The sequence below is a fragment of the Labeo rohita genome, chromosome 22 (assembly GCF_022985175.1).
Source record: "Labeo rohita strain BAU-BD-2019 chromosome 22, IGBB_LRoh.1.0, whole genome shotgun sequence".
In the NCBI taxonomy this organism is placed as follows: Eukaryota; Metazoa; Chordata; class Actinopteri; order Cypriniformes; family Cyprinidae; genus Labeo; species Labeo rohita.
The window spans coordinates 53901695-53965613 of NC_066890.1; the positions used below are offsets into that span (position 1 = coordinate 53901695).

Below are 63919 nucleotides of genomic sequence, written 5' to 3' on the forward strand. Positions count from 1 at the left end.
TCAACACCAATAAAAACCTCCAAGCCAGCTCCATTAAAGGATACCTAAGCGGAATCCAGTTTTTCCACAAACTGTTATATGGCTCGCCTTCACCCCATATAACCAATTCACAGACCTCCCTTCTCATCAAAGGTATCCAAAAAACCCAGCCCAACCGCCCAGACCCCAGACAACCTATCACTTTAAAAATTTTGACCAAATGCATCTCTACCCTCCGTAAAGGTTACCATTCCATCCATACTGCCCGCACATTAGACGCCATGTTTATCCTGGCTTTCTTCGGTTTCCTCAGATGCTCTGAGCTCGCCATTACATCTTGCTTCAACCCAGCTATCCACCCAACTATCTCCGATCTAGCAGTGCTAGACGGTGAAACCATCTCTTACTTCATAAAACAAAGTAAGACAGACCAAACCAAGAAAGGCCATTTTATTTATATTTTTAACCTCCGATCGCCCATCCAACCATTCCAAACCCTCCTAGCTTTCCTCCAGCTCAGGAAATCCCAATCCAAACTCCCTTCCGACCCCCTTTTTACAGACGACTTCAACCGCCCCGCCACTCGCTTCTGGTTCCAAAAGCACCTTAAGTCTGTCTTGCTTCTCTCTGGTACCCCAGCCGACAACTTTTCCAGCCATTCGTTCCGAATAGGCGCAGCAACCACAGCCGCCCAAAAAGGCCTCTCCCAACAGCAGATCCAAGCACTTGGTCGCTGGTCATCAGAAGCTTTTAAGAGCTATATCCGATCAGATCGCTCCCTCATCAAGGAAGCCCACCAAACCCTAGTCGGCCAATCCATTTAACGCCAGCCGTCCACTTGATCTCTAGCCACCCCTTCTAATTTCCCTTCCGCAACGGCTCATCCCCGCTTCAACATCCCCTCAGCGTCCCTCTCGCCTCCTTCCCCACACTGCCACAGCTGTGCCGCTCCCGCTGGAGCCCCCCGCTTACCTCCCTAATGCCGCTGCAATGCCAGCTCCCGCTGGAGCCCCCGCTTCCCTCCCTAATGCCGCTGCAATGCCTGCTCCCGCTGGAGCCCCCGCTTACCTCCATAAATGCCGCTGCAATGCCCGCTCCCGCTGGAGCCCCCGCTTCCCTCCCTAATGCCGCTGCAATGCCTGCTCCCGCTGGAGCCCCCGCTTACCTCCCTAATGCCGCTGCAATGCCCGCTCCCGCTGGAGCCCCCCGCTCATCTCCCTAATGCCGCAGCAGTGCCCACACCCACAGGAGCGTCATTTATAGTTCCCCACTGCCACAAGCTCCTTTCCCGCAGGAGGCTTTTCTATAATTTTTCCCCAGCAGTGCCCGCAAGAGCTCCTCCCATATTTTCATCTATGTCCGCTACTATTAACGTCCAGCATCCCTTCAGCCCAAGCTAGGCAAATTTTGGGGGGTTATCTGGCTGCTGTCCCGAGATCATTTGCCTTTTGGGGGAGTGCTTATTGGGTTCGGGCCATGCCGAGCTCAGACCCCTCTCCCTGGGCAGGGGGAGTGCCCCGGGCTCGGGAATGATTACCGAGCTCGGAGCCCTCTCCCGGACAGCACGCCAAATACGCTTAACTTTTACGCTGTTTATTATATGTAAGCGCGAACTCGTGAAAAATATTTTTGGATGACTCGTAACTGCGGGTAACCGCGGGTGACCGCAAGCACCCGCTCATTTTGGATCAACCCGCGCATCACTGATCAAACAAATGAGCGCCGTTTTCTAAAGTCTATGAGCGCAGCACACACAAATAAACTAAATTGACATACTGCAGTTAAATTTCAAAATGTGGTGTTTTTATATTTATAACATTTGAATACAGTTCAGCAACATACATCACACGACCTGACAACCAAGAGAGCTGACAATTGACCATCACTTAATTTCACCTCACGATTGAAAATGTGACACTGATTTCATATGACAGTTCAATAAACAAGTTAATAATATTAAGTCACTTATATTTTTGATGAAATAATGACTGTTTTGGTCTATTTTAGCAGCGAAAATAGATCCGATGAATCCAAACAAAGATCACAAATTTGCATTTTTTTTTTTTTTTCTGTTTTTTTTTTGCTCCCATCCTGTAGCCTACTCGCGCCCCCCCGCAAGAGTGTCCGGGGGGGCGCGCCCCACCGGTTGAGAACCACTGCTCTAATACAACGGTACTTTAAGAAAGTTATTTTCTGTGGCCAAGAAAATATCATTTCTTAGAGTTGATATAAAAATTATGCTGAATGTTCACTGGGCGAACAGTTAGTTGATGGAAAATTGATTCTGCTACAGTTACTACTGGCAGCTGATATAAATAATTGTAATTAATCATAATTAATTGTAATTATTTATATACATTTCCCTTTGAGCCAAATCGCGACAGGAGAAAGTAATCCATACTGATCCATAAAGTCCTTATTCAACGCCATATTCAACGCCATTATTCCAGAGCGCGGTGCTGTAGCAGGCTTACTTGAGCACGGGGCCGTGGCTGGAGTCCGTGAGCGGGCCACGGGTTCTGGGCTGAGTATGAGCTCTGGAGAACTGCGATGAGCGAGGGAGGACCGGAGGGAGTGAACTTGTTGGAGCAGCACGTGGAGGACGCTGGCTGGTGGTGAGCTGGTGTGGCCGCGTGTTTACAGATGGGGGCAAGATTAGAATCTTCCACATCGACATAGAAATTGAAAGAGGAATTACAAAGAGCAAGGACATAGTTGATAAACTATTAAAAAACAGATTGGTCTGCGGCAATCGTCAGGAGTTTTGGAACAGAAAAATTTGTCATCATTCAGCCCCATCTGAAAACATACGTTGATCATAGCATCGCTATAACTCACCAGGTGTACAACGCTCAGGAATTCCTCCACATATTGCTCCAATGGCCTCTTCACCTGCTGAATGTTCATAAGAATTTCCTCAGCCCAGAACATTTTGTTTGTAGGTCGGTTCCCAGCAAACATAACCGTTTGGGGCCCGCGTGGGCCCACTGTGGGCAAAAAATCGAACCCGTGCGGGCAGCCCGCTGTGGGCCCCAATACCGGCGTGAAATGCGGGGCACGTGTGGGCCCCACACTATGGGGCCCGTGTGGGGCCCGAGTGGGACAGCCCAAAAGTGTGGGTTAAGTGTGGGCTGGCCCACACAAAGCAGAGTGGGCCCCCAATTGGGCCGATTGTGGGCCCATAAAGTGTGGGCATGCTGTGGGCTGGGTGTGGGCACTGTGGGGATAGTGTGGGCATGCTGTGGGCTGGGTGTGGGCACTGTGGGGATAGTGTAGGGATGCTGTGGGCTGGGTGTGGGGACAGTGGGGAAAATGTGGGCATGTTGTAGGCTGGGTGGGGCCATTGTGGCCTTAACAAATAAGCTCTCTTATGCTTAACAACACTACATTTCTTATCATCAGCAGTCTTAAAAACTGTTGTGCTGCTTTATATTTTTGAGGAAACCATGATATATTTTTTCAGGATCCTTTAAATAACGCTTTTAAAAGAGCAGCATTTATTTGAAATAGGATTTTTGTGCAACAATGTAAAAGTTTTTTATCAACTTAACGCATCCTTGCTGAATAAAAATAATTTCTTAAACATTTCAAACGTAAAAATGTATTTCTTAGATTTAAAAAAAAAAAAATTAATAATAAAATACTGACCCCAAACTATTCAACAGTTGAATGTATTAAATAATTTTATAGGACAGAGCAATGATCAATTATTACTAAATCAGAATGTTAAGTAGATCATAAATCAGTTCCCTAAGGGGCAACAGTAGAACTCTGCCTGATCACTGTTCTTCTGCTCCTTCCACCATCCCAAGTGTCTTATACTGCGGAGGCATTTTAATAGATGTTTCCATTTCAGATGCTGTGGCCAGCCTACTTTTTGTTCCATCATCTAAGTGAGAAAGAAAAGAACAATTAAAATGTGTATATATATATATATATATATAAAACCTAAATAATACAACATTGTCTCAGTGTTTTTTGTCAATACTACGAAAGTCAATGGCATGAACAATGACAAAAATAGTTGAAATGTTCTTCTAAATCTTTTTTTTTTTTTTTTTTTTTTTAAACAACAACAGAGTGAGTAAATGATGACAGAACTGTATTTTTTGGAGGAAGGTGCACTGTAAGAAATTGCTAATGACTTTAAATTGATGCATGAATGTACAGCTTTAATAACTTTTTAACTTAAATGCACTTACATTACAAAAGATGCAGCGACCTGGTGGCTCTTTGTTTAGCTGAAGTTGACAAACCAAAGGGAGAAAAAGAGAAAGAGAGAAAAAAATATTAGTGAAATATAACAATACAACTTAAAGGCCTGGTTTCACAGACAGGGCTTAGACTAAGTCAGGATTAGGCCATAGTTCAATTAGGACATTTAAGTAACTTTTTATAAATGTTTAAACATTATAAATGTTACAAACATTACTGGTGTCCATCTTGAAGGAAAACAAAGGCACTGATATATTTTAAGATCAGTCAGTGCAAGTTTCTTTGACCTGAAACAGCTTGGATTTACATTTTACTCTGGGACTAGGCTTAAGCCTTGTCTGTGAAACCGGGGGAAAAAGTATTAAGGTTTTGACTACCTGACTCACTTACAGCAGTGGTGTCCTGAAGGACCAACATCCGACAGAGTTCAGCTCCAACCCGTCCACACGCCTGCTTGGAAGTCTGTGGTTCTCCTGAAGACCCTGATCAGCTGGTTCAGCTGTACATGGTTGGGGCTGGAGTAGATTGAAATCAGTACTCAAAAGAGAAATAAGACAAAAATTATATTAATGGTATAAAACAAACAAACAAACAAATAAATAAATAAATAAATAACAGTATGTAAAATAATATCTTCGAATGTAAAAGGAAGAAAAAATAAATAAAAATAAGTTAAGCTTTACACAGGTTACCAATTATGAAACAGCCAGGAGAAATCATTATACATGAATATGCTACCTTAATATTATTTCCTGGGCTATATATATATATATATATATATTTTTTTTTTTTTTTTTTTTTTTTTTACTTTCATTACATATTTTCATAATTGTTAAATTAGTATTGCAGGTGGCTGATTACATATGACAGTGATAATCTTTATGGCTACATACTGATTCACGAGCTTTGTTTGAGACGCACCCGAACTGTACTCTAGTCTCTCTCTCTCTCTCTCATTTACCGATGTCTATCAGTTATAAACATGTACATTAATGATATGTAACGACATTTTATAAGCGTGTAGTCGAGGTATTGTATCGTGCTATATATAAATCCCTGTTTGTGTTGCTATTTAAGACTTTAAAACACAGATTAGCTTTGGCTATTATTAATTCATCGCGTAAACAGCAACGGAAAACGACAATAATCCAAATTAACACCAAAATGGACGTAAACTAACTTAATTCAGTGAATTTAAGTGCAATTTTGAAGGATATATTACCTCAGAGATTAACGTTACGTCAGAAAACGGCTTTTCGGCCGTTATGACCGTTCGTCGTTTAAACAAGTGACGCACTTGTAATCAAATTTACCACTAAAACGGGTGTAATTTAATTCCTATTTATTAATTCACAACCATTTTGACGAATTTTAATAGAAAATTAAAAAATTAACCAAGAAATTTAAAATCTTACCTGACTGAGTAGAGTCTGGGCGGTACCAGTCGAAGTCTGAATGACCCTCATTAAGGATGCAGAGTTCCAGCAGTTCGAGTTCTCATTGGCTAGAATTAATCACGTGCTGAAGAGCTGACGCGCCATTGAACGTATTATATCATTACATATTTATTTTTCCTTTTAGAAATATTTAATAAAAGATAACGTCACTAATCAATACCAGCAATAACAATGAATAAATTAACAAATCAATGATCTGATTATTCACATGATTTAATTGTCTCAAATAACTTAATTTTATTTAATGATAGCCTACAATGTATTTATTTACAAATATAAATACATTATTAATATATATATATATATATACACAGTTTGTGTTGTAATTTGGTTGGATTTTTGAACTACTTCAAAATGTTAATAATTTTAACAAAATAAGAGGGATCATGGAAATTGCATGTTATTTTTTATTTATTACTGACCTGGTTATAAACTATATTTCACATACCAGCTGTTTATATATAACTCCACAAGACACAATAATAATTGATTTTCCAGCAGCATCTGCATATTTGAAACCTTTTCAGAAGTAAATGTAAGATTCTCAAGAAAGCAACACAATGCATTAAGAGCCAGGGGGTGTAAACTTTTTGAAGTGGATGATCAGGGTAAACTGCACCTATATTGTCTTCTGCGAGACATGTAAATATTTCTGTAGTCTGAAGTGCAATACTAAATGGAAAAACAAAATCTGTAAATAAAATATACTTAATAAATAGAATTTACACATCATCATTCTGTTCAAAAGTTTATACCCCCTTCCTCTTAATGCATTGTGTTGCCTTCTTAAACATCAGTAAATGTTTTCACCTTTTGTAATATTTATGTATGAGTCCCTCAGTTGTTCTCAGTGTGAAAAGATGGATCTCAAAATCATACAGTCAGTTTTGGAAAGTGTTCAAAAAAGCAGATGATGCTGGAAAAAACAAATAATGTGCAGGAGCTGGAGGATTTTTCTGAAGAACAGCAGGCAGATGAACTGCTCAGGACAAACAAGGGACTCATGAACAACTATCACAAAAGATAAAAACAGTCGTGGATCATCCAGGAATCAAACACAATATTAAGATTAAAGGGTATGTAAACATTTGAACGGGGTCATTTATATAATTTCAGTTATTATTTTGTCTTGTGGAGTATATATAAACATCTGTCATGTTAAATAGTTTATTCAGGACAGTACTAAATAAAAAAATACATTTTCATAATCCCTCTTATTTTGTTAAAATTATTAACATTTAGTATGTTCTGCAAGGGGTATGTAAATTCATGAGTACAACTGTATTCAATTTTTGTTATGGACAACTTATTGTTTACATTTTACTGCCATTGTCACAGAAATGCAATTTTAAATGTAACATTTGCATGTAGATATAACAATAATTAAAAAAACAACAATTTTGATTAGAATCCAATCATAAAACATTTTTAAAAAGTTTAGTTTTAGCTGTCTTTTGCTGTTAACAAGACTGCCCACAGAAAAACCACATGGGGCCCCAATTGAGCAAACTGGTATGGGCCCCACATGGGCTAACCCACAGGGGGCCCAGAGCGGGTTTAGTGTGGGTAAGCCCACTGTGGGCTTGTCCACAGAAAACCATCATGAGGGCCCAAAAGGGCAAACCCACTGTGGGCCCGCATGGGCTAGCCCACAGGGGGCCCACTGTGGGTTTAGTGTGGGTAAGCCCACTGCGGGCTTGCCCACAGAAAACTATCATGGGGGCCATGATAGTTCATAGCGGGCAAGCCCACTATGGGCCCACATGGGCTAGCCCATAGGGGTCCCACAGCGAAGAGCCACACATATTATGTGCTTAAAGATAACCATGGCAACAAATGGCCAGTGATATGTGTGTGTGTGTGTCTGTGTGTGTATGTATGTATCAAATGTTTGACATGAATGGAAATACAAGGAGACTTTGTGATGTTTATGCCAGACTATAAAATGTCAAGTTTTGATCCTCCTCCTTGCCACACCTTGGGTGAAGACTTTCTTGATGTTACTTTAGATTAATTGCTTATGAGTTATTGTTTTATTAAACTGAAACCATTTCAAATGGTGATTCGCTTAAACCTCTGTTAAAGACTCAGAGTGATTTATTTCTTATAACCTATTATCTGAACCTGAAAGAATTCTTACCAAGCTCTAAGTGACTGGACCTGACTGATCTAGTTAGGACAACACCAGGGATCACTGAACGGTTGACCACACACTCAATCCAACAGGTGAGAGCTGTTTCATTAACAATGGAGTTGGTGTATTTTTATGATTGAAATGTGGTTTTGATAAATAAATTTTTAATACAAAAAATTGACTGATTCATAACTACTAGAAGCTGTAAGTTTATTATTATTATTATTATTATTAGAGTGATCATTTTGTGTTTGTACAGAATGATTCCAGAATGATTTTCTTGATGAGGGGATTGAAACGTTTACTTTTAACATTTTAAATTTTTGAAACTGCTATTTCCTGGTTTTAACACTAGATGGCATTTCAGTGGTACAGTATATCATGCACTGCTTGTATTATATTATTAATTAACTTAATATAGGTAGTGATGTTTGACTGAGAATAAAAAAAAAAAACAGATTTGATCTGTATGAATGTGGTTGATCTAGTGGTCAAATGTGGTTATATAGATTCTTTAAGCACACATTAGGTATAAAGAATTCGTACAAAAATATTCTCTACAGCAGCAGAAAGGGTCACTCAAACAGGTTTAACAGTAGGTTTTATTATAATGTAGAGTTAAGAACTTTAACTCATTTTATGCACTTTATTTAAATGTATAATTCATTGACTGTGTATGAAGATCCCAGCAAGCAATAGCCGTCATTTCACTGTCTCGGTTAACTATAGACCAGTGTGTGACCCCCTTCTAGCCCAAAAACCTTGAATTTGGATACATGTGGGTGTACATGTCATTGTTTTGGAAAATAACTTAAGAGATGTATTATAATCCATCACGTAAACAAAGTAAACAGCGTTTACAATGTGTTTGATTTCATTTCTTTGACATGTTCTATGTGTAGCCTGTTTAAAGCCGAGATTTAGCTCGTAGTCAGACCGGCTATTTGTAGCCCACTCATAGTCAAATCTGATTCATTTTAGTTTTTGACAGGCAGCGCAGGAGATGGTTGATATACCTGTCAAGAATCTGGTCGGTGTCCCGTTGTCCACTCACCACCACATGTCACTCTCGCTCCACCTACTCACTCTGACTGTTACGTTGTATCTCGGACTGCATCTCCCATCCTCCACCGCTCTGATTGCGTCAGCCCCCGTGACCAATCAGGCATCCTATAAAATCCCGGTCCTCCTCAGTTGCATTTCATGGATTGTTTCGTTGTTTCGTATTCCTGTTTTCCTTGTGTGTTTCCAAGTTCCTGGTTTTTTGATCTCCTGCCTGGTTTTCTCGTTTACGTCTGTCTAGCCGCCTGCCTTGTGGATTATTGCTCCTGTTTATCGGATTATTCTCTTGGTTCGCCTGTTTCATCCCTGTCTGCTCCTGTCTCGACCCCGCCTGTATGACCATGTCTTTGTCCAGTGATTTAAATAAAAGCTTGCATATGGATCCGCTCGCCTCTCGTCAATCACTCCTTGTTACAATACCATCATGTTTGCGGTGTCAATAATATCTATAAGATGTCAGTGTCATTTAATGACATGATATATATGTAGCCACGTTTTAGCTCTGAGTTGGATGGGCTATGTGCAGTCTGCTTTTAGCCCAACCGGCGAAATCGAGGCAATCAGTGTCTAATTTTAACAGCTATAGCCCAGTATCAGACCAGCGATTAGCATGGCCAAAATAGTCTTAAAATTTTAATATTTAATTTCATTATTTTATAGCATTATTAAATAATGCATTATTAATTATGCCAAAATAATGCTAATTTAAATGTTTCAAAAGTTTAATTGCATTTAATAATATGATGTCATGCATTCCACAGGCTGTTAAGTGTAACATTCATACACATTATACAACTTAATTTGACTTTCTTTCCATTTATAGAGATCACTGTCGCAAGATCCCGCGATAATTCCGCCGTTTTGAATTTTGTTTTTACACGAGAGAACAGTAAGTTTACCTGTGGGGAAACAACGGGAAACAACAAACGATAAAGGACTTTCCTGCTTGCTCTTGGTAAGTATATGTGTTCATTGTTTATCTATACTTTATTTGTTATCATGTGTAGGAACCGTGACATTTTAGTGAAGGGAGCAGATCATAGATGATAGTGATCCCTATGGAGTAGACCCCACGGTACCGCATGCATGTGATCAGAGGATTCATTGCAAAATTTAATAGATAATAGAGTGAAAGTTCATTTGTATGTGTTTACAACCTCTAGCGATTTTAAAACAGCAAAACAACAGAACAAACAGCTTTGATTAATTTATATTAATTTATACAGTGAACACACATTCAGAAGAATTGGACAAATTGAGGAGGAGTTTCTACACCTGAAAAAGCTGTTGGAAAAAGAGGAGATCCAGGCAGCAATGGTGTAAAAAAAACAAACAGACCAAAAAAAAAAAAAAAAAAAAAAAAAAATCTCCAAAACAACATTTCCTCACTAGAGCTCTCATCTTTGACAAATTCAGTAATTTATTTTAACTATTATATTGAATTTATGACTGAACAATGGCTTGTTACATACAGAGAAAGCATGAGCTAATTGAATAGAGTATCTTTGTTATTGTAGAAGTACAATAAGATTTAGGAAACTTCCAAATGGACATTAAAGCTCAAAAATAAAAATTATTTCAAACTGCAATATAAAATCTTCAATTATAAAAAGTTTGCAGCAGTATTAAAATAGTGCAAATACCTAAGATGTGCAATGCAGCATTAAAACCTAACCGATACAATCAGAAGACATAATGTAATAAAAACGGTAGGGGTGAATAATTATTCCATGTACATTTAAGGTTAATGTGTGTACTGGGTTACATTTTAGTTACAGTATCAGCAGTGATACTGTGTTGATATGAAATTAGTTGTGCCAGACAGTTTGGACACTTTTACACTGATGCATATAATACTACCTGCGTGACATTGGCATGTGTTATTCAGGTGTCAAAGTTGTGCAGAATTGAATGAAGAAATCTCAAAGATAGTGCCAGAAGGATGCTGGAAAGGTAAAGTCTTTAAAGTGTGCCACATTAATCAAACATTGTGGTGTCAATACTTAATAATTTACAGCGCAAATCAGAAATGTAAAACATAATTCCTTTACTGGTGATTTTAAAATGACAGTGAACTTTGTCCGCAATTGTTAACCACCTCCATCTGTATTCTGTTTTAGGGTTTTAAAAATTCCCTCATGTTCTCTCATATTCAGACCTTTCTCTCTCAGTTCTCTCTCAAAAAGCTTTTCTTATGCTATTTGTTTTTTTCGTATTTTGCAGATGCAGTGATGACCAACTTGTACTTGAGTTGTACCTGAGGAATGCAGTTGGGAAACATTTTATACAAGAAAACAAAACAAAACAATAATTTCCTTTGAGTTCACTGTTGGTTGTCTTATTTGTTAAAATAAGTAAACCAACAAATTGATTAATCTTTTTTTAATCTAATTTTTTTTTTTTTTTTTACGTTGTCATTTATCCGCAATGTTTTAATGTTAAGTGTGATAACATGCTCTTGATTTGTACTATTTATTTCTTTTAAATATCATAAGGTATTATATATATTTATATATATATATATACATATATATATATATATATATATATATATATATATATATATATATATATATATATACATATATTATTATTATTATTATTATTATTATTATTATTATTATTATTATTATTATTATCTTAAGTTGTTAAATTCCATATTTTTATCATAATATTTATATTTGAATGTAATGCATTTATATTTTATTTTGTCATTAATTCTTTTGCATTTTTATAATTTTGTATTTTCTTAAGTTGTTAATGTTATTTTTCTTAATAAAAGCTGTATATGTAGTTTGTTTGGATGGATGGCCATTTTGTTGTGTTTTAGATGTTTATATGTAGGCGTTCATTAGCTGTCTGTTTGATGACTAGTCTATTGTTGGGCTATGGTTAGACGTCTATTAGATTTTCACTGACAGCCCAAATTCAGTCTTGTTTTAGCCTAGACGCAGATTCAATGTCTATTAGACATTCAGATGTATTTGTTTAATAGTGGTCTAAATGATGTCTAATCTATTCTAGGGCTATGTTTAGACGTCTGGGCTGTGTTTCAACGGCTATTATACGTTTTTTAGACCAAAAATTGCTTGCTGGGAAGATAGGACCAGTCATGAAGAAAAAGTCTTCAAAAACAAAAGTAATCATCCGCATCTTCAGAGGCTCAGATGCTGGGAGTAAATTATGTATGGGGGTATAGTTGTAGCATAATTCCAAATAAATATCCGCAAATTAAAAGAGAGACAGAGAGAAAAACATATTCACAAATATCTTTTTTTATGTAACAAACACATATGGCATTCATTTGTGAATCACATTCTGTGCGTTTGTGGATAACTGCGTGCATCTGTGGATTTTGAAACATTTCTAGCATCAAGAAGCTGACGATCCACAAATGCGTAGACTCCACCCTAGAGGTCTTCACAGAGGACCCGAGGACCCAGGACCCGTACGGGTTCGGGTCCATATTTTAAATGGTCAGCCGGGTCCAGGTCGGGTCCCAATCTATTACTTTGGGTCTCGGGTCTGTTTAACATTGTGTGTAATACCCGAGTCCATCGGGAACACTGCACCCGCCAGTAATCAGTGTCAGTCAGCATTTTGCGCGTGTTTTGTAATTTGTTTTTTTTTTTTATTATTTGTATTTGTAATTAGGATGATAAAAGTTTAAGCGGTGGGAAAAAAATCGTAAAAAACGCGTGACCTCAGCAGCCAGAAGCAGAGCGCGGGCGGACGCTGTGGACGGTGATCATGGATTCCTTCATGAGTGATGTAAAAAAAAAAAAAAGCTGAGACAAAATGAATATAAAGAGGTAAAACCCAGCGGCACATCTTCTGTCTGGGCCTCCTTCGTGCAGATTGTGGACAAAGACAACAAAAAAGTAAGCGCAGTTAAATGTATTACATGTGACGCGTTGTTAAAGTTTGATTCGGCAAAAACAGGCACGTCGCATCTTTTGAAACACACGAGGTCCTGTGGGAAAAATGTCATGACGCAAAATTCGATGGCGTCATTTATCAGACTGGGAGTCGTTCCAAAAAAAGCTAAGGATGCCATTGCGGAAAAATGCACAAAAGTGTGTGCGAAGGATTTAAGGGCCTTTAGCATGTTTGAAACACCCGCGTTCATCGAGCTGGCTTAAACAATATTGGACACGGGATCAACACATGGCCGGTGTAATGTGAAGAACCTACTTCCATCTGGTGTGACCTTATCCCGTTTCACACAAAAGAAATATGAAAGTCTCAGGGCAGAGCTCCTCCCAACAATTAAGAAAGCCATAGCTGAGGGGCTGGCATGTGGAGCATCCACAGATATGTGGACAGATGACCACAGAAAGGTCAGTTACAACTGCATCACACTGCATTACATAGATGATAACTGGGAGTTTAATAGTAGGATCATATGTACATGTGCATTTCCACTTGGGGCAAAGAAAACTGCCTTAAATCTAAAGACAGAACTGCTCAAGCAACTGGGTGAATTTGGTTTGACCCCAGATGAGATTGACAGACTGGTGTTTGTCAGTGACCAAGCTGCAAATGTGCAGGCAGCACTCTCCCGATGGGTGCACAAAAGCTGCTTAGCACACATACTGAATACCGTGCTAAAGCACACTTTTAAGAAGTCTAATGAAGGTGATGAAGAAGAAGATGGAAATGAGGAAGAACTGCAACAAGTAAGAGCCTGCATTGAGCAATGCAAGACCCTGACAACATTTTTCAAACACTCTGGATTACAACTTAAACTCAAGCAGTCTTTGAAACAAGAATGTGAAACACTAAACTGGAGATGGTCAAATCTGTGCTTAATGCATTTGATGACATTCAGTCCATTCTGTTTGAACAAGGAGAGATGCATCACATGAGTCACATTTCCAAAGACATTCTTCAGATGCTGATCCATTTCCTGCAGCCTTTCAAGCAGACAGCTGAAGAGCTCAGTGGATCAAATTATTGTACAATAAACTTGGTTGCCCTCCACTCTCCTTACTCATTGCCAGTTCTCCCAAGATGATCCACTGCCACTTAGGATAATGAAACATAGGTGAGATGTAATCTTCCTCTTCTAACACATTGCCTGTATATGTAACTGTGCTTAGTAAAAATTAGTTGTGGTTATTATTCTTCTGATTCACTGTTTGCTGCAGTTAGACCTGTTAGGTGTTGTTTGTTCTGGATTATTTAATTATTTCTGTTCTGTTTTATTTAATAGGTGCATGGGACTTATTTCTGAACGGATTGTTTTGGGACACCACGAAAAGCTTGGTGTGCTGCTCTGGCCAAAATTCAAGCAGCTTCGGATGTTCACCCCAGAAGAGAAAGAGGAAATATATGAAAGTGCACGTAGAGAGTTAGCCAGCCTCCCTAAAAGAGCTGCTACAACTGAGTTGAATGCCCAACAAAACCAAGTAGAAGATACAGAGATGGCTAGGTCAGTACCACCACCAGGACCAGTGCCACTCTTTAGCCAGTGGGCGGACATCGAGAATGCAGAACTGGACACAGGACTTGACGAACTAGAACAATATTTGCAGCACAAGCCCACAATGGAAAACGATAGAGACATCCTCAGTTTTTGGAAACATAACCAAAATATGTTTCCATCAATGGCACGACTGGCAAGAAAAATACTTTGTGTGCCTGCATCCAGTGTGAGCTGCGAATCGGCCTTTAGCATCTGTGGTCCCACACTGGAGAATCGTCGGACCTGTCTCAGCACTGCTAGTGTAAATGCGTTGCTGTTTCTAAACAGTAACATGTCAACATAAAATGAAAGCAGCCTTACACCTCTAAGCACCACTTTATTAGAGAGAAAAACACACTTAGAGAGCTAAAGATTTTTTTTATTATTTATATTTATTTATTTTGTTCATTTATTATTATTACTTTTTTGCACATCATATTTAGTATTTAAAAAAAATGTAAACTCTGTTATCATTTACTCACCCTTTAATATTTAATTTCTATTTTGTTCTGTAAATTTTCACTTTTTCATAAGTTCCTCCATAGGGCAATGCGTCAAAAATACATTGAAATAAAAATATGCTAAATATTAGCAGATTACTTGTAAGGGCAATTGAATGCAAATTGATTGCACACTGCAGTGACTGAATATAGCTGAAAAAGATCTATGGTTGCTATGTTTTAAAGCCTGTATCACAACTACAAGCAGCACTCTGTTTACTTAAGGTGGTCTTTTACTGTATGTTTGTTAAGTTCAGATTTATCATTTAATGCTTTGTTGACATAGCCTACATGTAGGCAGCAGGGAATCAGATGATTATTTTCTATATAAAATGTATTTCTGTATTTTATTTTATGTTCTGTGTTTTTCTTGTACTCAGTTCTGTTGTTTTTAGTAGGCTACTGATGATTTATGAAAGTGAAATTTAAAAATTTCCTGTTCCTACTGTGCACAACAGTAAAAATATGTTGGAAAAATACATTTTCCACAGAATAAGCTGTTTAAGTTATCAAGCTGTCTCATGTGAATTCATCCTTTACGTTTTATAAGATGACCACTGGATCTCTAAGCATATGTTTTGTACCTGTCATTGAACACGCACTTTTGCCTTTTTTGACAATAAAAAATTGTTCCGTGTCTTCATTAAGCCAACAAAAAAGTATAATTATTGTAGTTACAAAGGGTAAACGTAACAGTCAAAGTTGACCCCCACTCCCTAAAAAAAAAAAACTGTGACGCGTTTTAGTGCCACGTTAAAAAAAAAAAAAAAAATCCAAGATTACCAGATTGAAGTTTCCATATTTCGAGAATAATGTCCAAATTACTAGAATAAAGTCTTAATATTACGAGAATAAAGTCAAAATATTTAGAGAATTTAAATTGTAGAAATTAAAGTTATAATATTTTGACAGTATAGCCTTTGCGCATGAAATGGCCCGATTTGAGAACAACAGGAGAAGTTGCCATGCACCGACCGTGACAGCAAGTATACTTTTAAGGTAGAATAGTGAGTGGATACGACAGCTCTTTCAGTCGGCAAGAGAGATTTACAGCCTAACATGGATGGAAATTTAATGGCAAGGATTGTATGCAACCCAGTCAGGGAGGAAGCTACTAACAGTATAGGTAAGCCAAAAAGTTTTTTTCTCTCTCTCAACTTTTCTAGCAGTCTGCTGTGCAATTTGTGCCGATTGGGTGCAGTCGGGTCTGTGTCTTCCCAGCCGGGTTCAGGTCCAACTTTCGAATAATGGTCGGGTCCGCATCGGGTACGGGTAGTACATTTAAGGCATTTTTCGGGTCTGCACGGGTTCAGGTCCCACTTTAAAATAAAATACGGGTCCGGGTCGGTTCCGTGCTGCACATTTACGGGTCTCTTCGGGTTCGGGTACACATTTTTGGACCCGTGAAGACCTCTAGTCTGTAGAAAAAAACAAAGTGATATGTTTCTCAAAGAAGAGGAAATCCCCTAATATCAAAATAAACCTTTATGGGAAAACTTTAGAGTAAGAGAAATTGTTCCTCGGAGTATGGATGGATACAAAGCTAACTTTTGCATCCCATATAAAGAATGTAAAAAAGGAATAAATATTTGATATAATATATAAAGATGTTTAGCAGGGGTAGATTGAGGTGCAACCCGACAGGCATTGCAGAGTGTATATTGTGCAATGATAAGACCAATTATAGATTATGGCAATATAGTTTATAGCTCAGCATCAGAATCTTTGTTAAAAAAAGTTAGTGTTATTCAGTCTCAAGCATTAAGGATAGGAAGCGGGGCATTTTGAACATCGCCAGTTTCAGCAATGCAGGTGGAAATGGCAGAGAAGCCATTAAAATTTAGGACATTTAAGTTAAAGATGGCATATTGGAATTCTGTAAGGGGTCATGTAGACACCCATCCAGTCAAAGAAGTACTCCAAAAATGTTGGGAACATGAGTATACTAAGTCCAGGAGTTTTGGGTGGAATGCAGATATGGAGGCCAAGGAAATAGGAACTGATTGTATAAAAACAAGCCCTACAGTAGTAATACCTGTTATACCTCCTTGGTTGTTTTAAATGCCGTTAGTAGATTTACAGTTGCATGGTAAAATTAACGATAAGAATAGGTGTATGACTAAAGAGGAAATAGTAGATCAATATTTGAAACAAAAATATTTCAATTGTATTCAAATATGATGTATTCAGATGGGTCAAAAAATCCGGATTGCAAGTACACAGCAGCAGCGATATATATTCCATATTTCAAGCATAGTGTTGTGAAGAGGTTAAGTATAATCATGTATCCGTTTTTACAACAGAATTGATGGCAATTCTAATGGCAATGCAGTGGGTAGAGGAAGTTCGGGCCATAAGTGTGATTGTATGTTCAGACTCATATTCAGCCTTAAACAGTTTAAGTAGCGGGACGTCTGCATCTAGACAGGATATTCTGTTTGAAATTTTGCAGAATATTTATAGAATCAATCATATGGGAGTAAGTGTAGAATTTGTATGGATCCCTGCCCATGTAGGGATAGAAGGGAATGAGGAGGTGGATAAGTTGGCCAAAACAGCATTGAGAAAAGAGGAGGTTGAAATAGAAATTCCATTATGCAAATCAGAAATAAAAAGTATTATTAAAGCTGCAGTCATAAGATTATGGCAAGAGGAATAAAGAGTCAAAAGGAAGACATCTATTTAACATCCAATCGAAGGTGGGGAAAGAAAGGAAGGCATATGGAAACAGAAAAGAAGACACAGTTATAACTAGGCTTCGTATTGTAAGGAAGCAGACTGGACAACTTGGTAAGTAAACGTAAATAAAGTTTATTAACAGGAAGAGTTCGGCATCAAATAATAGGTAAGGAACTTAAGGTCAGAAATAACTGAAGAACAACTTTTGGAAGATCAAAAAGTCTTTTCCATTGTAGAAGGATGACGAACTGGAGGATTTCATCTTGGAATGACAACCACTAGTCCTGCACAGTAGCCAGAAGGGGGGTTCCGAGCCATTCTTTGAGAAACACAGAGGGTCAAGGAGCACACTGTATGAAAAGCAGGTAAGATAACAGGTACTCGCTCCTATAGTCCAAAGTGGCTCAATAGCTTGGACACTGACTGAACTGGCCATGTGTGATGTTTATATGTCATGTTCGTGAAGATTGAGATCAGTGGTGCTGACAGGTGTGTCTGATTAGTACTCAGGTGACAGCACCTTGTGAAGAAGTGTGGAGCCTGAGCTAGATGTAACATGTAAGGATATTTCAATCTTAATTGTTCCCTGGACATGTTAGGAAACAGTCAGAGTGCTGCAGTCATTGTGGAAGAACAACCTCCAAACTATTGAGCATGTATTATTACACTGTGAACCCCTATAGAATGGAGAGAAATCATCTTGTTGGAAATCTAAGAGATCTGGAAATTAATGTCATCTCAGTCAAAGATATATTTCAGAATGCAGAGAAACAGTCAAAGGTGTAAAATTTTTGTTAAAATTTTTTTTAATTAACAGGATATAATTTATTTTTTTTATTTTTTAAATTTAATATTTAATATGTAATTCTCCTTCCGCTCATTGAGGTTTCACACTCCAACCCAGTAGGTGGCGGAAATGCACCATAAGCTGGTTTGCCACCCGCCATTAAACCTAAAGAACCGAGTTCCTAGTGTTTTTGTTTTTCCCGCCTGGTTATCTCGTTTTGACTGTCTAGCCGCCTGCCTTTTTGGACTATCTCTGGTTACTGGATTATTCTCTACGATTGCCTGTGATATTCCTGTCTGCTCCTGCTTCTACCCTGCCTGTACGACCATGTCTTTGTCTCTCCCCTTCAATAAAAGCTTGCGTATGGATCCGCTCGCCTCTCGCCTCTCATTCCCGGTTACAGAAACAAAGACCAATTTTCAGCGTCGATTTTTAGGCTAAATTAGGATTAAATCTGACGGACCAAACAACGACCAATTTTCAACGTCGTATCTTTTGGGCTAAAAGAAGTCCATGATGGGCCGACTTGATTTAGCCCAAAAAACGACGTCCAAATGACATCTGGTGGCAGCAAACAGGATAAGTTAATATGATTATAGGATTATTTACCTCACTTAGCACAGTAATTTCACTGTTTAATGCAATATTTGATATGTTGCTGTGCAGGGTTAGGGTTTTATTCTGTAAATGATTAAAGGTGCAGTGTGTAATATTTAGGAGAATTTATTGGCAGAAATGCAATATAACATACAAAACTATGTTTTCAGAGGTGTGTAAAGACCTTACATAATAAGCCGTTATGATTTTATAACCTTCCCAGCTAACAATTTTTGGTTCCCAGAACGGTCTGGGAACGTTAGGTTTTGGTTCCCAAAACGTTCCCAAGAACGTTCCCTATTGGTTAGCCAGGAAAGTTTTCTTAACGTAAATAGAACATTCCCTGTAGGTTAGGGGAATGTTCTGGGAACCTATCGGGAACGTTCCGGGAACGTTCCCTGTAGGTTTCCAGAACGTATTTACAGTTTGTAAAATACACACGGATGTCTATGGAAGCAGCAGTAACAATCCATTCAAGTATAATTTGCCGACGTGTTTGATTTATATCAGATACACATAATGTAAGTAATGATATAATTCACTCCATTCCTTTCCCACTTCACCAGCTACTTGTATTTCGGGAGTAACTGGTGAATTTACGTGCTGTAAATCGGGCTGACAGGACTCTCTGAACGGCAGCGCGAACAAACATGGCGGCGCCCATCTCGCGTTATAGATCATGATCCAGATCGTTTATAACGGTTTTAAAACGGAAAAATACACTCACTTACACGTATTCGTGAATTGGAATATCAGATAGTTGAAAACATGGTAAGCAAAAGTGTGAATATTTTGAATAAAAAAGGAAAAACGAAATAAAAGCGATACGTCTGTCATACAGCGCTATAGTGGCTGCTGTGTCAATCATGACGCGTCGCCATGGAAACAGTAAAGTGAACGTTCTAAAATAACGGTCGCCTAAAAAAAACTCACTCTGGAGGGTCAGATAGAATATTTTAAACTAGGGATGCATCGGTATCGGGCCCGATACTGAGCTCCTGTACTCCTACTCGTTAAAATGCCCCGATACCAAACGCCCATACCACATCATGTGACAAGTGCGTATGCAGGCAAAGAAAAACCGACAACAAAACAACAGACAGCAGAATGGAGTCATTAGAGTATAAGGATGTCTATGAAGTATGTGTATGTAAGTAATATAATGTTAAACATTCAGTATTAAGCTTGTATAACTGGTGCGCGTCAGCTGATAGGCACGGAGACTGGATTGAGCGCGCAGCGGCCAAGATGTGCGGGCTTGTCGAGTTAATATCCCGCCTTGACATCACTGGAAAGTTTGTAGTTCGGTGAGATATGTCAAAAACAATTTAAGTAAATCAATGCACAAGTTATTTAAGGGTATATAGAGAGAGAGGGGGCGAGAGAGAAAGCGCGAGACAGAGAAAGAGAGAGCGCGCGCGCTGTTGCGTGATCTTCATTGATGTTCGCATATTTAGCACACGCATCTTTTGGATTAAAACAAATTCGTAGACATAATATATATATATATATATATATATATATATATATATATATATATATATATATATATATATATATATATAGGGGCATTCGCTATAAACATCGGGTTTTTTTCAACCTTAAGCATACAGGAATGTCCGGCGAAAGTGAAACTATAGCAGCCTGTGTGAAATGCGATGCATGTTTTGCTTCAGGAGTGATTCTCCATTATTTGTGTCGCTTTGGATTGTAGCCTAAAATAATAATATTTTTTGGTTATTTTTTGTTATTTTAGTTTTTTACTATCAAATTAAGTTATAAATATTAGATTTCCCCCATTCATTTTAATACAGAACAATATTTTGTCAGCCAAAGATGGTAAAAAATTAGCTACCATATCTTTTTCTAAAATACTATTAAACCCATATTGTTTTTCTTGAAATTTTGTCACTTTTTCTCATTTAGGGTCATGAACATGCATGCAAAGTTTCAACATGCTGATGTGTTTTGACATGAATAAAAAAAAATAGTTACATTTGTACTGTTCCCGGGTCAATTTGACCCGCCTATTTTAATGTTCTGAGCAACTCTACAGACCCAAAATAATAACATTTATTGGTTAGATTTTGTTACTTTAGTTTTTTTACTATTCTATGAAGCTAAAAAATTCTTTCCCCCAATATATTTCAATGCAGAAAAATATTTTGTCAGCCACAGATGGTAAAAATTAGCTATCTTTTATTTTTTTCAATCTATCTGAAATACTATTTAACTCATTTTGTTTTTCTTGAAATTTTGTGACTTTTTCTCATTTAGGGTCATGAACATGCATGCAAAGTTTCAACACGCTGATGTGTTGTGAAATGTGCATACAGAAATTTTTATACGTTTGTTATGTTTACGGGTCAATTTGACCCGCATAGGAAGCCATTCAAAAGCAACCGTACAGACGCAAAATAACAAATTCCTTTGCTGTATGTCAGAGCTCCTCAACTCTAGTCATGGAGCGCCTTCGAGTGCCAGCATCTTGATGAGTTTAACAACTTTTTAATTTCAAAGTCTGCGAAAACAAAACTCTTTAGCCTTTTATAACTGTAAGTCCCACTTTTTGTTAATAAACATAATGACTTTTCCAGCTAAAATGGTTATAAATCTTGAATACTTTGGAGCACAATTTTATTTTTTATATTTTATGTAAAATATACATTTTACAAAACATGTTTACCTCCAAATCTTCAAGTAAATCAAAGCCAGTCATCTGAACAAGTTTTGTGCCAAATTTTAGATTGATATCTCAAAAAAATTATATTTAAGTAAGATTTTGTGGATGCAGTACCAAACTTTCCACTAGAGGGACTCTTGATTTCCATTTATATTTTGAGTGTTCTGGACCATATATTTTCATAATTTTCTAAATATTTATGAAGTAGACATCCTATTCAGAAATAGTTTGGGCAGTAACTTTATTATTTGATTTGAATTCAATCTCCAAAACAAGTATAAAATACATGTAGAATAAGAGTACGTTTGGCACCATATCACAAACAGAGAATCTATCGCTATTTATCTATTGCTCTGTCATTTTTTTTTTTTTTTTGAAAAACAGTCACGAAATATGAAAACTAGAGTCCGAAACCTTTCAAATGATATATAGTTTGTCATAATTACTTTAGGTTTAGATCAAGATATTATCATTAAAATATGTGTAATCACAAACATCCCACAGGCGTGGGGGAGGGGCAGTCAAAAATAGTGGTTAAAAACATTTTTATGAATCGTAAATTCAGATATTCATTGTTTGTAATGTGTGAAAAGTATTGATATTAAAAGTTAATTGATTTTATTTGATTGTATGTTTTTTTTCATATAGTAATTTTTGTGCAATTACATTGAATCCAATACGGGTAAATTTGACCCGAACCATACAGGAAGTGACCTGATTTCGAACAGTACATAGCACCAAATAACACTAACTTCAACAAAATATTGGATTTTAAAAATGTGAATTTTATTTTTACAGACATTGAAAACGAATAACATTTATTTGACTTTACTTAGAATAATATTACATTCGTTTCTTACCACTGAATTAACGACGATGTGCTTCTCTCTTTTGGTCAGTACACAAAAACTTCTCCGTTAACATCATGTTCTCTTCAATTAGACGTGTCAAATTTCCCTGAAATCACAATATTTACTCTCCTATATATGTATTAATTATAAGTAATTATTCATTAAAGCGATCAATCAACGAATGTTAGTCAGTAAAACGAAATGACCGTTAATTTTTAAATTACGCGGGTGCGCGGCTTTCTGTGGAAGGCAGGATTGAGCGCGTGCTAGAGAAGCGCGTGCATATCAGAGGCGCGCAGAAAAGAAATATACAAACAAACCCAGTGTTAATGATATGATTTTCTGACTACGCTTAACCTTGGCTCAATTGGAATTATATTATAATTATAATACGATATGACCACTTTGATGTCTACACTTTATTAAACGCTTATTTCAGACATGAAATTCTGCAAAAAATAGTTTATGATGAAAAAGAATACATTTCAGCATGAGAATGATCAGAAAGATCTGCCAAGTTTTTATTAGTTTACAGGGATATGACAACTAAAAATAACCTGCAGGGAATGCTCTGGGAAGGTTCTTTATAGGTTATAAAAATAAAACTTAAAAACAACCTGCAGGGAACGTTCTGGGAAGGTTGTTTTTAGGTTATAAAATAAACCAAAAAATAACCTGCAAGGAACGTTCTGGGAACGTTCCCTGTAGGTTGTAAAAATGCAATCTAAAAATAACCTGCAGGGAACATTCCGGGAACGTTCTCTGTAGGTTATAAAAATAAAACCTAAAAATTACCTGCAGGGAACGTTCTGGGAAGGTTGTTTTTAGGTTATAAAATTAAACCAAAAAATAACCTACAGGGAACGTTCCTAGAACGTTCTCATTTGGTTCCCAAAAAACTAACCAAACGGGAACCATAGGGGAACGTTAGGGGAACGTTCTGTGTTTGCTGGGTTAGAACGAGCAATTTATATCTACATACACCGCGGGTCCCCTTACATGGAAGTCGCCATTTAGTGCCGCCATGTTTCTATTAGCCCTAAACGGACAAACTTCTGCAGAGCGCGTTTCGTTTCTGGTTGTCCCTGACTTTGTAAACGGGGAGAAAATGTCTGCTGCTAACGTAAGTATTTTCTTTTCAATACCTCTGTATAGCATTGTGTCTGTAGTGTGCTATCATATGTGTTCTAATGAACAAATATAGATTAAGTTAAAATTAGCGGTAGGCTACCTAAAACAAGAATTGGAAAGTCCATGATGTTTTTATTGACAAGTCTTGTTAATTGATCTTATGTTTACTATTGTTCCTACAATTATTAATTTGCTGATTTATTACTTAATATTAAAGAAAATAAAATAATAAAAAAGAACAGATGCTTTGGCTTGAGTTTAAGTAATTTTACACTTATTTTTTTATTATTATTTTCTGAGATCTCTTAATTGCTCTGATGCCTCTGTATCCTCTTCCCTGGACATATGACTGATTTATGACTGATCTGAAATCAACATTTTGCATAGGCTTAGATCTCTGTTGAGACCAATTCATGACTGCTGCCATTCATTTTTTACATACTACATCCTGGGCTCTCGCCAAACTACTTGTGTTTTTTAACAGTAGAAAACGTGATGAACAGATTCAAAAGCCAAACTCTATAATATGTGTGGTGAACATAGGAAGGTATTTTTTTATACCTTATTTTTACAATTCATATTAGCTATATATATGTAACAATTGTGGCATGTTTACATTTACAAGGTGACAAAGTTTTTGACAAGTGTTTAACAATTAAAAATGAACCATGCTGTAGGGAACTTTCTTACCAACTCAGGTTCCTTTTCCAGTTTCCATACTGTCTTTTGTCCTGTGACAACCACTCAGTGGCAACCACAACTTTTTCATGTTGAACATATGATACTGTGATGATGAATTTTTACATATATGGCTAATATTCCAAGAGACAGTACACATCACTAACCTCATAATCATTTGGCACCTCGCATGAATAGGATACCTCTCTCCTAAACATCAATTAGAATAGGATATAAGCTTTACTGCAGACATATTGAACTGAAAATATGACACATATTCAATTTTATAAGTGAAATGTAATGAGCGGGGGCCTCTTTATATGTAATATAACTTTGAATTATACCAGTTCATTTCATTCTTCATTTCAGTTGTAACAACCTCACTAAAACCTGTAAAGAGATGACAGCAACCCCTGCAAAATTATCATTATGATCACAATATGTAATCAATGCCTTAAAATGTTTCTACTTACTTGAATGATGTTAATTAACCAGATCCAGTCTGTATCCAGACCAGATGATGGATCAGAACCTAGAGACAACCACAACCTCTCTGAATGTCAGCTGAGGCCATGACAACTAGATGTGCCCTAGAGACAGATCCACGTTGTCACAAGACAGCCATCGACACAACTGAACTGAGCTGGATGATGACTTCACCGACTCTATGAAGAGCTGACTTTAACAGAAAAAAATGTACTGTTTACTTTTAGAGCTGCCTTTCAGGATAATTAAATTTTGTTTGCATTATTGACAGTTTTCCTGTTTAGCACTGTAAAGCTGCTCTTACTGTAATAAGCACAATATAAATAAAGATGACTTGACTTGATAGACCTTTGTTAAAAACAAAAAAACAAACAAACAAAAAAAAAAAACATTCTGCCATATGCAACCCTGGACCACAAAAAAACAAACAAACAACAACAACAACAACAAAAAACAACAACAAAAACAAACAAACATATTTTGTAAATATATCAAGACCTTTTTTTTTTCTTTTGTTTGTTTGTTTTGTTTTTTGATTACAGATTTTAAAGTAGTTGTATCTCAGCCAAATAACTATCCTAACAAACCATACATCAATAGAAAGCTTATTTATTCAGCTTTTAGCCGATGTATATATGTCTTTTTACAAAAAATTGTCCCTTTTGACTGGTTTTGTGGTCCAGGGTCACATATGGACATTGCACTGACATGTGTCATTTCTGACATAGCAGATCTTTTCCTAGTAACAGAAACATGCATTTTATGTAATGCTGCTTTGAAGTTACAGTATATGTATTGGTAAAAGTGTTTTTTTGTGATTTTGCTTTAACACCTATGTATATATGTTTGATAGACATCAAATAAATGTTTGTTAAACATTAAATAATTTGTTGAACTTAAATAAGCTTAATAAGCTCAGATAATTCACTGCGTCCTATCTGTGTCACTAATTCGAAATTATAGGCACAATGCAAAACTATAGCTTGTTTATCACTTCTTCTTTATCAATATTTTTTTTTAAAAAAAGAAATAAAGTTAAAGTGCTTGATGTCCCTTTAACCACAGCAATATTCCTACTTGAATAAAATTAATACACAAATTAAAGATTTTTTGTAAATACTGCAAATACAGGCGTTTTACAAAGTAAATACCTTATTGTTAATTGTTATTAGGAAAACAAAATCCATTTAATCCACGAATGTAGCCTAAACAAAACAATCTGGGCGTGGTCTGTGAGACGCCACATGAAAACGCATTAAACTTCCTTTAAACGGCGTCTGATACATTGGAATAGCGAAAGGTAAAACAACAGAGTTCAATATTGATACAAACATTCACAAATAACCTGGAAAGCTTTTGAAATCTGTTTCGTACAAAAATTCCACGTGACGAATCTGTGGCCGTCCAACATCTGCTGGAATCTCAGGTAAAACTATTTGCGTGGACGCGCATATCCCCAGATAACAATCCCAAGTTGATCCATAACACCGGCACCACGGTCTTGACTGTATCATCACTGTCTTTATTGGGGCTTTATTTAGCGAATATTTACATTTATTCACATATGACTGGATGTGGTAGATCATAATTTTGGCTAATGCATGACGCAACTGTATGATGCGCATCAGATGCGATTTAGAAGTGGGTATACTCAAAGTCGCCTGATAAAGAAGTGGGTACCACTGGTTGAGCTGAACATAACAATGTTGAGCCGGCATCGTGATCCCATCGCACCCCCTCCTCCCTTTCCCCTCCCGCAAGCCACCGCATCCCAATGCCGTGTTCGGAAAGAAAGTTGTGTTTTAAAGGCAATAAACATTAGATGGATATATATATATATATATATATATATATATATATATATATATATATATATATATATATATTTCATTACTTTCTCTCGCAGTTATATCGTTAAGTAATTATACTGTATATAAATTGCGGGCATCAGGGGGCCGCTAATAATGTGCATGGCATTGAAACTGATTTCGTATGCACGATCGCATTTCACTTTCACTTTTCATCATGATGTTTCACTGTAGACTTCGTCCGATGCCAATTTGGTAGACGTCGCCCAACCCTACGAACTGTCATACAAAAAATCTAACTAAAGTCAGCGAATAAACCTGAGACAATGATCAATGAGTAACAGTAATATTCGCAATAACATATTGGTTTACTGAATAATTGAGTCAATATCATTCTTTGACTTAAATTTGTACAGAAAAGTCATCGCTTGATTGACTACTGTCAGGTGTAACAGACAACGACATTTTTATCCTGTGTCAGCTTCCGTAGCTTCTGTATGCGTTTCGAAAGGGCGGAGTAAGCGGGGGACTGAGTCGTTGGTTGAAATTCGAATCCTCACCGCTAGATGCCGCTAAGAATTACACACTGCACCTTTAACGAACGTTAAGTAGCAGCCTATGAGGTACTTTTTTGCCTCAACAATCGCTTTATCGTTAAATAAAAGTTGTATGTATGTGCACGTACAAAGTTGTATTTACATACAGAACACATCCTTTTTTATCAGTACCGTCCATTTTTAACGCTTCATGAAAACAGGCATGATCTCCTCCTGACCGCAGACGCAGCTAGGTTTACAAGCCACTTTTCCTCATTTTTTAATCAATTTCTTGCCTTTTCCTCCTTAAGAACAGCAAATTTTCATACACGATACGAAATGAAATTTTCTCGGTTTGACCGATTTCTATATATATATATATATATATATATATATATATATAAAACTGAAAACACAGTTATTATGAGTCATTTTTCTGCTACTGATTCCTATAGAGAAAAATCACTTCCTGTCCTCCATCTGCATTTCGCGCGTCCTCAGAATCACGTGATTGCAAACAACCTGTAAAGACCTTTCGGCACGCCCCTACTTTTTGGCACGCCCATTGCTCCAGGCTCCAGCTACCCCGTCTGCCTATTGGGGCTTTCATTTGGAATGCACCCACGATTGAAGAAGTGGTTGTAGTGTGGGCTGAACATGAACATGAACATGAACATGAACTTGATTTTGAGTTTGAGTTTTGTGTTGCTGTTTTTACTCGCACATGGTAAGATATTTTATGTTACAATTTCTGTTCTAGTGAACCATAAAAATGAACGACGACCGTTGCGCAGTTTTTGGCAGATGGTTTTATCCAACCCTACGCATTTGATCCGGTGCACGTGGCATGCATGGCATAAACAGTTATGTTCCTCTGCTATTTGATTGCATGTAATAAATTAGGAATCTAGCTATATTTGTCAATATCAATGGTCTGAAAAAAACATTTTCACGATACTCCTCTTGTATTATTTTATTTGGTTTAATTAGGCTAATTCTTCATTTCAGGTTCATCTGGCTTTGATAATGTGTCGGTGCTTGTGATGGAGGGAGATTCGGTCACTCTAAACACTAATGTTGAAACAGACAAACAAGAATACATAAAATGGTATGTTAATGACACCCGCATCGCTGATATAATTGGAGATCTCAGTTATTTCTGTACAGATGTTCAGTGTAATGAAGGAACTGAGAAATTCAGGGACAGACTGAAGCTGGATCATCAGACTGGATCTCTGACCATCATGAACATAAGAACCACAGACTCTGGACTCTATGAATTAAAGATCATCAGCAGCAGAAATAGTGAAAAGACTTTTAATGTTACTGTTCATGGTGAGTGAGCTAATTAATTGAGTGAACCTGTTTAAAAGCAAGTTAAATTTGTTAAAATTATATTTATTTTTGCAGTGACAAGATAAATTTATTTCTATTGGTGAATTGAAAATTTTAACTGTTTTGTTTTCCATGTGGAAACTTTGTTCTGCTATAATCTGTTTGAATGAGGATTAACCCTTTGACGCGTAAGAAGAAAACTTGGTCATTCTTGGCTGTTCCCTGAAGAACACGATCACACGTGTGATTAGAACGTTGATCTGCTTTCGCACTTTGCCGGGACGCAATCTCTTGTCATATTATCACAACTATTTAAGTGTTTTTAACCATATAATGCTTATTTTAGGTTCCAGATCTTTAAATACACATAAGTACTAGCAAAACCATACATTCAGAATTTTAAAAAAATACACGCTAATATCTATTGAAGCGACAATAATGATTCTACAAATATAATCTGACGGCATGTTTTATTAAAATCATATTCACAATGTGTAGGTAACTGTAAAGTTTACTCTGCTCTTCTCCCAGTTCACTGGAGACTTCCTTTAATGTTTTTCGGTAGGAGAGGATGAATTTGCGGGCTGTAAATCCACAGCTCGGATTCAGCGTGAACTAACATGGCGGCGCCCATCACCCGGTATAGATCAACTAACGCGGTCATTATAAAAAGTGTTTAAACCTCCAAATACATTTACTTCTGCATATTTCAGAATCAGAATATCAGATATTTCGGAATCTAGCGAGCAGGTTCGTGAATCTTAACAATAAAAAAAAGAAAAACGAAATCTCAAACCATGTGTCTTACAGCTCTATATGGCTGCGTTGTGTCACGAGACAAGCATGAGGCGTCGCCATGGAAACAATAAGGCGATAAGTTCTAAAATAATGGTCGCCTAAAAAAACTCACCCTGTGGGCTCAGCTAGAATATTTTAAACTCACGTGTGAAAGGGTTAATGTAAAATTTAATAATTTGTGAAATGTGTGAGAATATAGACCAATTATCTGTTTGTAAACATTCAGGATGCGTGCGCAGCATGGTTGCAGAAAACCCGGAGAGATCGCCTTTTCAGCTAGAGAATTACAAGGATACGGCACAAAATACTTAGATTTGAAAAGAGTATAGATTATATTGATTATATGTCATTTTCAAAATGTTATTCGCATATAACAACAGCTTGTCACCCAGCCATAAGCAAAGTTATTCAACGAAACTGACGTTAGATAGTGGGATATTCTTACAGACCCGATACAGGGATGATGTTTTTTTTATGGACGGTTCAAGTGGCAGTCTGTGGAGCCATGGAATAAAAGAATAAAAAACAAAAACTTATATTGTTTTTCAAAATTCTGACTATTTTCGCAATTCCGAGGTTATATCCCACAACTCTAGACGAAAAACAACTCGTCATTCTCTCTTTTCCCCTTGGCTCAGAGTTATAGAGTTATATCCCACACTACTGCTTTTTCTCTCAGAATTAACAAACTCACTAGTTTTGTTAAATCGAGTTCTAACAAAAATCAGAATTGTGAGACGACAAAAAAAAAAAAAGTTAATAGTTTAAAAAATGTCATGCTGTAACTGTAGGGCTAATACAGTACACCCCCTATGAACAGCATATGTGAATATTATGTAGACCTATTGTTTAAATCAAATTTATGCTTTAAAAGTAGAGTAATCATAGCAGTTTTCATCCATAGTGTGTCCGTTTAAACGTCTGCGTTTAGCTTCAAATGGTGTCTTTGACTACAGTATTGTATAAAAATTATTTGCATTCCGATTTTGACATCAAAAGGCACAATAATATTTTTTTTCCTCTTATTCCATGGAGTTTACCCATTTACCTCCACTTGCTACCAGTGTTTTTCTGCAACCAGTATGCGTGCGCCGCTGCAAATGACGTCACTGTGACGTCTACTCGAAATTGGTCTATAGATTCATTTTGCTTTTCGAAGAGCATGATTGTTGTAGTTGTTGTTGTGTGTGCCTGTTTTTGGCTTAATATCCTCCAGCAGCTGTTGGTTTGTGTTTCAGGAGTTCCTGCTGCTGAAGGAGATGAAATTAAGAGAAAATCGGTGAAGGAGGGAGAATCTTTTGTTTTAAATCCTGGTGTAACAAACTCAAATTATATGATGTGGTTTTTTAATAACACATTTGTTGCTGAAATCATTGGAAATCCAAGTAAGATCTGTACAGTTCAGAATGAAGAAAGATTCAGAGACAGACTGAGGCTGGATCATCAGACTGGATCTCTGACCATCACAAACATCAGAACCACAGATGCTGGAGATTATCAAATACAGATGAGCAGCAGCAGATTCAACATAAAAAGGGGCTTCAGTGTTTCTGTCACTGGTGAGTACAGTTTACTTTTATCTCCCCTGAGCAAAATTAAAATACCCCAGCATTAATAAGCCTTTTATTTTATTGATTATTATACACTATAGTTGGGTTAATCACGTTCACATCATGTTACACACCACTTTTTTTTTTTTTTAATATATATAAATGTGCTGATGTTTCCTGTTCATCTCAAAGCAGAAGTGTAAATATGAGAAAAATACATTGGTAAAAATTATTATTAGTCACTCAATATACAACAATGACTGTCCATCCTTATCTTTTTCAGATTTAAGTCTGTCTTCAGCTTCAGTAGGAGGAATATGTGTTGGTGTCCTGCTGCCTGTGGCTGCAACTGCTTCTGTGTTTTTTGTTTGCAGCAAATAAAGAAAGATGTGAGTTTTAGTAAGCAGAACCTTACTGCTTACCTAAAAAATTTATTATTATTATTATTATTATTATTATTTTATTTTTTACCCATGATCCAATCTAGGTCATTTTATCCAATCCACCCTAATTTGATACTTGTATTTTTCTAGTGCTTGGTGCATGCTTCAAATACATTCAAGTTATTAAAACCAATCCAGTGTATACAGGGATGTGCAGAGAGGGGGCAAGGGCTCAGATGTAAGAGAGGGGGACCTCCAGTTGCCTTCAGAATTGCCTTAATTTTCAAATACTGCTCACTGCAGAGCCAAATGGTCTGTAGCTCCCCCTCTCTGGATGTCCAGCTCCACCTCTGTGTGAACTAATGGGTGGAGTTATGTTAATAGGGTGTGTTTAGGTGTCTGTCTCCACCCATTACCTTGGGGGCTCCATCTCCATCTCCATCTCCATCTCCTCTCCTCTCCTCTCCTCTCCTCTCCTCTCCTCTCCTCTCCTCTCTTCTCCTCTCATTTGGCTCTGCAGCAAGCACCCTCTCTAACTGTTCCAGAGATGTTTGTCCATTTTGACATGAAAGCATTATGCAGTTTTTTTTTTTTTTAGAGGTGGGAATCTTTCATTGCCTTATGATTAGATTCATATCTATTATTTGGGTTATGATTTTTCATTAGATTATCTGTGCACACTGGACATCAAATGCACCAGTAGGTTATTTTGACACACAACCACTAAAAAAATAACCATTATCTTCCTAATAAATGAAAAATATTTTACTCTTCCCGTATGTGCCCGAATCCGAATACCGTGTTCGTGTTCGGAAAAGACATGATGTATATATTTCATGGGGGGATATATTACAGGCATTATTCAAATGTGGGGCATTGAAATAGCTTTTGAATGTGCGCTTGCTTTTTACTTTTACTTTCGAGATTTGCAATCTCACATAGAGTTTCATGTAAATCAGTTCTTGATTGACAGCTCCTCTTCTAGCCAATTAGTCGTAGAGGGGATTTTGACATCACACCAATGCGCCGCATTAGCTGCTGAATGCTCAGTCTTCTGTTCACACTTGTACAGGTGAAAATGAATAACTGTCAGCTTGGGCAACATCTTTCCAAACAGGACACTGTTAAATGCGTCTGTCTGTCAGTGCTGTAGGATTTCCGCGGGTCTTAAAAAAAGTCTTAAAAAGTCTTAAATCGCTTTTCCATGAATTAAGGCCTTTCAAAAGGTCTTAAATCAGAGCAGTAAGTCTTAAATTCATATGATCGTGGCATTAATTTTCATGAGGGATTGTTACCTGAGGTGTTTCATTTTAAAGTGAAGAGAAAGCGTAATTTCTGTTACATGGCTCAGGTCGCTCAATATTCATTAAACAATACGCGGTGGATGGCGGTATTTGCTACTTCATCTGTCAGTCACCTGAAGAAGAACTTGTCGTTTTGATTTTTTTTTTTTTTTTTGTTACAGTAATAAAAATCATTTAGTTTAATTGGAGAACAGACAATCCAATTAAAACTGAACGCGGCTTCTCAATGCAGTGTGCCGAACGACAGTTGCATCACAGATCAGATTTCATTTATCACATAAAGTGAGTCAAGCTGACTGACAAGAGAGAGGTGAGAAAGACAAGATTATGGCAGAAGAGTTTCAAAATGAAATGCAAAAGCACCTGTTTTATGAAAATATTGGATTTTGAAAAGTCTGTTGACTTCTGCCATTTAAAAGTCTGTGACATTTATTTGTTTCCACAGTGTTTGCTGATTTTATGTATAAAAACTGTTTTTTTTGTTTGTTTGTTTGTTTGTTTTTCAATGTTATATTAAGCGTGCAAGGTGTATGCCGTGCTTCCAAGCTTTCTTATTTGTTTTGCTAAACGTTCTATGTTTCTTATTGATTTGGTTACACAGTGTTTTTCAGTTTTGTGAACTGGTTTAAACTTTGTGTAAGTAAGTAGTTTATATTATCTATATTATGCAAGTTATTATTTTTATATTATATTATTTGTTTTGTTAATAAAAAATTTGGTACGTTAAGTGGTAACACTTTAGAATAATGGTCCGTTATTAACAAACAACTATGCAGGAAGTAATAGGTAGTACTACATTAACACTGAGCTTAGTATTGTTAACTAATATAGAAGCAATATTAACTAAGCAGTAAGTAATAGCAAATATTGGTAGTTCCTTATGAATAAAAACAATGATGGTCAAAAACAGTTTGCATCTTTAATAAAGACATGGACTGCATTGTGTTATGCACAAAACAACATCTTCCAGATTATGATGTCTGTTAGGTTAGAATATCACTAGGGCCTCAGAAATGTATGGCTGTACAGTATATGTCAGATATAAAATATATTATATTATTTAATAAAAAAAAAAAACAAAAAAAAAACATGTGAAATCAATTTAAACCCCTCAGAAATTACTCAAGCATTACCTTGTCAGCCCACAGGAACTACTAGTGATCTGGACCATTATTTTAGAGTAAACATTAACATAACATTAACACTAACAAATTAACAAGTTAAAAAAAAAATAAACATATCACCAATACTCAAGTGGACTGACAAGGTAACACTTGAGTAGTTAGTGAGGGGTTAATGTGTTTTTCACTTTAAAATAATGGTCCAGATCACTAGTAGTTCATGTGAGCTAATACGAAAAACAATTTTATTGTAGTGAAACTGCTTAATTTTCTTTTGTGTGTTTTCTGGATGCTTGGGACAATAAAATCAATTACACAACTGTATTAGGCCTAATAAAATCATAGTTATAGGTAACTGTCTAGATCTACAACTGTAATTTATATATAATACAATTTAATTGTAATTTATTGATTTACTTTTATAATACGTTCTATTTTGACCCTGGATAATGTGTTTTTACTTCAATAATGAGGGAGGGGGCACAACAATACAATTCTGCTTAGGGACCCCATTTGGCCAGCAGCGGTCCTTAAAACTGAAGGAAAGTGGAAAAAAAGAGGGAAAACTCAAACAAACTAAAAACAAACAACTGCTTGATGCTGAATTGCTGCTAATTTGAAAGTGAAAGTAAACTGCTCCCTTTCACGATATGACTGTAGGCGAATAAATACGGGTGAATATAACCGTGACAGGTCGCTAGGATGGCTTATTTAACATTAATGGATCGCCAGGCAGGCGTACAGCACTGACAGACAGACACGTATAACGGTGTCCTGTATGGAAAGATGTTGCCCAAGCTGACAGTTATCCATTTTCCCTGATTTACATGAAACTCTAACAGCAACATTTGGAAAAGCGAGCGCAGAATCTGGAAACAACAGCGAAGAGAATCCCATAGTTAAGGTCATAGTCAGCAACATTACACAGATAGGCTGTGGTGTTTAAATGATGCTCAGTAGGTACTAAAATAGGGTGTTCAGTCCTGCTCCTGGAGGACCACAGTCCTGAAAAGTTTAGCTACTAACACAAACTTTAGGCAGATTTGTTGAGGCAAGTTGGAGATAATCTCTGTATGACAGCAGACCTTCAGACCCCGGTATTAAAAGCTCAAATCATGCCAAGAAAATACCCCTCACACTATTACACCAGCAGAAGCCAGAATCAGTGATACAAGGCAGGATAGATCCATGCTTTCTTGTCATTTATGCTAAATACTGACCCATGCAGAAGAAGTTGGAGATATATTGGCTTGAGTCTGAATGACACATCTGAAAAGTGAGTTTTGCATGCATCAGTGCAAGTTAAAAAAGTGAGTAAATATGCATCAGTGCTGACTCGAGCTGTAAACTGTGTTAGACAATTCAGTCCAGTTTGGTAAACTGGCTTATCCAGAACTGGTTCAGAATAATGATTTGTTCACAAAACATTGCTTTATTAGATAAAGCTGAATTAACAAGATGGAAATTGTGTGTGAAGATTGTAATTGTAAGATTGTAAATAACCAAAGTTATGTGTTTGTTACTGTTTTTCATACAGACACCAGGATGCAGCACAATGATCAGGTAAGATACTATGAGCACTAAAATTGTCTGACTACAAAAAATCTGATTCGATCTGCAAGCTGGTAACATGGTTTGTGTGTTTTACTTGGGTTGATTCAAAAATCATTACATTGAAACAATAACTGACTCAAGAACAGGACACTGCTCTTTTTGTATTTTATTTTATATTGAACAGTGGTATATATATATATATATATATATATAACGCAATCAGATTGATTTAATTATATTATTATGATAATGATATAATTATATTTATTTACCGTACATTATGACTGTGCTCTAGGTTTAGGTTGTAACATAAACATGCTCTTTGAACAGTTTTCTCATTTTTATTGATGTTATTTTTGACATTTTGATACGTTTTGCTCTATCTTTCAACATGCCGTCTGATTTTCATGCTCTAGTTTTTATTAAAGAGGAAGAGATTTATGCTCCATGTGAACAAAGCTACAGAGAATCTGCCATATCACATTTAAATGCGATATTTATTGTGTGAATTTTGTCATACAATGAACAGAATTACTGTGATATTGATGACCGTAAAAATGTTGGTAACCATAATCATGACAAGAAATTTTCATACCATTTCATCTCTATTTCTCATCAGAAGTAACAAAACTTGATCATTGTGCAATAGAAATAATGTTTGATGTAGGTAAAAACTGTGGACCCTGCAACCCTACTTACTATGGGCCAAATAGAGCCCTCTTTAAAGGTCTTGAAGGGCATCTTGTTTGTGCTTGTCCTTAGAATGTTGAGCATGAAATAATTCAGAATAATTCTGATGGAGTAGGACAAATAGAAAATGGGGTGAGTGACAACCAACAAGAGAAAGATAGGGATACATCTGAGAACAAAGGAAGTGATGATGGTTAAATAATTGAGCAAGGAAATAATTATGAAGAAATTGTGAATAATGGGGAAGAACTGGGACAGGAGAAAACTGAGGTAAATAATGCTGTTGTTGGTAGTGTTGTAGAAGTAGAAGTGTCCAGGGACATTCATATGACAGATGATGACAGTCTTTTTAAGACACCGACACTGAAAAGAAAACTACTGGGAAGAGAAGGGGGGAAAAAGCAATGAAAGAACAGTTTCAGTAAAAGCAGATAAAGGAGAAGATGGATCATGGAGTTATATCTGATCGTAGTAATTCTGATGATTCATTAGCGGAGAGTGAGAGTGAATCTGTGAGTTCAGTTGATTCAGTTTCGCTAAGGAGATCTGGAAGGAATGCTTATACTCCTGAGAAGATTAAAAGTTTTCTGCAAAATACAAAAGGAATGAAGGGAGTCTCACAGAACAAGAAGTATACAGGTTGAAGAAAATTGTTCAAAGGTTGAGATCAACCATGTTAAGTGATGGAAAAAGCAATGCCTTTCTCTTTTTTTTTTTATTTATGAATAATTTAAGACTGGGCAGTTTGAACATTAAGGGTGCAAGGGATTACAGAAAAAGAGCAATGTTATTTGAGTTAATAAGGCAAAAAAATATTGATATGTTTGTTTAGGAGACTCATACTGATGTGCAAAATGAAAGTATGGAAAATGGAATGGGAAGGGGAGGTTATTATGAGTCATAAGACGAACATCAGTGGAGGTGTAGCCATTCTATTAAGGAAAAATATAAGATAACAGGTTCTTTTGAAGTGGAAAATATAGTTGATGGACAGTTGTTAAAACTACGAGCTAAGCTTGAAAACTTTGTTGTATTTATAAATATTTATGCTCCAGTTCTGGGGGGTAAAATAGTTTTGTTTTTAAATAAGGTTAGAGATGTAGTAGAAAACTGCAAACCTGAAGAGTTTCTCTTTATTGGGGGTGATTTTATTTGTGCAGAAAATGATACTATAGATAGAGATCATAAAGAACCTCATATGGAATCACAACGTGTTTTGTGAAAAATTATGAAAGAATATGATTTGTATGATATTTAGAGTTTTGTTTAGAACTCAGAGGCAGTATACATGGTCACAAGTGAGAGAATATCATGTAACAATGGCTAGACTTGACAGGTGGTATTGTTTTAAACATCATTTTAATACCATTAAGGGTTGTACAATTTCACCTGTGGGCTTTTCAGATCATGGTTTGGTCAGTTGTAATATTTTTATTAATAATGTCAAGCCAAGAAGTGCTTATTGGCATCTTAATACTGGTGTGGGATAACTCTTTTTGTGAGGTGTTGAATTTTTTTTTTTGGCAAAATTAAGAATAAGAAGTCATCTTTTGTTTCTTTGCAGCAGTAGTGGGATAATGGAAAAATACAGATACAGCAACTGTGCCATATATATATATATATATATATATATATATATATATATATATATATATACATATATATATATATATATATATATATATATATATATATATATATATATATATATATATATATATATATATATATATATATATATATATATATATATATATATATATATATATATATATACGTATATATATATATATATATATATATATATATATACGTATATATATATATATATATATATACATATATATATATATATATATATATATATATATATATATACGTGTATATATATATATATATATACGTCTGTTACTACAGACGTTTCCAGATTTCTGGAAGATCTAGAGAGAGAAATATTAGAAATACAAAATTCTTTGGAGTCTGTCAGAGATCGAGAACGTACTAAGGTTCTCAAAAATAAAAAGAAGCCTTTAGATGATTTGTTGGGGATTATGGCACAGGGTGCTCTGGTACGATCAAGGTTTCAAAGTGCAGCACAGATGGATTGTCCAGCAAAGTGTTTTTTTTTTTTTTTTTTTTTTTCAGACTTGGAAAAAAAGAATGACCTAAATAGAATTATGCATTCATTGTTATTGGAATCTGGTTCAGAAATTACAGAGCCTAAGGAAATTAGGAAAAGAGTGGTGGCGTTTTATTCAGAGCTGTATAGGAGTGAACACGGGGAGGTGGAAGAGATAGCCAGTTACCACTTAGGTGTACCTAAAGTTCCAGAAGGAATAAATGCTGAACTGGAAAAACCTTTTACGAAAGGTGAATTGTATGATGCCCTAAAGACTATGGAGTGTGGGAAAGCTCCGGGGATTGATGGCATCACTGTCAAGTTTTATAAGTCACTCTGGGCTGTTTTAGGGAATGATCTGCTAGATGTGCTCCATGACAGCTTGACCAGAGGGTTGCTGCCTATGAGCTGCAGGAGAGCAGTAATCACCCTTTTGCCAAAGAAAGGTGACCTCAGAAACATAAAGAACTGGCGACCTGTGTCACTCCTGTGCTCTGATTTGAAAATTTTATCCAAAGCCTTGGCAATTAGATTAAAAGAGGCACTTGGTTGGGTCATCCATGTGGACCAGACATACTGTGTACCTAATATAATTATTTTTGATAATATTTATTTAATTAGAGACATTTTAGATATCTCTAGATCATTGGGTGTTAATTTTGGTCTCATTTCCCTGGACCAAGATAAAGTTTTTGACCGGGGTGAGCATAACTACCTCTGGCAGACGCTAAGGGAGTTTGGTTTTAGCCTGAGTTCTATTAAAATGATCAGAGTGTTGTATAGTAACATTGGGAGTGTACTTAAAATTAATGGTGGCCTGAGTGCTCCCTTTAAGACCACAAGGGGCATAAGGCAGAGATGTGCTTTGTCGGGCATGTTGTATGCCTTTGCAATTGAACCATTGTTAGTAAGATTAAGAACAAAATTGATGGCTGGAGTATACCACAATGGAACTTTAAAGTTAAGTTGTCATCTTATGCTAATGATGTTATTGTTATTGTGAATAATCAAGAAGTTAATAATTATAGAATTTTAATTGATGACTTTGGAAAGCTGTCTTCAGCTAAGATTAACTGGACTAAAAGTGAAGGGATTATATGTGGGAAGTGGGAAGGTAAACACCTTCCTAATTTACCTGCTGGACTTGAATGGAACAAAAATGGCTTCAAATATTTAGGTGTATACCTTGGAAAAAACTGGGAGGGTGTTTTATAAAAAAAAAAAAAAAAAAAAAAAAAAAAGGAAGTCTGGATAAATGGAAATGGCTGTGGCCTAAAATGTCATTTAGAGGACGTGTTATAGTCATCAATACTTTGATGTCTTCAACTTTCTGACATCGCTTGGCATGTATTGAGCCACCAAGTGAACTTCTTGCAAGACTACAAGCTCTCATTGTGGACTTCTTTTGGACTAAGTTTCACTGGGTTCTGCAGAGTATGCTTTATCTCCCTAGGGAGGAAGGGGGACATGGACTAGTACACTTGGCCAGCAGAGGAGCTACATTTCATTTACTGTTTATTTAAAGACTTTTAACTGGACCAGAAGATCTTGTATGGAGAAGTGTTGTTAATTTTATTTTGAGGCAAGCTAGAGGGCTGGGAGTGGATTCTGCTTTGTTTTTAATGGACTCTAACAGGATTCAGCTGAATGGACTAACACCTTTTTATAAAGGGGTTTTTAAATTATGGAGTTTATTCAAAAAAAGAAGAGGAGATTCTGGTTTGACATTACACTGGTTATTAGAAGAGCCAACTGTGTTTGGAGGTAGACTTGATGTATTAAGTGAAGTTGCATGTGGTCTTGAAAATGTAATGTTCTTAGCGAAAAAAAGTTAAATTGTGTCACATAATAGCTGCTGGGGGTCTTGAACTAAATAACTCACAAAATGTTGCTTCCTGTATTGGAGTCAGATCAATAAGATTGGCAAGAAAACTACTGGATCTTTTAAAACAGAAGCTTACAGCAGAAGAAAAGTCCCTCCTTGTAAATTGTGGTGAAGGAAATGTGGTTCCAAACAATATGGATCCTTTTCCAACAATTTACATTACTCCTGATTTTAAAGCTGTAGATGGGGAACTGATTAAGATTTTAGAGGATCTATCTATCAATGAAGCTAATAGCAAAAAAAATGTACAGAAGTTGTGTTAAAGTTTTACATTTAAAAAAAAAAAATAAAAGGAAGAGCTGATACTGTTTGGAGAAATAAATTAGGCTTGGATCAGAATATAAAACCGTTGTGGAGAGTTTTTATAAACCTCCTTTGGAAAAGAAGGTGGGGGATCTCCAGTGGAGAATTTTACATGGCACATTTGCTGTTAATTCTTTTGTGAGTGTTATTAATCCGAATGTTTGCAATCTATGCCCTTTTTGTGAAAAGAAGGAAACAATTTTTCGTTGTTTTATAGAATGTACGTGATTTTCTTACATTGCTGTTTGGTAAGGTTAATGATTTTTTTTTTTTTTTTTTTTTTTTTTTTTTACTGTTCAGAGTTTTTTTCTTGGGTATCAGTATACAGCAAAAAACAAGATAAAATGTAAACTTTTAAATTTAATTGTAGGCGAAGCAAAAATGGCAGAAGGATGCGATGTTGTATCAATTTTAAAAAATCGGATAAAAGCAAGAGTGTGGGTTGATTTTAAATTTTATAAGATGATGAAAGACTTAATTTTATTTTCAAATCAGTGGTGTTGTAATGATGCAAACTGCTCTGTTGTAGATTAACTTATCTTTTTTTTCTTACAATGATTGAATTTTGTGGTCATTATTGTTTTAAAATTGTGTTCAGAGTATAATTTGTTAAATAAAATGTTTGGTTAATTCAGTTCTCTCTCTCTCTCTCTCTCTCTCTCTCTCTCTCTCTCTCTCTCTCTCTGCTCTGCTCTGTGCGCATGTGCTGAGTGAGTGGGCGGAGCATCGAGTGTGAGCGTTTGGCATGTGTCAGGTACGAGTGTTCTACCTTTTCTATCTTTTTTGTATATTTCTCTGGATTTAATTCATCTTTTTGTGAGGTTAGGGGAATTTAGGTAGTGCACGGAGAGGTTTAATATACCAGGGCGAACCAGATCGTAGAGAATGGGGTAGTGGTTAATGGCATTTTTACTCCTGTACTCTCTCTTTCTACTCCTTCGAGAAAAGTGACTCTATCCAGTGTGCCACCTTTTATTTCAAATGAGGTTCTTACTAGAATGCTCTCTCGTTATGGTAAATTGGTTTCTCAGATTAAGATGATTCCGATTGAGTGCAAGTCCCCTCTGTTGAAACATGTTGTGTCTTTTAGGCGCTATGTTTACGTGATTTTACAAGATGACCTGGATGAATTGGATCTGTCTTTAAACTTTCGCCATTATGAGTTTAATTATGTCATTTTTGCTACAACAAATAGCATGAAGTGCTTTGGATGCGGTGAAAAAGGGCATCTTATTCGAGCTTGTCCAAGCAAATTGAATAAGCCAGATAATAGTCGTCCACCAGCTGATGGTGAGCAGAATGTTGAAACGTGTGATGGAGGAAATGTTGGTACTGCCATTGGCAACTTCGTGCCTGAAACAGGTCTGAATGCAGCATTACATGTAGTTTACCTCAGAGTTGTTTTTCTGGCTGGGTTTACACTGTGGACAATATAAATTCCTTTCTCAAAATGACAAAAAAAAGCTAGAAAAGTTCGAGTTGAAGAGTACTTCCCTGATGTGTTGCAGTTCATTGAAAAGGCAAAGGTTTTCAGGAGTGATGGAAGTTTCACTAATCAGGAAGTGTACCATCTAAAGAAAATCCTTGCTAAACTTAATGCCCTGTCTGGCTCAGGTGTTAATAATGATAATGTGTAAACCTCATCTCTTTGTGTCTTCTTTGTTTTGATTGTGCCTGATTTATGTTTTTTTTTTTGTTTTTTTTTTCTCTTCTCATTTGAATTTTTTGTTGCCTCTCTTAATGTAAATGGAACCCAAGAGGTGAGGAAAAGATTTCAACTATTTTAGATAATAAACAGAAGACAATTGATGTTTTGTTTGCCCAAGAAACTCATAATGATTTATTAAGTGCTTCTGATTGGGCAAGATAATTTAATGGTTTATCTGTCTTAAGTCATCTGACCTCAACAAGTGGTGGAGTTGCCATTTTATTTTCTAAGAATTTTGTTCCCTGCTCTTATCAGGTAGAAGAAATTATAGAAGGCAGACTTTTAAAAGTTATAGCTCAGCTTGAAAATTGTTCTTTGATTTTCATTTGTATGTCCCAACCAATGCACTGGAAAGAATGTTTTTTCTAGATACTCTGAGTAATGTTTTATGTAATTGTAATCCTGAGGATTTATTATTTCTAGTTGGGGATTTCAATTGCACTAAGCACTTTCTAGATAGGAATCATGTTGAACTGCATATGCCTTCACAAAAATGTCTTATTCAATTATTGAAATCACATGAAATTGTTGATGTTTGGAGAAATTTTCTTGGAACTCAATGGCAGTATACATGGTCTCATGCTTATGATAATTGTATTTCGTTAGCAAGTTTGTATAGATTTTATGGATTTAAACACCAACTTGCTTTTTTTTTTTTTTTTTTTTTTTTTTTTTTTGGATCAATTTTGTTCAAGTTGTTCAATTATTCCAGTATGCTTTTCTGATCATATTTTGATACAGTGTGTTGTAACGTTATGTTCCATTTAGCCTAAAAGTGCTTACTGGCATCTCAATAATAATATATTGTGTGACAAACGTTTCAAGGAGGTTTATAAAGAGTTTTGGAACAACATTAGAAATACAAAATTTGCTTTCCAGTCTTTACAGCAGTGGTGGGATGTTGTGCAGATCAAACATATGTGTCAACAATATACTCACAACGTCACAAGGGACATAACCTATTCGATAAAAGTGATAGAGAAGGAGCTGGTGGAACTTTAGGGGCTTGCTGATAGTACAGGACATTCGGCCCATTTTGAAAAATTTAATGTTAAGAAAACCTCTTTATCTGATCTATTAGATACAGTTACACAAGGAGCCCTGGTCAGGTCGCGCTTTCAAAGCGTAGAGTTGATGGATGCACCCTCAAAGTTTTTCTTTAATTTAGAGAAGAAAAATGTGCAAAGAAGGTTTATTCATGCCTAATGCTCAGAAACTGGAGTCTTCTTGTCAGATCCCTCTGATATTCAGAAGAGAGCAGTAAGTTTTTATGAAAATCTGTACAAAAGTGAACTCACCGATGAACAAACTGTTGGTAATGTTGAGAATTTACCAGAAGTTATCAGAAGAAGCCAATGCTGAGCTCAGTAAAGCTCTGACTCTGGAGGAGTTGGATAGAGCTCTCCAAAGCATGGAGTGTGGCAAAGTGCCTGGAGTTGTTGGGTTACCGGCAGACTTTTATAAGATTTTTTTTTTTTTTTTTTTTGGTCAGAGGTGGGTCCAGAGCTACTGGAGGTGCCTAAGCTAAGCCTAAGGAAAGCCTAGCTAATGGGCGACTACCCACAAGTTGCCATAGAGCGGTCCTCACTTTGCTGCCAAAAAAGGGAGACTTGAACGACATTAAAAACTGGAGACCGGTGAGTTTGCTGTGCAGCAACTATAAATTGCTCTCCAAGGTGCTGGCTAATAGATTGGGAGAAGTTTTGGAACAGGTGATCCATCCTGACCAGACTTATTGTGTACCTGGTAGACAAGGTACCGTCTCGTAAAATAGTCGATCGTTCCGTATTTATGAATGAAATTATTCATTTAAAATTTGCCTATGGTGGGAAAGCGGTCATGTAACAAGTCCACATGTTTACCGTATGTTTACATGTTTACCATGTGTATTCAGTGTAACCACAAAACATACCATTTACCACCGTAACCACAAGTTTACCATATTTTTACTATAGTAACTGTCGCTTGATCGCCATCGTGTATTCACTGTAACCACAAAACATACCATGCTTTTACCACCGTAACCGTAGTTTTACTGTGTTTGTAGTTAAAGCACAGTAACCTCAATACTTACCATGTTTTACTACAGTGACTGCACTTTTAATGTGATATTTGTAGAAAAGCACAATTAAATACTTACCATATTACGGTACGGTATGGTACAGCACAATACTTCTTTGGTACATTACTCTCTGTGTAATAAACATTTATTTCAGTGAAAAAAAATAAGAATAATATAAATAAAATAATAAAATAATAATTTTAAACAATAGGGCCCTACAATCTTTTTTTTTTTTTTTTTTTTTTTTTTCTGAAATTCTTGTTTTAACTTTTCTGATAATCAAACACAGGCATTAAACATTTATTTATGTTTAATGAAATGAAAATTAAACCATTTTATTTGCTGCCAAACAAACTTTTTTTTCTGTTATTACTGCATTTAATTGTTTTATTTAAATTTGCCAGAAATAGGAATATTTAAACACCTACATTATACTGTACAAAAGTAATAGAAGACTAATACATTTCTGTTACATGTTAAACATTACTTTTATTTTGACAGGTTGCCGGTTAGTTTTTGTGTGTATACACTACGGTATGATGCTAATTTTCTCAAATGAACCGGTAAAATTTACATGAAGTGACTCTAACAGCAGTTCTGGAGATTAAGTGTATGCGTTTATGTCGTCATATAATGAGACGCAGAGGCCGAAAATAACCGCGAGCATCACCTGTGCTTTACTACTGCGGTCAAGCCAGCCGCGGTTCAGAAAAACACGGTCAAGCCAGCCACGATTGATTTTAGAGTTCGCGCATATTACAGTGGTTACGGTAGTTTCAGGATCAACACAGAGAGAACGCGCTTGCAGAGCGCTTTTCATTTAGACGCCCAGGACTGAGAGATACTACAAAATGCTCGTGAATTTTTACTTGCTTATTTATTTGCATTTCTGCTTTAATATCCTTGTTATTTATTGGTGACTTTGACGGTTGTCTGTTACAATATTTTTCTTAAATATTCACCTTTGAAATAATTGTTTTATGTAGATGAGTTACAGCAGAATTCGTAGAAAACAGACAAAATAACATATTTAGTCTTTCAAAATACCAGAATTGATTTTTAATTTGTTTTACTGTTCAAAAGTAACAGTTATTATTCAATGAATGTTTTCTATAATGAGGTTTGACGTCTGCTTTGAAAGAGAGGGCAAATAAAAAAAAATGTTCACAATGGAAAAAAAAACTTTTTTTAATAAAATGCCTTTATTTCACTCCGGAGACCTATGAAAAAATTAATTCTAGTAAGTATAAAACGCCATGGTCAGTTTTTATCCCATATAATGTGCACACATTATATGAATAAAAAAAAAAAAAAAAAAAAAAAACTTTTTTGAGATATAAGATATTACTGCACTTTAGAGGTAAGACCCCATTTAAGTAGGAAAAAACAACCACCAGTTCTTATTCAGGACGTCCCATACTATATACACACCTCATATGAAACTATTTTACTGCAGCATTTTTGATATATTGGACATTATTACACTTTAGAGGGGTATAAAGACCCCATTTCTAATAAGTAGAAAAAACAATGACCAGTTCTTATTCAGGATGTCCCATACTATATACACACCTCATATGAAACTCTTTTACTGCAGCATTTTTGAGATATGGGGCATTATTACATTTTAAAGGGGTATAAAGACCCCATTTCTAATAAGTAGAAAAAACAATGACCAGTTCTTATTCAGGATGTCCCATACTATATACACACCTCATATGAAACTCTTTTACTGCAGCATTTTTGAGATATGGGGCATTATTACATTTTAAAGGGGTATAAAGACCCCATTTCTAATAAGTAGAAAAAAACAATGGTCAGTTCTTATACGGGACGTCCCATACTATACTTACACCTCATATCAAACCATTTTACTGCAGTGTTTTGGACATACGGGACATTAATACACTTTAAAGGCCTATAAAGACCCCTTTTCTAATAAGTAGAAAAAGTAATGGTCAGTTCTTATACGGGACGTCCCATACTATAATTACACAACGTATGAAACTATTTTACTGCAGCATTTTTGAGATATGGGACATTACTACACTTTAAAGGCCTATGAAGACCCCATTTCTAATAAGTAGAAAAAAACAATGGTCAGTTCTTATACGGGACGTCCCATACTATACTTACACCTCATATCAAACCATTTTACTGCAGTGTTTTGGACATACGGGACATTATTACACTTTAAAGGCCTATGAAGACCCCATTTCTAATAAGTAGAAAAAAAACAATGGTCAATTCTCATAGGGGACATCTCGCACTATATCCACACCTCATATCAAACCATTTTACTGCAGTGTTTTGGAGATATAGGACATTATTACACTTCAGAGCCCTATAGAGACCTAATTTCTAATAACTTGAAAAATGTAATGGCCAATTCTTATAGGAACATCCAACACTATATGCATACATTATCTCAAACTATTTCACTGCAGCGTTTTATAGATATGTGACATTATTACCCTTAAAATGCCTTATTAAAAATTTATGCCTCTCTAAAGTGTAATAATGTCCAATATCTCATAAATGCTGCAGTAAAATAGATTCATATGAGGTGTGCGTATAGTGTGCAGTAATATCTTATATCTCAAAAAAGTATATATATATATTTTTTTAATTCATATAATGTGTGCACATTATATGGGATAAAAACTGACCATGGCGTTTTATACTTAATAGAATTTATTTTTTCATAGGTCTCCGGAGTGAAATAAAGGCATTTTATTTAACTTTTTTTTTTTTTTTTTTTTTTTTTTTCATTGTGAACATTTTTTTTATTTGCCCTCTCTTTCAAAGCAGACGTCAAACCTCATTATAGAAAACATTCATTGAAGAATAACTATTACTTTTGAACAGTAAAACAAATTAAAAATAAATTTTGGTATTTAGAAAGACTAAATACGTTATTTTGTCTGTTATTTTGTTGAATTCTGCTGTAACTCATCTACATAAAACAATTATTTCAAAGGTGAATATTTAAGAAAAATATTGTAACAGACAACCGTCAAAGTCACCAATAAATAACACGGATATTAAAGCAGAAATGCAAATAAATAAGCAAGTAAAAATTCACGAGCATTTTGTAGTATCTCTCAGTCCTGGGCGTCTAAATGAAAAAAAGCTCTGCAAGCGCGTTCTCTCTGTGTGGTTCCTGAAACTACCCTAACCACTGTAATATGCGCGCACGCTAAAATCAATCGCGGCTGGCTTGACCGTGTTTAATATTCACAGACACTAGTCCATATCGTGATTCGAATTAAGTGAGAAACCTACTTTTGATTTATTAATCCAAAAATTGACGAATTCTGTGGCATCCCGCTCTCTCTCGCAAACTATCAAACTCTCTCTCGCAAACTATCAAACTCTCTCACACACTATCAAACTCTCTCGCGCCAACTATCAAACTCGGTCCGTGTACGTTTTGATAATTTGTTTCTGAATCTGAAATAAAATATAAGCAGAAACGAGAAAACGGCTCCTTTATTCGTTTTTTCGTTTATTAAACGAAATTTCGGCTCGATTTATTTATTTATTTTTGTTTGTTTCACTGGTAGAAAACGGATAAACGACTTCAAAATTCGTTTTCCACATGTGGGCGGTCACGAGACGCCCCTTTCCGCCGAATGGTCAAGCGAATCTGAACCAGTGACGTAATCCGTTGTTTCTCTGTTCCGTTCAACAAAATAAAAGTATTTTATTTATTTTTTTATTGCACTCTTTAGAACAACGAACAAGGACAATAACATAAATTACAATAAAATAACAACTAATAAACAAAGAATAAAAATAGAAAAATAAAATGAAATCTTTTTTTTTTTGATAGGCCTAGTCCTCTGATTGTTTTTTTTTTTTTGTTTTGTTTTTTTGTGTGTGTGCAACCTAACGCGTTTCATAGAAATACTTATTTCAGAAATATTAATATGCACTCATATTTTGCTGTATGGATTTAAATCCGAGTGGTAAAGCTGCGCTACCCACTAGACAGCGCAAAGAAGCACAGATCAATGTTCAGTCAAGTGTAGATACACAGTCATAATTTTAGACGTTATGCCCAGTTTTGGACAAAGGATGGTCAGTGCAAATACTGTAATTCAAATCGACTGAAGGTACCAAGGATGGAGAATTAAATTTTTACTGTACTGTATCATAGCCACGGGAACTGTCACGTGACACTATGTGAATGAGCCAGTGACGCTTATGCGGTTTCTGATTGGCTGAATGCCACAATCAAATCAGTCTATGGTAACAAGTACAGTAAGCCGATCATCACCTTGCTGTCTTCACTTACGTAGTACTTTTGTATTACAAATATCGTTTTTACAATGTTTCGGCTTTTCGTCATCTTTGTTTTGGTTGTGGGGATAAGGGGAAGCGATGATCTTGCTGATTTTTTTAATTTGGCTTTAAATTGCGTGCGAAACATTCACAACGAGATGGGTCCTAGACGGGGATCAAACAGCATGACGTTGGAAAGGTTACGTGGAGAACTTCAAGATCACACAAGGACAGTTTCTTTTATTCTGTCAAGAATCGATCAGTCACAGGGAGCTAGTGGAGAGTGCATTCGATCCCTGGAGGAACTGTATTCGTGTTTCCGTGCTATCATTACAACATTTGAAAATCCACACCGTGTTCAAGAATACCACCTACAGTTTCCAGTGGACATTCCGGGCGTCCTCGCTTTGAGCTTTCATATCAGCAAATAGCCCACTGCTTATCACTAGGCATGAGCTGGCAGAGAATTGCTAGGTGTTTGGGAGTCAGCACGCGAACCCTCTACCGACACCGATTGCGGCTTGAGATTCCACCAAACGAATACTCCACGATTTCAGATGGTGAATTAAATATGTTGATTGCCGAAATCCTCCATACTACCCCAAATGCAGGTAGGAAGCCTGCGGTCACGCCAGGTCCGAATACAGCGTTGGCGTGTCAGACGCTGTCTGCAACAGCTTGACCCAGTCGGACGTTCTTTCCGACGCCGCCACGCAATTCGCCGACGTGTTTACAGTGTTCAGATTTCAAACGAATTGTGGTAAGCCGGGCTGGAAATGGGGATGCACGGCGTTTCACCTACTCACATAAACGTAGCGGGATATTCAGTGTATGCGCGATGTCGAATTTTGTGATTGGCCATAATACACTGCAGCCAATGGTTTTCTTGTCGGTGCCTGTCCCGCCCCTCATAGAACAGATCGTAAAAGCAGCATTTTAATTATTATAAATGGAGTTTGCAAACAGTTAAATAAACAGTAAGTTGCATTAATATTAATATAGATCGTCTCATTTTGCTCTAGTCAAACAGCTCAAAAACAAATTCATAGCTGAGCCACTGCATCTCATCATTTGAATAACTTAACATTTCTGTATTAAGAACTTTATTTTTTAAATACATTAAACTCATAATATTGTTATTGTTAATTTAAATGCTTTCATGCCACCTCTGATCCTCATTAAACAATCTATTAATACACCTAAATGCTACCTTTGTGTTCTCCTGTGCCACCTATGTAATGCAAAGATGAATTTTATTGATACTGATTTAATTTAATTGGTAAGTTATACTTCCTGATTGTCTTATTAGTCTAATTAAATGTATTGTTGTAATAAAAATGTAAAAGTTTATAAATATAATTACACAGGGTGGCTCTGATCTTGACACCTAAAAAAATGGGTTAGATGAAACATGAAATAAATTTAATCTTATTATAGATTATACAGGTTTTTAATAATTAAATAATCTGAAAGGTCATCTAAACATTACCCCATAAATTCACCCGTAAATTAACAGTTAGAAGTTAGAAAAAAATTAACACTAATATTTACTGAAAACTTCAACTTGTCAAAAACAAAATTAAACAAAACCAGCAGGGTTGTCAGATGTATTTTCACATTTAGTACAAGTAAACATACTCTAATCAAGTTCTTAATTGTTTTGAGCAGCACCAAAGTGTTGGAAATCACTGAAATGCATGCATATTCTATATCATGAAATATCAGGTTATTTGCTGTCAGATTTCAAAGTAGCTTACCCATCACCGAGACAATGTCTTTATAGCTGTAAACAACCTAATTTATTTCTTTAAACTATTAAGATTTGGCTTCACCTTGGACTTGCAGACTAATTATCATGTTTTAAACAGGCATATAGACGGGAACCACAAGCTCGTCAGATGGAGGATGGTTTTTCATGGATGTGTGGATGGTTTTAGTCGAACCATCATCTACTTGCATTGTCTGAACAACAACAGAGCATCAAGTGTCTTAGAACTTTTTTGTGAGGGTGTGGTTAATTTTGGTTTACCATCAAGAGTTCGCTGTGATCATGGTATGGAAAACACAGAAGTTGCTCGATACATGTTGGAGAGAAGGGGGCTTAATAGACATAGTGTTATCACTGGTCGCAGTGTACACAATCAGCGAATTGAGAGACTGTGGGCTGAACTTAATCGTGTTGTGACATTTCATTTTAGTAATCTCTTTACATTCATGGAGAACCATGGTGTTCTTGATTCCACCAATGAGTTTCATATGTTTTGCTTACATCTCATTTACTTGCCAAGGATTCAGAGAGCTACTGCTGAGTTTAGAGCTCAATGGAACAACCATGGCTTATCTACTCAGAGAGGACAGACACCTTTGCAACTATGGCAAACAGGTGTCCTCGGTACTGCAGGGTTTCCGAACCCGGCTATTGATGCAGTTTTCCAAATTGATGGAGACTTTGGAGTTGAGGACAATGGCCCTCTTCCTGTGTTAGACACTAATAACAACATTGTTATTCCAGAAAACAATTTCCATGAAAATGACACCACTGCAAATTTAATCCAAACAGTGAACCCTCTTCATGATGATGGCAACCATGGTATAAACTTGTTTGTACAACTTACAAATTTTCAGCCATCCGTGTAGGCCAAAATGGTGAATGACCTTAGATGTTAGTTTGCATGAGTTGTTAATGAAGCAGATGTTTGTTAGGTTCTCCTGTTTATTTTTTGATCAACAATTGTTTTCCAGAGAAGAAATTCTGAAAGAGAGGTTTATAACAGGAATTTCATAGAACAGTGCTACACTTAACATGCAAAACTTTCTATCACATTTCATAAATATTCCATTCATGAAAAGTTAATTACAAAAATATCACAAGTATCACTGCTGACATATGTTTAACAGGTTAATTTTTTTGGTAAACAAACATTTTATGGGTTCCTATAACTCATATAACCCTATTGTTTTAAAAAGCAGACACTGTAATGTTCTGTGGAAATTGTTGTAATATTTTTAGAACCAATTTGCATTAAATGCATGTTCATGCTATGATGTGAAGCATTTTTGTTCCATATTGCAAACATATTCAGAAGTAAAAAAAAAAAACAAAAAAAACAATAACATTGTTGCATACCTATGGATTTTAGGTTCCAAATCCCACTTGAAACTGCAATTTGTACAGGCAACGAAACATCAACAATATACTAATCTGACAAAAAAAAGCTATAAATCACCTGCGTAATACTATATAGGCCCCCCTGCATTCAACATAGTGCCAACCACATCTCAAAATAGTATTACTTTTTATTATTAACTGACTGTTGGTACCACACAATTTTTTTGTTTTTGTTTTTTTTTTGTTTTTGTTTTTTTTTTAAAAAACACACAAATCTCTAGAATTTCTAGCTGACTGAAGTACGTTTAAAGGAGAAGTCCAATTCCAGAACAAAAATGTACAGATAATGTACTCACCCTTTTGTCATCCAAAATGTAAGAAATTTTTCTCCATATAATGGACTGCAATGGTGCCCCCAAGTTGGAACTTCCAAAGTGCAGTTAAATGCAGCTTCAAATGGCTCTAGACGATCTTAGCCGAGGAAGAAGGGTCTTATCTAGCCAAACGATTGGTCATTTTTGAAACAAATTGACAATTTATTTCCTTTTTAACCTCAAAAACTCATCTTGTCTCGTCTCTCTGATGCGCATGTGTACTCTGTGTAATCCGGGTCATTAAAGTTAGTGTATGTCGAAAAACTCCCGTCTCGTTTTCTTCTTCAACGCCAAAATCATCCTACATCGCTGTTTTACCCCCTTTTTTTTTTTTTTTGCCAAGGGCATTTGGTCTTCTCTGAAAGTTCGCTTTGTAAATACTGGGTTGGTACTTCTGCAGCAATGTGGGACAATTTTGAAGTTGGGAAAGAAAACAAGATAGGAGTTTTTCAACATACCCCAACTATCTTAAATGTACTGAACCGGAAAAAAGCATTTGAGAGTGAAAAAAAAAAAAAAAAGTATTAAATTGTCACTTTTTTTCTGAAAATGACCGATCATTTTGCTAGATAGGACTCTTCTTTCTCAGCTGGGATCATTTAGAGCCATTTGAAGCTGCATTCAAACTGCATTTTGGAAGTTCAAACTTGGGAGCACCACTAAAGTCCACTATATAGAGAAAAATTCAGGAATGTTTTCCACAAATAAACAATTTCTTATTGACTGAGGAAAGAAAGACATAAACATCTTGGATGACAAGGGATGAGTAAATTATCTGTACATTTTTGTTCTGTACATCATTTTGGACTTATTTAAGTTGTAAACATTTAGATGGAAGGCTTAAAAACTGAAAAATTCCTTTGAAATATATACAGATACACAGTAAATAACCATCAAAACTATAAAACTACAAAACTACTCACGCCCAAACCCTTGAGTATTGCCCAAAGCAAACTCCATGCTTTCTTTGAATGCTTGGTAGGAGATGTGCAATGGCAATTTCAGGCAGTTTATACAGGTGTTGGCCATGGGAAGAAGCCTAGCTGTGGATGGTGCATCATCTTGATGCAGAAATTCAATTGAGGGTTGAGGGGAAAAGCCTATTGGTGGAATAGCATCAGCACCTGTAGCAAAGGCCAAAATCTTTCCAAGTCTGTCGGAACCTCCTTCCTCTGGAAGGAAAGAAGAGACACAAAAAAACATATGCAATGCAAGCAGATCCTTGACTTAACCTCTCCCCTCCCCCCACCAGTCAGTTTATTTCTGCCACTTGCATCCCACAATACTATACAACAGCACATAAATTTGCATCACGTTTAGTAACAGTGGTAGTACCAAGGCATTTATTTTAATCAACAATTTAGTTATTTTCATTTACGAGACAATTTTTTTTAGAACCAACTTGTTACTGAAGTTAGAGTATTTTTGACAACATTAAAGAAGTTCACTTCCAGAACAATTTACAAATAATTTACTCACCCCCTTATCATCCAAGATGTTCATGTCTTCTGTCTTCAGTCGTGAAGAAATTATGTTTTTTGAGGAAAACATTTCAGGATTTTTCTCCATATAATGGACTTCATTGGTCCCCGATTTTGAACGTCCAAAATGTGGTTTAAATGCAGCTCTAAATGGTCTAAACGATCCCAGCAAAGGAAGAAGGGTGTTGTCTAGTGAAACAATCTGCCATTTTTTTCCGGAAAATAAAAATTTGTATACTTTAAGCACAAAAGCATATGTAGCACAGGTTCTGGGATGCACGTTCACGGCACCATGTACTATTGAATCACGTCGAAAGGTCATGCGGAACGTAGGCAGAACTACAGACCCAGTGTTTACAAAGCAAACGGGCAAAGACTAAGAAAGTGCAAGTAAGTTATATGAACAAACAAAAAGGTACAACGATGTCAGATGATTCTAAAGTTGTAGGAGAAAATAGGATAAGTTTTTCGCCATACTCTACCTTTTTGAGCCGGAGTACACAGATGATGAACTTGTACTTGAACTTAGATGTGATTCGTAGTAGTGATGGGATGTTCGAATCATTTTACCGACTTAGACCTTTGAGTCTCGTTCAGGAAAATGAATGAATATTTTTGAGCCATTTTGTTCATTTTAGCAAAATATAATTAAAATGTTACGCGTTACTTCCCAAACACATCTACTACTTACACAAACGTTGATCACACTACAAACAAGACAAAACTATAATGCTATAAGAAACAGAAAAGATTAATTCATTGTTTACCTTTAGTCTTTAGTCTATGATTAGCTCACCTCACCTCTTATCTGAAGTTTTCAGGTTTGAGTCGTTCGTTCGTCATGTGACAGCCCCATAAGATGAACGAACGACTCGAAAAACCCGAAGACTCGAAACCTGTGAACTAATTCCAGCACAGAACCTAATAAGATGTTGCGCATGCGCGACTGAACAAATCAATCTCCAAGATCATCGGATCATCAAAATGAACAAATCATTCAAGAATGACCCATTACTAATTCGTAGCATCGTGGACGCGCATCCCAGAGCCTGTGCTACACAAGCTTTTGTGCTTAAAAAGTGTACACACTTTTATTTTTTGAAAAAAAATGACAGATCGTTTCTCTAGATAAGACCCTTCTTCCTCGGCTGGGATCATTTAGAGTCCTTTAAAGCTGCATTTAAACTACATTTTGCAAGTTCAAAAAAAATCGGGGCACCAATCCTGGAATGTCTTCCTTAACCATAATTTCTTTACGACTGAAATCAGAAAGACATGAATATCTTGGATGACAGAGGGGTGAGTAAATTATTTGTAAATTGTTGTTCTGGAAGTGGAGTTCTCCTTTAATGCATGCATCAGGGACAAGAATGGGGGAAAAAAAACAATCATCAAATCATTACAGGGTCAAAATAATAGAGTTTGATTGAATGTCACTTGTCTTACGTTTGATGCTTTTGGCATTTGAACATTGCGGTCATCGGAACTGGCGCATGGCACAGTAGAGTTCGAAATGTCCCTGGATGTTTTTGTATTATATCCAGTACTCCTAATGTCCTCAGACCATCTCTAAATCTAAAATTAGATTAAACAGGGTTACACAATAAACAGTACTTATCAGCTCTTTACTTAAAATACAACCCAGATTTTGAAAAGCAGTTGAGCAATTTAAAAATATGAAATGACTTAAAGGGGTCATCAGATGCCCATTTTGCACAAGTTGATATGATTTTTAGGGTCTTATTGAAAAGTCTATAATACACTTTGGTTAAAAATTCTCAATGGTAGTGTAAAACAACACCCTTTTTACCTTGCCAAAATCAGCTCTGCAAAAATGAAGCCATTCTGATGGATTGTTCCTTTAAATGCATATGAGGTCTGCTCGCCCCGCCCCTCTCTGCTCTGAGAGATTGTTTACTTTAGCGCGTTTAGCTGTAAAACTTGCTAACTAGCACATTATTAGGAAAGGTGATTGCAGACATTCATAAAAAAAAAAAATAATAAAAAAAAAAAACAAACAAACAAACAAAAAACACCTTATACTCACTTCTGCTGTAGGTGAAGCTGGATCACAAATGATTTGTGCGAACATAGATGCATTTATGTAAATCCAGCAATACAAAACCTCAATCGCTCAACTGGAGATATTCATCCCTGCTTTGGCATCGAAACAATGGATGTCGGACTGCTACAACTGATTTAGGACAGGTCTAAAGTAAGACGCTCATGTCAATCAACTATTGTGGGAGTGGCCTATGTCGGTGTGACACCACAGGCATCTGAGAATGGCTCAATTTGAAAAAAGGGGATATTAGTTTTACAGATTAATTAAAAACCACAGCATGGATTTTTATCATTATAGGGTACATGTGTACTAGAGGTCTGCCGATAGTTGATTGGCAGAACTATCGCTTATCGGCAAAATGCCGATAGTTTTTTCCGGGTTGGGTCCGTTGCTGGAGCAGCTGAGAAGGTCATCATTATACAGCAAAGTCCCTATAGTCTTTGTTATACAGCCCATTTGTTTAGACACGTGACACTTCGTGCTGCACAGAGCGGGACACTTCAGAGGCAGATTTAAAACATCGACAACGAAACACACTGTACAGCACACTGTAGTGCATGCTTTCATGTCATTACTAAGCAAAGAATTTGTTGACTAGATGCTTTATTAGTGGAGAAAGGACAGCAGTATGCTTTTGCCCGTTTGATGATCAAATAAAGTCTTGTAGGCCGCCGCTTGAACTGAACGCGATGCGTCCAGTGTGTGTGATACTGAATAGTTGTGAGTTCTTCCAGACGTGGCGCTGCACTTTTGCCCGTTGTGTGCTTTTATGTTTTGATTAGATAACCACAAATGTTCTAGAATAGAAGCAGTTAAATTGTCAACACACAATGTTCAAACAATATGTAAAAGTGAACTTTGCATCCGATGACCCCTTTATTATTGAAATATATACTATTAGTGTAATGCTCTTAGTCAAACCAAGCTAAAACTAACCTCTCAAATGGTCCCCGGAGCCTGTGAATCACTTGAAACATTAGAATGTCTTTGACAAGCGCATCTCGGTCCTCTATGCGTCTTAAAGGCCTGAGGCAGCCCGCATTGGCCAGGTAATCTCTTAGTGGTTGTGTGGCGTCAAGCAGGTCATGCAAAGTAGTGCATTCTGAGATCTAACACAAACAATGATACATTGAGAGATGAAGCATCTTGCAATACAGTATGTAACCAACAAAAAAATATCTCATTGCAGATGCACTGACACCAAAATCCCCTGAAAAGTTTTGCCCTAACAATGTCTCTGTGAATAGTTAAAAACAACTGCAACTTCTTTCTAAATAGTGTATGACAGTACCATTTTAGCAACTGTTAAAGCAATAAAACTGAAAGTAGCTATATTTAAAAAGACAGAAAGCATGCATGAAATATTTTTACAATTTCATAAATCTTACATTTAACAAATATGGTCAAGCCATTTTTTACACAGGAATATTCATATTGTAGGACTTAAAGGATTAATTGATTACTCAAATTAATCACTGATAATTTTGCCACATTATTTAGCTGAAGGATAATTAACGCTATAACGATAATTACTAACACTCATTTCATGTCAGATGTGTCATTTTCAGATGACTTTCTGTGCTCATCTGAACACAAAATGAAGGTTTAGAAGAAGCTTTCAAATGTTAAAATGGAATGAAAGTAGAAGGCAAACTAAACTTTCGAGGTCCAGTAATCAAATTTAGAAAGCATAATATTAATACATACCAGGGACACAACAATACAGTTAGTCCACGGTTCAATACGTACCTCGGTTTTTAGTTCGGTTTGGTTCTAATATCTTGCCACTTCTGTGTGTTTTCTTTTTTTATGTGGATAGATATTATGCTCATTAAAAGTGACTGCGGGACCCTGAAAATGTTGGCTGACATGTCTTTCCATTACACTCCACCTTAGAAAACCTCTATAATCTACATTTTGTTTTCAGATTAACAATGGAAGATGATTGTTGGATATATTATGATAGAATTTTTATTTTGTTGTGGACTAATCCTTTAAACCGCTACAGTACTTTTTACTGTTGTCTTGTAAATGAGAAATAACAATTACCTTTTTGATTTTCTCATACAAATCTGTATCTGCAATATCGTCTAAGGTAGGATTTGCAGATTCCAAGCCATTCACCAGACAGGTGAACAGTGTTGGGGACAGAAAACCAGGGGAGGGTCCTCCATGAACTAGGCTGACAGCAATGGCAAGGCCAGCAATGTAATATCTGTCCTCCCTTAAAGCTTTGAAACAATGTAATTGCACAAAAAGTGAGACCTAATTTGACATTGTTTTTCTGTGAAACTCAAAGTATATGTTAAAATAAATAAACAAATAATCAGATGGTCATGCTGTATGGTCAAACCTAATTTCCAAAGAAAAGCCATTACAGAGACTTTACTGAGAGAAATTTAGAGGTTACAGAATTTCATAGTGTGTGCATATAGATGCTAAGCTGACAACAATGAGGGTGAATGGTGGTAGCCAATCAGAATGAGGGGAGTATTGTGTGAAGGCAGAAAGAAATAGTCATTAAACTGAAATAATAATTAACATAAATATAGATGCAAGCAGCATTTATCGGAGTTCAAGTGCATTAAGACCTTTATCGATTCTATGCTGTTAGGGTCTCAACCAGAGATGGGCAACTTCAGTCCTGGAGGGCCACTGTCCTGCAGAGTTTAGCTCCAACCCTAATCAAACACATCTTAACAAGCTAATCAATGTTATCAAGATCACTAGAAAGCTACAGGCACGTGTGTTTGTTTAGGACTAAAGCTAAACTCTGCAGGTTTTGTCCATCCCTGGTCCAGACCATGGCAGAGGATTTATTGTGGAACAGAGCCTAAGTGTCTGATAAATTTGTTATCTTGTAGAATCTGCGCTCAGCCCTGCCGCTCCCTATACACGTGGTACATGTAATTGGGAATTTAATTGTGAAAGTACACCAATTCATTTCAAAAGTAATTTCAACACCACGCATACTAATAGCGGCTCCCTGCACATTTTAGGCTACATTCAACATCTTCCAGTGTAAGACCTCTACATGACCATGATCAAAGCTTAGGCTTAGCTCTGTATCATGCTTAAAGAAATCCTTGTTTGCACTTTGAGTATAGAGAGAGTACTGTGTTTATGGCTGTTCTTAAAACATGGTGCTATTTATTTAACCTTGTCATTCTCACTCTTAATTAGGATGTGGAAACAATTTAAAAAAAAAAAAAAAAACAACAACCAAATTTTAAAAATATATTACACTGCACAATTCTTTAAAAAAAAAAAAAAAAAAAAAAAAACAGCATACCATAGCATACAATTATTTACTGAAAAGTAAAGAAAGGAAAGGAAACTGCCTACCTGTGCTATCAAGAGCCAAGTTTCGCTGATGTTCTTGTCCTTCGAAGATTGGTGACTGCATCAGGGCTTCCATGAGTAATTTAAAAAATTCCCTCCTTGGGCCTCCTAGGTCAACAGCCTCCTCATCATGGCCCATGTCATCCGAAAACTTAACTGAAATGCTGTGATTTGGGTTGTATGACAGCTTTTTGAATCCACGGATGTCTCCATCTAATACTGAGGCTCTATTTATGTTAAACCTGCATTGTTGGTTTCGGTCAATCTTTGAGCCAAGATCCTGTAGAATAACTTTTGCAGGTGGTCCATCTGTACGGTCCATGCTGTTACCAGTGAAAAAGAAACAAGTATTAGGACTGGCTTCATCTTAGTATTGTGAAGTATTAAAATACTGAACTAGTTGTACAATGTATCTTCCTGTGACCATAATAATTGGAGCCCTAATAAATACATATAAGATAAATATTCTTCCTGTGTACAACATTCAGAGAGTATATTTAAACGCAATGATAATTACACACATATATACAGTGGTGGCCAAAATTATTAGAACACTAGTATTTTCACCAGCTAAAAATGGTTTTAATTCAGTTGTTTCTATCTATTACTGTAGTGTGTCTGGAGTGACACAAATAAACAGAACAAACTGAAACAGACTAAATCTAAAAGAACTGTGGCGACATCTCCAAGAAACCTACCTGCAAAGCTACCTGAAAAACTATGCGCAAGTGCACCTAGGGTAAAAGCTGCTTTAAATGCAAAGGATGGTCACACCAAATGTTTATTTCATTTAGTTCATGGAAGTTAATTAATAAAGAAAATCTATTTATGATATTTTTAACAGCAGCATCATTTAACAGCATTGTTACACAAGTGCCTAAAACTTTTAACAGTACTGTAGCTTTGCAGGTAGGTTTCTTGAAGCATCTTGGAGATGTTGTCACAGTTTCTGGATTTAGTCTGTCTCAGTTTGTTCTGTTTTTTCACGTCACTCCAGCCCAACTGGATGATGATGATGAGATCAGACCCACTGACACACTACAGCAAAAGATAGAAACAACTTGACTTAAAGGTTTTAAGACTTAAAAGGACTTAAAAACATTTTTAGCTGGTGAAAATACTAGTTTTACAATCATTTTGGTCACCACTGTATATACATATATATATATATATATATATATATATATATATATATATATATATATATATATATATATATATATATATATATATATATATATATATATATATAAAATCCTAATTCCAGAAAAGTTCCACTTGGAAAATGAAAAAATTAGTATCCTAGCATTAAAATTCAATGTTTATATCTACAAAATGCTAGAAATCACTTCTTTGCACTTTTTGTCAGTTAAATAAAGCTTCAAGAGAATGAACAAATCAGAGATTTTCATACAATGTGTGCAATTACTCCACAACAATTAAGAGGAAAATTAATAAATAAAAAAACATAATAATTATGCTTACTTGCAACTTTCAATACTCGCCAATATTGCTCTGTTTAACTCTTCATCATCTGAAGACACATCAGAAACTGAAGGAATAATCGATAAGTAAGCAGCATATCCACAGTCATTTGTTGATGAAGCATTCTGGTTGAGTGAGCATGCAGCATTGAAATCACCGGAGGAAGGCTGTACAGCAGTGGTCTGGTTTATCATGCTCTCGTCATGACTGATCTGTGAAGTAGCAGTTTCATCTACTGTAGTGAGGGACCTTCTTTCAAAATTAGGCATTTGTTGAGTTGCACTAGCTTGGTTTGTCCTGGCTCTTGTGGTCATGCCATCAGCAAAATGTTCAGTTGCAGTGCTTTGTTCCATGGATTCAGGAGAATCACAATCCACTTCAACACAACTGTCATCTGAGTCTGCAGTCAAACTGAAGAAAATAACGTAAATGAAATTAAAATGTATGCGTGTAAAGTGTGTACATCAAAATATAAACAATTCTCTTGACTTCTTATTGTACTTCTAGTCCATTTATTGGACCAATTCACAATAATTCCACAATATAAATATTTATCCATAGTATATATTTTGTGTTTAAATTTCATAAAAATGTTTCAGTACCACCTATGCAAATTTAAGTCTAGACAGCCCTATTCAGGAGGGATAAGTTTTTTTTAAACTATTTTGAGTTACAATTCTTATTAGAGGTCGACCGATATTGGATTTTACCGATACCGATAACTAGGTTGGACCACACTGGCCGATACCGATTAATCGACTGATATTTTTTAAAATGGATACTAAATGGAAAATAAATAGTGCTCTACTATTTTTTTTAAAGTAGCCTACTGAACCATACTTTGTAAATGAATAAAAATATTAATATTAATTATATATTGATCATTACAGTTAGTTCATTATTCATTAATGTTAACAAAAGCAACAAAATTGTTTAAAATATATCAGTAAATGCTGAAATTAACACACTTTAACAAGAAACAATACTTCTATTCTACAGCTTTTATCAATCTTAATGTTACAAATGGACTCAATGTAAAATGTTACCATTACATCAACAATCAAGCTAAAGATGGCCATCTTTAAATATCTACACAAAAGCCACAGTATTGAAATTGCATACATATGGATATTGTGTACTTTCACAATTTAACTGCTTCTATTCAAGAACATTTGTGGTGATCTAATCAAAATATAAAAATATGCTAGTCACACAACGGGCAAAAGTGCAGTGCCGTGTCTAGAAGAACACGCAGCTATCCGGTATCACACACACCAGACATGTCGCATTCAGTTCAAGCGGCGGTGTACAAGACTTTATTTGATCACCAAATGGGCAAAAGTATACTGCTGTCCTTTCTCCACTAATGCAGCATCTAGTCAACAAATTCATCACTTAGTAATGGCATGAAAACATGCACTACACTATACTGTACACACCGTTTCGTTGTCGATGTTTTAAATCCGTCTTTGAAGTGTCCCGCTCTGTGCAGTGCACAGTGTCACATGTCTAAACAAACGGCACGTGCTGTCAGTGATTTCCGACACTAGAGGCCGCTCTCGTGCTGTATAACAAAGACTATAAGGACTTTGCTGTATAATGATGACCTTCTCAGCCACTCCAGCAATGGACCCAACCCAGAAAAAACTATCAGCATAGATTTTTGCCGGTAACCGATAGTTCCGCCAATCAACTATCGGTGCCGATTAATCGGCAAAACCGATACATCGGTCGACCTCTAATTCTTATCGCCCAACATTTGCGATTTCATGTAGCGTGCCCATCTGAATGCGAATGTCTGTGATTGCCAGTATTGTACTCATTAGGTTTTTGACCAGAGCTACCAACGCTACCAACTGAAAAACAGTTGGTAGCGTGCCCTGGAATTTTTACTGAGGTTGTGTGAAAAACACAAACATGGCAGATTCAGACAGCGGGTGTGTCTCAATCAGCCCTAGCTCCCTAGCTCATGAATCAGTAGATCAAGTACACAAATTCAGTCACTGGTATGTTGCCTGCTAACTGCACGTTGGGACAGTGATCACTAGAATTCCAGTGATGTCACTACATACAGCATCCACAGACAACACTGTAGAACGTCGTCGCTGGAATTCATAAACAACAGGCAGGACCGATCTCAATTTGATATTATTTTTTATTCTCTTTAAACACATTGTTCCGTTACATGTTCTTACAACATTTGAGCCGAATATTAAATTGTAATTAAATTAAATTGTTAAAGTGCTCCTATTATGCCATTTTAAAGGTTGCTAATATTGTTTTATGAGACTCCTAAAACAGGTTTACATGTATGCAAGGTCAAAAAACACTTTCAGATTTAATCAACACATTTAGATTTAATTTTACCCCATTTTTAAATTATTCCTAAACGACTCATGCGAAGCAGTTCGAAGAATCAGTCTCTCTAAACCCCTCCTTTCAGTGAGCCCTCACTGCTGTGATTGGTCAGATGGCGCAGTCCTTTATGATTGGTCTACCACTACAGCAAGTGTCGGAAAACGAAACGCCCATTGCCATAACTGAATACACAGAAAAGATGGCAGCGATTTTACCTTACCAATTCAAGCCGGAGTCTTAAGATGAAACGGTTGAAGTGGCTGATCGACAAGTTAGCACGAACTACCGTGAAAAGTGCTCGCAATTTGCTCGCAATTTCTCTATGTTGTAAACTTCAACGGTGTATAATGCATTAAGTGGCTTTCACACCGAAAGTGGAAAGTGCTGTGCTGGCCACTGGTTCAGTGCAGCCCTATCAGAGCGCAGCGGCAAAAGTTCAACTCATTTGAACTTTAAATGCGGTGTGCACTTTGGTCGACGCAGAAACAAGTCGTTCTCATGTGCCGCAAGCAATTCAAATGAATGGGTTACATAGCGCAGCACTTTCCACATTCGGTGTGAAAGCTGCTTCGTGCGCCATCCTTTATCATTACTCCAACTAATGTGACAGACAGACAGTCAAGCTGCATCAATCACAAATTTTTAGACTACAGTGGGTCCACAGCTGAACAACAGAACTACAGAAGTGTGAGTTAGCCGGTTAGCAAGACATGTGCAGGGTTGTTACACAGTATGACATACACATCTACATATTTTTGAACGATCGGCAGAAAATACAATCTTTGTAGATTAATCTTTTGGAAGTAAATATAAAACTAATTTACTCACAGCTTAGGATACAGCGTCTTCTCGACATGACGTAAACCACATGGAAATTTTTACTGTTTGTGGGCGGGCAAGTTGTGCGCGAAGTAGAACGTGGGCGGACATAATGCAAATGTGTTACTTTGTGACGTGTGGTCGTAACAGAAAAAGATTTGAATTCCTGACGACTCGTTCAGGCAATCGTGAGCCGAGTTTTTTTTTTGATAGACAATAACTTTAATTATCATGCACTGTTAGCTTTACAACTTTGCAGATAGTTTATGCTCACATACAGCTACATGACACACTGCATGAAAGGTAATATTTAAAAAGGCATAATAAAAGCACTTTAAATAGATGTGTTCATTACCCATCTAGCGATGTGTGTTTATGTTAAAATATATTATAAAACGGTTTGTATTTTCAAATCTTCTATTGCGTGTCATTATATTTATCGAGTTGGCTTGTGAGTTTTTTTTTTTTTTTTTTTCACGTTTCAGAAATGTGATGTTATTTCCGGTAAGGGAGCATAGTAAGCACCAATGCTCCCTAGAATCTGCAATGCATTGTGGAATTTTTCAGGGAGCGTACGTTCCAGTGCACTGGAAGGAATTCGCGATTGAGACAGCACTTAAAATAGCTGACTCCCTGATCAGTGCCCTGACTACTGAACAAGGGAGGTGACTGAGACGCATCCAGGATTAAAATCACAAAGCATGCCTGTAAAACAAATTTGAATATCCTTCATGAAA

The 63919-nt window shown here is 36.3% G+C and overlaps 2 protein-coding genes and 1 long non-coding RNA gene across 3 annotated transcripts; 1 reads left to right on the forward strand and 2 right to left on the reverse strand.

Moving 5' to 3' along the window:
• Positions 1-3652: 3652 nt before the first annotated feature.
• LOC127153864 (uncharacterized) lies at positions 3653-4727 on the reverse strand. The gene is made up of 3 exons (XR_007825351.1): positions 4585-4727; positions 4182-4220; positions 3653-3868 (listed from the first exon to the last, which is right to left on the reverse strand). It is a non-coding gene; the product is annotated as an uncharacterized LOC127153864 (long non-coding RNA).
• A 22944-nt stretch (positions 4728-27671) lies between these two features.
• Positions 27672-40836, forward strand: LOC127153858 (uncharacterized). The gene is made up of 6 exons (XM_051095130.1): positions 27672-27777; positions 28059-28385; positions 30422-30742; positions 31017-31122; positions 35079-35104; positions 40808-40836. The coding sequence occupies exons 1-4, from the start codon at positions 27708-27710 to the stop codon at positions 31112-31114; spliced, it is 816 nt and encodes a 271-aa protein (XP_050951087.1). The 5' UTR covers positions 27672-27707; the 3' UTR covers positions 31115-31122; positions 35079-35104; positions 40808-40836.
• Positions 40837-52547: 11711 nt separating this feature from the next.
• Positions 52548-60199, reverse strand: LOC127153430 (G2/M phase-specific E3 ubiquitin-protein ligase). Its single transcript, XM_051094485.1, has 6 exons — positions 60006-60199; positions 58524-58843; positions 57228-57409; positions 56115-56287; positions 54601-54688; positions 52548-52802 (listed from the first exon to the last, which is right to left on the reverse strand). The coding sequence occupies exons 1-6, from the start codon at positions 60197-60199 to the stop codon at positions 52548-52550; spliced, it is 1212 nt and encodes a 403-aa protein (XP_050950442.1).
• Between the last annotated feature and the right edge of the window lie 3720 nt (positions 60200-63919).

Excerpts from the sequence above, each read along its gene's own strand:
- LOC127153858 (XM_051095130.1), top strand. The coding sequence starts at position 27,708 with ATGAACATGAACATGAACATGAACTTGATTTTGAGTTTGAGTTTTGTG. Across the intron at positions 27,778-28,058 it reads GCTGTTTTTACTCGCACATG|GTTCATCTGGCTTTGATAAT; the intron begins GTAAGATATTTT and ends TCTTCATTTCAG. Across the intron at positions 30,743-31,016 it reads CTTCAGTGTTTCTGTCACTG|ATTTAAGTCTGTCTTCAGCT; the intron begins GTGAGTACAGTT and ends TATCTTTTTCAG.
- LOC127153430 (XM_051094485.1), bottom strand. The coding sequence starts at position 60,199 with ATGATAAACCAGACCACTGCTGTACAGCCTTCCTCCGGTGATTTCAAT. Across the intron at positions 57,410-58,523 it reads CTTGGCTCTTGATAGCACAG|CTTTAAGGGAGGACAGATAT; the intron begins GTAGGCAGTTTC and ends ATTGTTTCAAAG. Across the intron at positions 54,689-56,114 it reads CTCCGGGGACCATTTGAGAG|ATTTAGAGATGGTCTGAGGA; the intron begins GTTAGTTTTAGC and ends ATCTAATTTTAG.